This window comes from Anastrepha obliqua, chromosome 5, assembly GCF_027943255.1.
Source record: "Anastrepha obliqua isolate idAnaObli1 chromosome 5, idAnaObli1_1.0, whole genome shotgun sequence".
NCBI lineage: Eukaryota > Metazoa > Arthropoda > Insecta > Diptera > Tephritidae > Anastrepha > Anastrepha obliqua.
The window spans coordinates 55,518,610-55,579,557 of NC_072896.1; the positions used below are offsets into that span (position 1 = coordinate 55,518,610).

General features: G+C 35.0%; 12 protein-coding genes across 12 annotated transcripts; 8 read left to right on the top strand and 4 right to left on the bottom strand.

Moving 5' to 3' along the window:
• Positions 1-15,254: 15,254 nt before the first annotated feature.
• On the bottom strand, positions 15,255-21,464 carry LOC129248774 (histone H3-like). The gene is made up of 2 exons (XM_054888389.1): positions 21,066-21,464; positions 15,255-15,665 (listed from the first exon to the last, which is right to left on the bottom strand). Exons 1-2 carry the CDS (start codon positions 21,462-21,464, stop codon positions 15,255-15,257), a joined length of 810 nt encoding a protein of 269 aa, XP_054744364.1.
• On the top strand, positions 19,635-20,100 carry LOC129247034 (histone H2A). Its single transcript, XM_054885897.1, has one exon. It carries the CDS (start codon positions 19,698-19,700, stop codon positions 20,070-20,072), a length of 375 nt encoding a protein of 124 aa, XP_054741872.1. The 5' UTR covers positions 19,635-19,697; the 3' UTR covers positions 20,073-20,100.
• A 269-nt stretch (positions 21,465-21,733) lies between the features above and the next one.
• Positions 21,734-22,101, top strand: LOC129247035 (histone H4). Its single transcript, XM_054885898.1, has one exon. The coding sequence runs from the start codon at positions 21,790-21,792 to the stop codon at positions 22,099-22,101; it is 312 nt and encodes a 103-aa protein (XP_054741873.1). The 5' UTR covers positions 21,734-21,789.
• Positions 22,102-25,492: 3,391 nt separating this feature from the next.
• Positions 25,493-25,895, top strand: LOC129248403 (histone H2A-like). Its single transcript, XM_054887939.1, has one exon. The coding sequence runs from the start codon at positions 25,493-25,495 to the stop codon at positions 25,865-25,867; it is 375 nt and encodes a 124-aa protein (XP_054743914.1). The 3' UTR covers positions 25,868-25,895.
• A 932-nt stretch (positions 25,896-26,827) lies between these two features.
• LOC129248775 (histone H3-like) lies at positions 26,828-33,067 on the bottom strand. Its single transcript, XM_054888390.1, has 2 exons — positions 32,669-33,067; positions 26,828-27,259 (listed from the first exon to the last, which is right to left on the bottom strand). Exons 1-2 carry the CDS (start codon positions 33,065-33,067, stop codon positions 26,849-26,851), a joined length of 810 nt encoding a protein of 269 aa, XP_054744365.1. The 3' UTR covers positions 26,828-26,848.
• LOC129247032 (histone H4) lies at positions 27,501-27,894 on the top strand. Its single transcript, XM_054885895.1, has one exon. The coding sequence runs from the start codon at positions 27,577-27,579 to the stop codon at positions 27,886-27,888; it is 312 nt and encodes a 103-aa protein (XP_054741870.1). The 5' UTR covers positions 27,501-27,576; the 3' UTR covers positions 27,889-27,894.
• On the top strand, positions 31,301-31,675 carry LOC129247031 (histone H2A). Its single transcript, XM_054885894.1, has one exon. It carries the CDS (start codon positions 31,301-31,303, stop codon positions 31,673-31,675), a length of 375 nt encoding a protein of 124 aa, XP_054741869.1.
• A 250-nt stretch (positions 33,068-33,317) lies between the features above and the next one.
• On the top strand, positions 33,318-33,699 carry LOC129247033 (histone H4). The gene has a single exon (XM_054885896.1). It carries the CDS (start codon positions 33,385-33,387, stop codon positions 33,694-33,696), a length of 312 nt encoding a protein of 103 aa, XP_054741871.1. The 5' UTR covers positions 33,318-33,384; the 3' UTR covers positions 33,697-33,699.
• Positions 33,700-38,448: 4,749 nt separating this feature from the next.
• Positions 38,449-44,652, bottom strand: LOC129248776 (histone H3-like). Its single transcript, XM_054888391.1, has 2 exons — positions 44,254-44,652; positions 38,449-38,859 (listed from the first exon to the last, which is right to left on the bottom strand). Exons 1-2 carry the CDS (start codon positions 44,650-44,652, stop codon positions 38,449-38,451), a joined length of 810 nt encoding a protein of 269 aa, XP_054744366.1.
• Positions 44,653-50,026: 5,374 nt separating this feature from the next.
• On the bottom strand, positions 50,027-56,273 carry LOC129248777 (histone H3-like). Its single transcript, XM_054888393.1, has 2 exons — positions 55,836-56,273; positions 50,027-50,437 (listed from the first exon to the last, which is right to left on the bottom strand). Exons 1-2 carry the CDS (start codon positions 56,232-56,234, stop codon positions 50,027-50,029), a joined length of 810 nt encoding a protein of 269 aa, XP_054744368.1. The 5' UTR covers positions 56,235-56,273.
• On the top strand, positions 50,696-51,061 carry LOC129246992 (histone H4). Its single transcript, XM_054885808.1, has one exon. The coding sequence runs from the start codon at positions 50,748-50,750 to the stop codon at positions 51,057-51,059; it is 312 nt and encodes a 103-aa protein (XP_054741783.1). The 5' UTR covers positions 50,696-50,747; the 3' UTR covers positions 51,060-51,061.
• A 127-nt stretch (positions 56,274-56,400) lies between the features above and the next one.
• On the top strand, positions 56,401-56,867 carry LOC129248778 (histone H4-like). Its single transcript, XM_054888394.1, has 2 exons — positions 56,401-56,447; positions 56,555-56,867. Exons 1-2 carry the CDS (start codon positions 56,401-56,403, stop codon positions 56,859-56,861), a joined length of 354 nt encoding a protein of 117 aa, XP_054744369.1. The 3' UTR covers positions 56,862-56,867.
• The last annotated feature ends 4,081 nt before the right edge of the window (positions 56,868-60,948 follow it).

A 60,948-nucleotide genomic window follows, 5' to 3' on the forward strand; every position in this document is an offset into this window, starting at 1 on the left:
TTTTGGTATAAATAGATGTGCTCTCGCTTCTGTTATTTCATTGGTGGTGAAGTGTCACAGTGTTAAAGTGTTAAATTCTTACTTGTGCAAATAGTAAATACTAAAAAATGACTGGTCGCGGCAAAGGTGGTAAAGGATTGGGAAAAGGTGGCGCCAAACGTCATCGCAAAGTTTTACGTGATAACATCCAAGGTATCACTAAACCAGCTATTCGACGTTTAGCTCGTCGTGGTGGTGTAAAACGTATATCTGGTTTGATATATGAAGAAACCCGTGGTGTTTTAAAAGTATTTTTGGAGAATGTTATCCGTGATGCAGTTACCTATACTGAACATGCCAAAAGGAAAACAGTTACAGCTATGGATGTTGTGTACGCTTTAAAGAGACAAGGCCGTACTTTATACGGTTTCGGCGGTTAAATAATTTCTTGCGTTCATATTTAAAAAACATAAAAACGGTCCTTTTCAGGACCACAATATTATTTTAACAAAGACTCAAAATTTTGTACAATTAAGATTTTTAAACAAAATCACAATTCTGTGATTCTATATTTCATGTGCACAAGTACATAGGTACATACTCATTATACAACTAAATAGATTATGACTGTATTTTAACACCCAGGCCTCTAACCTGATATATAATATTTAATTTTTAAATAATTTTTTTTCGCTAAATAAATACAACTTTTTAAAAATATATATGTAGTTAAAATTATATTTTTATATTTATTTCTTTAACTTTGGAATACAATCATACTCTTACTACCTTTGCCTTTTGCCTTCGCCAAGCATACAAGTTGTATACGCGTATGTAAGCACGTATGTATGTACATATGGGAATTTTGTACCCTGCTTTGACACATATTGCAAATTTTTTAAAGAAAAAGTAAAATTTTTTATTAATTAAAATAATATTTAATTAATTAAGTAAAAAATTTTGTATGCACACATATATATATATATATTTAAAAACGCGATTGATTAGTGAATATTTGCATTAATATCAAAAAATTAAGTATTATATTAAAATAAAATTTACATAATTCACATTAGTGAGATTTATTTATTTCATTACCATCATTCATTTCAACCAAAATTAAAGTTTTCAATATTCATCAAAATATTGGATTATTTCATGCATCCAACTAACGCCACTGAGAATTGCTCTGGTGATACCATGGAGATATTTAATTTTATTTTTTCAAACATATTATTTTAAGTAATATATAAAATAAAATGTTTAGATGATTGATAATTTGATATATTTTATATTTTCAATAGTAATAATTGATTTATATTAAGGAGTTTTAAGAAAATCGACTAAAACTAGCGAAAATTTAATATTTTGAGTACAAAGTTTCGACTAAAACACTCGTTACAAGAAAAATATTGATTTTATTCCAATTTAAGTATGTTGATATGAAAGTGACACATGCATACTATCGTTTTACATATTCATTTGTTGAATTAGTAAATTCAGTGAATTTTAGTGAATTAAATAAATCTTAAAGTTTGTCATATAGCAGCACTAAATAGCACTGGAACGTGAAAATTTGATTATCATCTTTTCGCTCTGCTTCTCAAATTTTAAACAGAGTTAAACAACATATTGAATTCCAGAAATTATCTTTATTTACCAGTGCTCTATTGGTGTAGTGCGTACAGTGCATAAAGTGAGTGAAGTGTTTAAAGTGTATAATACATACATACGTGGAATTTGAATTGAGGTTTTATTCTACAATATATAAATAAAGATGTCTGATTCAGTTGCTGTTGTGAATGTAAGCTCCCCAGTAGCTACTGCTGCTACTATTGCTGAAAAGAAAGTTGTTGCCAAAAAGGTTAAGGCAGCTAAACCCAAAAAGCCGTCGGTTGCCCCTACCCATCCACCAACACAACAAATGGTCGACGCATCAATTAAGAATTTAAAGGAACGTGGCGGTTCATCACTTTTGGCGATTAAGAAATATATTAGTGCGACATACAAATGTGATGCCCAAAAATTGGCACCATTCATTAAACGCTATTTGAAATCGGCTGTTACAAGTGGCAAATTAATTCAAACCAAAGGAAAAGGTGCGTCCGGTTCATTCAAACTATCAGTTGCAGCCAGTAAATCAAGCGAGGGAAAATTGAAATCAAAAGCCGTAAAATCAGCAGAGAAGGTTAAGGCTAAAAAGAAGGCAGCAGATAGTGGTGCATCAAAGAAAAAATCATTGAGTAAAGTCAAAAAGGCGGCAAGTGGTGAGAAAAAGGTAAAAAAATCTGTTGCCAGTAAGAAAACAGCTGAAAAGAAGAAAACTGAAAAGGCTAAGGCGAAAGATGCAAAAAAGGGTGGTGCATTAAAAGTGAAACCAACTAAAGCCAAATCTGCAACTGCTAAGCCAAAAGCAGCTAAAGCAAAAGCAACTGCTGCTAAAACCAAGAAGTCTGCATCTAATAAAAAGCCAGCCGCAAAAAAACCTACAGCAGCAGGTAAAAAGTAAATAATTTACGGTGTTTGTAAGTGAGTTATAAACGGAACCTTCATGGTAAATTAATAATAAGCCCTTTTCAGGGCTACAAAATCTCTTAACAAAAAGATCAAAAGTGAATTTATTCCTTACAGTGTGTAGAAAACATTAAAAAAATAAAAACCAAGTAGTTCAACAAAATCATATTTAATAGACTAATGAAACCATATGAACATATTCTTCAATATTAAGGAATTTTAAAATTAATTTCAATGTGCATACATACATATCGCACCCTAAATACAAAAAGGGTCACAACTCAAAATGTTCCTTCTGCTCAAATATGAACGAAACGTTATCAATAAAACGGTCCGCGAATGACATATGGCAAAAATAAATTTTTTGTTTTTTGATAGGACTGTTATAAGCTTACATTGCAAATTTCAGCGTGATATGTCACATAGTTTGTTTTCTGTGCTACTGTAAACAAGTCAAGCTCGAGTTTGGAAAATTTTGAGTTGTGACCCTTTTGTATTTAGGGTGCGATATGTAGAGATATTAATTAAGACATTTTTTCATTCTCTTTGTTAATTTATATTTTATGGCCCTGAAAAGGGCCTTGTTTTGTTTATATATTTATATACCTTTAGTTCAGTTGGAAAAATTATTTGGAACTGGTATATTTGGTGACAGCTTTGGTACCTTCACTGACGGCATGCTTGGCCAATTCACCGGGCAAGAGTAAACGTACAGCAGTTTGAATTTCGCGACTGGTGATGGTTGAACGTTTGTTATAGTGAGCTAAACGCGACGCTTCCGCAGCAATGCGCTCAAAGATGTCATTCACAAAACTATTCATAATGCTCATGGCCTTGGATGAAATACCGGTATCAGGATGTACTTGTTTCAACACTTTATAGATGTAGATGGCATAACTTTCCTTCCTCTTACGCTTCTTTTTCTTATCATTTTTAGTAATATTCTTTTGAGCCTTACCGGCTTTCTTCGCTGCTTTTCCACTAGTTTTTGGCGGCATTTTAATTTCTTCACAACTTTGACGATTTTATGATTTTATTTTCACTCACACTATTTGTCACTTATTATACCTACCATGTGTCATGTGCATGCTTTAGTGTATATTTGCCGACCAACTCTTCGGCGAGACAATACGAAGTAGTAGTACACGCACGATGCTCAACAGCACAGCATAAGGGTTGGTGCTCAGCATAGAGAAAAAGTATATAAGCAGCGCACATTTTGTGTATCAGTGAATAGTGTGCTTATACTTTGAGTATAATACAGTACAGTGCTTTGTCGTGTAGTGAAGTGAACAATCTATAGCAGTGAAAATGTCAGGCCGTGGTAAAGGTGGTAAAGTTAAGGGAAAGGCAAAGTCCCGTTCAAATCGTGCTGGTCTTCAATTTCCAGTTGGTCGTATTCATCGTTTGTTGCGCAAAGGCAATTATGCTGAGCGTGTTGGTGCCGGTGCTCCAGTTTATCTAGCTGCAGTTATGGAATATTTAGCAGCTGAAGTTCTTGAATTGGCTGGTAATGCTGCTCGTGATAACAAAAAGACAAGAATCATCCCACGTCATTTACAATTGGCCATCCGCAACGATGAAGAATTGAATAAATTGTTGTCCGGTGTAACTATTGCTCAAGGTGGTGTTTTGCCTAATATTCAAGCTGTACTTTTGCCAAAGAAGACCGAAAAGAAAGCATAAAGTGAAAAATATAGGCGAATTATAATTATAAATACCGACGCAAACAAACCGTCCTTTTCAGGACGACAAAATACATTTACAAAGAGATTTAAATAATTTCTCACTAAATGTGTTATTTTTTCATACATATTATCGAATGTGAATAGACGCATGTATATTTGCGCCAAAACTGCGGCATATAAACTGGTTATTTATACATATTCACTCATACATGTGTATACATGCCTACTGACTGTACGCTCGTGTATAAATGATGTGGAGTAGATAAAGAAATGCATATGTATGTTTGTATGTATGTACTACGTACGTTAACGAAAACACAAAAATATCTACACATATATGTTTACGCATAAATATTCCAATAAAATGTTTGATCTTTTTCGTTAAACGAATTGTGGTCCCGAAAAGGACCGTTTTTTCATAATAGTTTTCTTATTCATTTAATATTCTTAATAAAGAACGTGGCATCCCATTAGGTGTATTATATTTTTATACATATTACCGAATTGCGCCAAAATTGCTGCTTATAAACTGGTTATGTGTGCATATACATACGTACATAAACGTGTATACATGCATGCCGACTATACTTAAAAACACACGAGTATAAATGATATGGAGTAGATAAAGAACTGTATAGGTATATACTACATACATTTACGAAAACACAAAAATATCTACACATAGAGCCTATTCGTAAATGCATCACTGCGCTGCATAATATGATTATTCTGCACTGCCACTGTTTATTCGCTCGGATGCGACGCAATGGGCGGTTTGAACTGTGGGCCTCCACGGTCGCTCCGATGAAATATTTTAAAAAAACAGAAAACACAGCGTGTCAGTATATATTCTTTTAGTTTATTTCAGTAATATATATATACATAGATATATGCATAGATGCGCATTAATATATTAAGTATTAATATATTAAGTATTAATTTATATTTTACAACGTATTACTTACTTTGTTGGCTGACACGTCTGGTGGCTCCTGATTGTACAATCCAAGTGGAAGTTTTAGTTAAAAATTAGAAAGAAAGTAACCTCGCCGAACAACGTTTAACACGGTAAACGTTTTAACTGTTCGGCGGGGAAATGCCAGGGTTAACGGCCTTCACGTTGCAGCGACTGGAAACGGTGGTTAGCAACAGTCGGAACGGTAGGCGCAGTTACCATTAGGGTGGCTAAAAATTTATATTTAATATTAGGGTGTGGCCTAAACATGCCGGCCCCCTTGCGATAAGCAATGATTATTTCAGGACAGAGGTGTCAGCCAACGTTCGGTATTGGTGAGACATCGGAGGCTGCTGGTGCCGTCTGAAATGCTGCAAAGATATGTAATTTTATGTACGTGGATTATTGCACACAAAAAGTAAAATTTATTATATTAAAATTTATTGATTCGTTATGTTCAAATCATTTAGGGCCGTGATACCTGGCGAGGCCTAGTCGCCAGTGTATTGTCGCCCGTCCTTTTATTTTGGCGCATTATCGATGGTTGCGCACGTGGTCGAAAAGGCCTGGTTTCCGATCCACGCGCACGCCACTGTGCATGCTACAGCTGGGGTTGAAGAGGCCTCGTCTCCAATCCCCTATCTTCATTGAGGCGAAAAGACCTTGTTTCCGCTCTGCTTGTTCAGGCGGAAAGGCCTAGTTTCCGCTCTGCTTGTCTAGGCGAAAAGGCCTAGTTTCCGCTCTAGACTTAGTCCTTTGTTTTGTTTTTTACAAACAAAAGGAAATTGAATTTAATTTGTTTTTTTTTTTTTTTTTTTAACTGAAAATGTGTAGTGTGTACACGGCTTTATACATAATTGCTTAATTAGCTTTAGTGTATTATATTTGTAGTGGTGCATTTGGCTGGTCAGTGCAGTGCTGATCACAGCGAAGGAGAGGACAAAAGAAAATAATATAATATATATTTTTGTTAACTAAATATGCACTAGGCATTTTAGTTTTTTTTTGTTATTTGGCCATGAGGAATTTTCATAGCCCTATGAGACACCCTGCCACCCAAAACAAAAAATGTACCTAATTGGGTACAATCACATATTAATGTCATTTTAATATGTATGTTCACCGCCAGGGGGTGGGTACATACTAATGGACATTGCAATATTCGCCGCATAGGAGGATCGTGTCTTGGCTATGTGTGGATCGTAACCAAGTACAAGGTGTCCTGCCGTGGTATATTTTTTCCTTTTTGTTCTTATTATATTTTGGCTACAATAAGAACAAAATGATAAGCAAAAGAAGAAAAAAAATTATAATATATGTATATTTAGATATAATTTTTCGTAGCATTTGCATACATAAGTGCATGATGTTAGAAAAAACTAATAGTTTGCGTTACTTTACGCAAACTATCCCTGGAATGTCGAACCCATTTATATCATTCCTGTAGGGTATTTTTGTTTTTGTTTCTTAATCCCTAATTTCCTTAATGGCTGACCTCGACCCATTTCCTTTTCACATGTGTCGACGGCGTGTGACAAGTGAGTGAAAAGTGAATCGACAAGGTGTTTGTTTTGTGGTCGTTTTACACATGCATTTATCGTATGAAAAGAATTTAGTGGTAGTGAAAGTGACAAAATAGAAACTTTGCATTTAATTTAATATAATAAAGTTAAATAAATATTGATCAAAATGAAAGGTTGTGAAACGAAAAAATAAAAATTAATATTATATACATATGTGAAAAAAAAATAAGTGATAAATGTGCCAGTGAGTAGTGCCCAGTGAGAAATCGTCGCGCAAAAAAAAAATTCAGGTCGGGCTTTAGATTAATTACACAAGTGTTAAGTGGTAATTTGTTGGCATTTCGGTGTTGCATGTAAAAAAAGTCCACATGTACGCGTTACCAGTGACGGCAATTTAGTGGATGGGCCACCCACAAGTAATCCTTGGACCACGGCAAAGAAGGAGCGCCATCAGAATTTACGTATGGAGCTCGCATTTGGAACATCATGGAACAACATATTATATTTTAATTAAATTTTTATTTATATTAAAGGTGAGTTTATTATAAAGTGTGAATTTTTTACTTTGAATAATATGAATATTGAACATTTGTCATTGGAAAGTCTAACAGGAATTAAATCTTTAAAAAATATATATATACGTATATGTTCAGTTTAGTAAAAATTATCAATAGTACAATTTGGAAACAATCATCTGCCGTAAAATCATGGAATTGCACCATCAGAAGCATCATCAACATATGTGCACAACTTGAATGCTGCCAAGGCGCAGTTTGCTGAAGCACAGAAAAGCTGATGTGACTGCGACCATCCCATGTTGAAGCTATCTGGGATGCCGCCAGCTGGAAGGATATCTTTAATCACCTCGTTGCCGCTGCTAAGAGGTAAATATGTTAATACGTGAATATGACTGTAAAAGTAAAAATGTGCCTTTTTAGATGTTTGTGTCACCCAAGCTTTAATTGACCTAGAGAAAAAATGGGGAAAATTGTAACGCACGAATTGCATCCCGGTAGGAAAGCTCGCGCGGTTACCGACCACAACAAACTGGTGTATCCACTACATGGCTTACTTCCATATGAACACACAAATCCGCGAACAGACGCAGGCCTTTAATTGTAGTTTTCGCGTAGTTTTTGCGTTACATATTCAAAAGTGTTTGTTACTATAATTCGGATTATGTTATCGTTTTTCAAACATTCTCCTTTATGTACAAAATAATGTGGTTTACCTTCGCAGTTTTCTCATTAGGGTTGTGAAATTTATTATGTTTTGAAAACTGGCATAAAAAATTATAAATTGTTGTAGTTGAATGCCAAGATATAATTACAAAAATGGTTAATATAGGCTAATTTAATAATTTCACTTTTCCCTAATATGGTTTTTGTACCAGTGAAATAAAATTTATGTGAATAGCATTGTAATGTAATATTTGTGTATTTTACACAATATTAATGCTAATGGAACATCTGGGACCTATATGTGCATAAGCATAAAGCGAAATTCATAAACTGAATATAATCAATGAAATTAAGAAGAAAAAAAAATATTTTTGTTCATTTCTTAGCAACTTTCTACAACAAACTTCAGGTAGGGAATTACTAAAATAATGGGAAATCAAAACAGTGAATTCAAATATTCCTACAGATAATAAAATAAATTTAAAAGTTTTTGAGAATGTCGATGCAATTGCATCCTTCGTAGGTTGTAGGTGTTGTTGTAGCTTCTTAGGTTTGCTAGGGTATAACAGTGTGGTGATATCAATCACCTCCTAATAAAGGGTGAATCGCAAAATGAAATTTGTTTCTACTAGGTAGGCGTTGGAAGATATTACGTTGAGGTTGTAGGTGTGGATTTTTCCGTTTCATCTGGGTAAGGTGGAAGTAGGACCAATTTGACTAATGGTCTAGTCACCTGTCCCCTTTGTGTCGTGATGTCCACGACGCGTACCTGATTGTCGGGTCCAGGATGTAATTTTACTACTCGTCCCATTCTCCACTCGTTTGGTGGTAGGTTGTCCTCTTTAATTACGACAAGGTCGCCTACCTTGATATTAGGTTTTTGGTGTTTCCACTTCGTGCGTTTTTGCAGTTCGATGAGGAATTCCCTTTTCCATCGCTTGCAGAAGGTTTGATGAAGTGCTTTCAATTTCTGCCACCGATTGACTATTGAGGCAGGATTCTCGCTGGTTTCTATTTCTGGCGGAGCTAAGAGGTGTCCGCCAACCAGAAAGTGACCAGGTGTGAGAGGCTCTAGATCGGATGGCTCATTTGAAGAGGGACTTAAGGGTCTCGAATTGAGACAGGACTCAATTCGGCATAAGAGGGTATTAAACTCCTCGAAAGTGTATTTAAGGCCAGAGGCTGTCTTCTTGAAATGGGCTTTGAAGCTTTTCACACCTGCTTCCCACAGTCCGCCCATATGAGGGGCTGCTGCAGGTATGAAGTGCCATGTTAATGCCTGGTGGGCATATTTTGAAAGCGTGTTATTGCGTGTATCCGCAATAAACGCTTTGAATTCTGATCGTAAAGATCGAGAAGCTCCTACAAAGTTGGTACCATTGTCGGAGTAAACATTTTTTTGGACATCCTCGTCTAGCAACGAATCTCGAGAAGGCTGCTAGAAAGGATGGGGTACTTAGGTCATTGGTGGCCTCTAAATGGATAGCTTTGGTGGCGAAACAGATAAATAGACAGACGTAGCCTTTAGAAATGCGACATCCTCTGCCGCGGAAGCTTTTGATGTCAAATGGACCTGCGAAATCTATACCTGTATTAGTGAAGGCACGCGAAAAGGTGGTGCGTACCTGAGGAAGGATTCCCATGAGTTGGGTTTGCGATCGTTTTTTATAGATTGTGCAGATCTTGCAATTATGAATGATGGATCGGATCATATTTTTGACTCGCGGAATCCAGTACTGCGTTCGAATTAAACGCAACATCAGCTGATTTTCCCCATGCAGTGATATTTCGTGGATGAATTTTGTTATAAGGCGAGATAACCTGCTATTGTATGGGAGGATAATAGGATGCCGTTCGTTATATGATAAGTTAAGGGAAGCGGCCAGACGACCGCCTGCCCTCATGATGTCATCTTTGTCGAGGAATGGATTAAGGGGCAATAGCTCACTTTTTGTGTCAACTGTTTTCTTCTGCTTCAATTTCGCGTATTCTCCACCGTAATATTGCTTTTGACTGTTTATTATTAAGCGTTTTGTCGTTGCTTTAATTTCCTCAGGTGAAATTAAGCAAGACTTTGCTTGAAATGAAATCTTTGTATTAGGGTGGGTTCTTTGAGAGAATCTCATAATATATGATAAAACTCTCAAAGCCCTTGGTAAATTTGAAAAACGGTCAAGAATATCGCTGAAATTGATTGTTGCTGCTGAACATACCTTTACCTTTTTCTCTTCCATCGTTGTTTGATAATCACATTCTGATGTCGGCCATCGTGATTTGTCTTCTTGTAGGTAAGAAGGACCCTGCCACCACAAAGAATTATGAACCAGTTCCTTGGCCGGAAGTCCTCTGCTTGCTAAATCTGCTGGATTTGATGCCGAGTCCACATGACGCCAGTTATTGTTGCCTACCTTTTCCACTATTTTGGTTACCCGATGTGCCACAAAGGTTGACCACGAGCAGGGCGGTTTTCGAATCCATGCGAGGACGATTGTCGAATCTGTCCACAGATGAACATCCAGGTGTGCTAGGTTGAGATTTTCCGTAACCGTTTCTATGATATCCGCTAATAGGACGGCACCACATAATTCCAAACGTGGAAGGGATATCGTCTTAACAGGTGCCACTCTGGTTTTCGCGAGGAGTAGGTTGAGGTATACTTGATCCCGTTTCTTCACACGCAAGTAGACAGCAGCCGCATATGCCTTTTCCGAAGCGTCGCAGAACCCATGGATTTCGGCGTCGTCTGCTGGTGAATAGTGCACCCAACGAGGTATGCGGATATTGTCAATTTCCCCATAGTTCTGCATAAATGTCTGCCAGCGGTTTAATGTGACCGCAGATACGGTGTCGTCCCAATCAGTACCTTCTAACCAAATGTTTTGCATAATAATCTTGGCGGTAATTATTATTGGGGCTAGCCACCCTAGTGGATCAAAAAGTTTGGCGATTGCCGAGAGGATTTCTCTTTTCGTAAGAACATCGTGGTTTTTTATTGGCTTTGTCATAAAATAAAAATGGTCGCAATGAGCATTCCATCTTATGCCAAGTGCCTTTACCGAACTAGTGTCTTCGAAATCTAAAAAATCTTCATTGAGTAAATGGGCTTTTGGGATGCCCTTTAGAATATCGTTGCAGTTGGAAGTCCATTTTCGCAATGGAAATCCAGCGGACTGCAAAACTTGCGTAATTTCGTCTCTGGCTGTTATTGCAGAGTCGATGCTATGGCCACCGGCAAGAACGTCGTCAACATACATGCATTTCCGAAGTATGTTTGATGCTGTTGGAAAGGAATTTTCAACATCATCAGCTAATTGAAGTAATGTCCTTATCGCAAGATAAGGAGCACAATTTATGCCGAAAGTAACAGTCTTTAATTCGTATAGACTGATTGGGTCTTTCGGGCAAGTGCGAAAAACTATTCGCTGATATTTGGTATGTGTATTGCTTACCATTATCTGACGGTACATCTTCTCAATATCGCTGTTGAAGACATACTTGTATAATCGCCAGCGGAGGATCAGGACAGTCATATCTGCTTGCAATACCGGACCTGGATGAAGGACGTCGTTGAGGCTCAATCCATTGGCAGTCGGGCATGAGGCGTTAAATACCACGCGCACTTTGGTGGAGGTGCTCTCATCCTTCATGACGGCGTGATGAGGTAGGAAGTAGTGGTCAGTTGCATCTGCAGGTATGTTGGTTGTGATTTTCTCCATATGACCTAGCGTTTCATATTCTGCCACCACTCTATTATATTCTTTTTGCAGGGACGGATTTTTCGCGAGACGCGTCTCATTCCGGAAGAATTGAGAGCAGGCGCTCTTGAGTGATGGTCCCAGCTTGATGGTTGATGGAAAATCCCGTTTGAAGGGTAAGGTGACGACATACTTTCCATCTTGGTTGCGCTGCGTAGTGGTCCGATATAATTCCTCGCAATACAAGTCATCTTCAGTCTGTCTTTCCTTTTTTGGGATGTCTTCTAATTCCCAAAAGGCAGCTAGTTGCTTGTCCAATGTGACTTCGCTGAAAAGAGAAATTATTTTTGTTTTGGGTGGGTTGACCGTTTCGGCTCGACCAGTTAGTATCCACCCGAATACGGTCTCTTGGGCAAGAAGTGTACTTAGTACATTTTTCTTCAAGCCGCTTAAAATAATTTGGGGATAAATGTCTCCGCCAAGGACAAGGTCCACTGGTTCATTGACGAAGAACCTCTTATCCGCCAATGTGAGATCTGGAAATGCTTGCCTTGTCATTGCGCTTACTAGGCAAGTTGGCAGATTTCCAGTTAATTGCGGCAAAACTAGCGCAATTGTGTTTATTTTTACAAAAGGGTCGATAGGCGACCGCAGTTGTAATGAGCACGCTTGGCTTACCTGCGCAGATATCGAATTGTTGATGCCCGAGACTTGGGCATGCAAGCGTTTAGATGGCAGGTTGATTCTACGTTTGAGGCGTTCAGTGATGAACGAACACTCAGAACCAGAATCGATCAGAGCTCGTGCTGCAAAATTAACATTATTATGGAATATATTAACCATGGCTGTTCCTAGTAGAACCCCCTTGTCCGTATTGGAATAGCACGATTTAAAATTTTGTGTTCTGCTATCCTTTGGCCTATTAGAGTCGAGGCGTTTTAGGGCCTCCTTGGATGTTGAGGGCAGGTCATCAGCGGGATCTCTGGTTTCCTTAAGAGCTGCTGCTTTTGTTTGAACGGCTGTAATGTGCAGGAGCGTGTTGTGTCTTGAGTGACATGTGCTGCAGTTATATGAGCTCGTACATCTCGACACCGTATGTCCTGACGACAGGCAGTTCAAGCAACAGTTGTTGCTCTTGACGCACGCGATGCGATCGGTGACCTTTAATTTCCGGAACTTCGGGCAACTTTGCAATTTGTGGTCGTCAGTGACACATAATTTGCACATATGTTTGGCGACACTTACCTGAAAGTTACCCATCCTTCTTGGTGTAGTTTCCGTATGGTGTTGTAAGATTTGCGCCTTGGGCGCTTTGTAGGCTTTAATTCCTTTTAAGCCTGACACTGTTTCAAGTGTCTGAAACCTGTTGGAAAGGAATTTGTCCATATCTGTCCACTTTGAAATTTCAGATTTGTTCTCTATCGTTTGTTCCCAAAGCGATAGAGTACTTTCTGGCAATTTCGTGGAGCATAAATAAGTAATAATTGCATCCCAATTGGAAATATCTATTTGGTGGTTCTGTAATGAGGAAATGCAATTATTAATGTCACGTTGGAGTTTTTTTATCGAACTGCCACATTCAGTTTCGATTGTCTGTAGGTTAAACAGGATCTTCAGCTGCGTGTTCACCAGAATCCGTTTGTTTTCGTACCTTTCGCAGAGATTTTTCCACGCTGTAGCAAACCCGTCATTAGTGAGCGGGCACTTCCTGACGATGTCTCTGGCTTCACCCTGCGTTTTTTGGTTGAGGTGGAACAGCTTTTCGACCGGGGTGAGGCGTTTATTTAAAATGTATATGGCCGTGAACATATCGCGGAATGTTGGCCAAGATACGTAGTCGCCTTTGAAAATGTCGGTATCGCACGGTGGAAGGTGAATATTAAGTTCGCGTACTGCAAGCTCTTCGCCTTCCCGGTCTGCCTTTTCCAGCCTCGCAGAGAGGTCAGCCATCGTCGACATGCCGCGCAAATATGTGTGGTAACATATTTTATTTCTCTTCTTTATCGCGGCAAGATCCTTAGGAGAAGGAGTTTCTGTTGAAAGCAAGTGGTCGTACGCTGCTTTGGCTTTTTCCCACATTGCTTTCAACTCCTCCTGTTGGATCCGGAGTGAAAACTTCGAATGGTCACTTGACGGAGTGCCATTAAAATCGGATTCGAATTCCGTCACGGCGTCGACTAAACGAATATACGTATCCATATTGTAGGTATGGGATACAAAAACTTACGCGGTATTAAACAAAAAAAGGATGCTCCTTCGCGAAATGGAGACGAATTCACAGCGATACCCAAGCCCAAAAATGCACCACCGAGATTAAAATAACAGTATATTATGTATATTATGTATGTCTGTATATATTTATTGACCAAAAAGGATAATATATTTAAATTTGTATACGAGAATTTCGCCACCCACACAATAATCAGCGGTATGTATACACCTGTGCAAAAAGTGCGCTGGGATCGATTTCAATTTACTGCGGCGTTGTTTGTGTAGTTGTGTACTCAACTTCACAGCGGGAATGTACAAGTAAAAGGAATAAGAAAAAAAATGAAAATTCCCAACAACGCGCTGTTAGAGGGTTGATCTACTTGAAAATACCGCGCGCACTTGTATTGTCTGTTTGCGGACAGACGGAGTCGTTGACCCTTTTTGATTTTTTTTGTAGTTTTCTTATTTACACCAAAAAAAAGGAGTGTGCAATAAATCCACGTACCTGTTTTTTCTGGAACGGATTGTTGGTGATTTGCTTGCTTATGATTTGCTTGCTTGCTTGATCTGTTGGCTTGCTGCTGATCTGTTGGCTTGCTGCTGATCTGTTGGCTTGCTGCTGATCTGTTGGCTTGCTGCTGATCTGTTGGCTTGCTGGTGATCTTTTGGCTTGCTGGTGATTTTGGCTTGCTGGTGATTTTTTTGGCTTGCTGGTGATTTTGCTTGCTTGCTGGTGATCTGTTGGTTGGATCTTTTATTTTATCCGGCTCGAAGGACCATGTTTATTCGCTCGGATGCGACGCAATGGGCGGTTTGAACTGTGGGCCTCCACGGTCGCTCCGATGAAATATTTTAAAAAAACAGAAAACACAGCGTGTCAGTATATATTCTTTTAGTTTATTTCAGTAATATATATATACATAGATATATGCATAGATGCGCATTAATATATTAAGTATTAATATATTAAGTATTAATTTATATTTTACAACGTATTACTTACTTTGTTGGCTGACACGTCTGGTGGCTCCTGATTGTACAATCCAAGTGGAAGTTTTAGTTAAAAATTAGAAAGAAAGTAACCTCGCCGAACAACGTTTAACACGGTAAACGTTTTAACTGTTCGGCGGGGAAATGCCAGGGTTAACGGCCTTCACGTTGCAGCGACTGGAAACGGTGGTTAGCAACAGTCGGAACGGTAGGCGCAGTTACCATTAGGGTGGCTAAAAATTTATATTTAATATTAGGGTGTGGCCTAAACAGCCACTGCTAATCAGCACACATCTGTTGCATCAGCCATTTTTATGATTTGTGTTTTGCTGCTATTTGCGCACAATATACTGCATTATTGCATTTTCGACCACTTATGAGTTGCAGCGTTGCCAATTTTTGCATTTACGAACAGGTCCATATATAGGCATAAATATTTCAATAAAATTTTTGATCTTTTTCGTTTAACAAATTGTGGTCCTGAAAAGGACCGATTTTTTGTAAGTTTTCTTATTGATTTAAGCACGTTCACCACGAATACGTCTGGCCAATTGAATATCTTTTGGCATAATTGTAACACGCTTAGCATGGATGGCACACAAATTGGTATCTTCAAAAAGACCAACCAAGTATGCTTCACTTGCTTCTTGTAGAGCCATAACAGCAGAACTTTGGAAACGTAGATCTGTTTTGAAATCTTGCGCTATTTCACGAACCAAGCGCTGGAATGGCAATTTGCGTATCAATAATTCGGTACTCTTTTGATAGCGACGAATTTCACGCAACGCCACTGTACCTGGACGATAACGATGTGGCTTTTTAACTCCACCAGTTGCTGGTGCACTTTTGCGTGCAGCTTTTGTCGCCAATTGTTTACGTGGTGCCTTTCCACCAGTCGATTTTCGGGCTGTTTGCTTTGTACGAGCCATTTTTCACTACTCACTACTCACTTTATTATTTTCCCACACTTGAACACTACAGAACACTATACACTGTACTAATAACAAATTGTATGACGTTCACATCTTAAGTCGCAATTTCCTCTAATACGTTTCATAAGTCCATGTATTATGTAGGTATGTGTTAAAGCGAGATAGATGTATGGTGTACCTTTTGTCTTGGGTATTGCAGTTGTGAGATTTTGGTATAAATAGATGTGCTCTCGCTTCTGTTATTTCATTGGTGGTGAAGTGTCACAGTGTTAAAGTGTTAAATTCTTACTTGTGCAAATAGTAAATACTAAAAAATGACTGGTCGCGGCAAAGGTGGTAAAGGATTGGGAAAAGGTGGCGCCAAACGTCATCGCAAAGTTTTACGTGATAACATCCAAGGTATCACTAAACCAGCTATTCGACGTTTAGCTCGTCGTGGTGGTGTAAAACGTATATCTGGTTTGATATATGAAGAAACCCGTGGTGTTTTAAAAGTATTTTTGGAGAATGTTATCCGTGATGCAGTTACCTATACTGAACATGCCAAAAGGAAAACAGTTACAGCTATGGATGTTGTGTACGCTTTAAAGAGACAAGGTCGTACTTTATACGGTTTCGGCGGTTAAATAATTTCTTGCGTACATATTTAAAAAACATAAAAACGGTCCTTTTCAGGACCACAATATTATTTTAACAAAGACTCAAAATTTTGTACAATTAAGATTTTAAACAAACTCACAATTCTGTGATTCTATATTCGATGTGCACGAGTACATATGTACATTCTCATTATACAACTAAATAGATTATGACTGTATTTTAACACCCAGGCCTCTAACCTGATATATAATATTTAATTTTTAAATAATTTTTTTTCGCTAAATAAATACAACTTTTTAAAAATATATATGTAGTTAAAATTATATTTTTATATTTATTTCTTTAACTTTGGAATACAATCATACTCTTACTACCTTTGCCTTTTGCCTTCGCCAAGCATACAAGTTGTATACGCGTATGTAAGCACGTATGTATGTACATATGGGAATTTTGTACCCTGCTTTGACACATATTGCAAATTTTTTAAAGAAAAAGTAAAATTTTTTATTAATTAAAATAATATTTAATTAATTAAGTAAAAAATTTTGTATGCACACATATATATATATATATTTAAAAACGCGATTGATTAGTGAATATTTGCATTAATATCAAAAAATTAAGTATTATATTAAAATAAAATTTACATAATTCACATTAGTGAGATTTATTTATTTCATTACCATCATTCATTTCAACCAAAATTAAAGTTTTCAATATTCATCAAAATATTGGATTATTTCATGCATCCAACTAACGCCACTGAGAATTGCTCTGGTGATACCATGGAGATATTTAATTTTATTTTTTCAAACATATTATTTTAAGTAATATATAAAATAAAATGTTTAGATGATTGATAATTTGATATATTTTATATTTTCAATAGTAATAATTGATTTATATTAAGGAGTTTTAAGAAAATCGACTAAAACTAGCGAAAATTTAATATTTTGAGTACAAAGTTTCGACTAAAACACTCGTTACAAGAAAAATATTGATTTTATTCCAATTTAAGTATGTTGATATGAAAGTGACACATGCATACTATCGTTTTACATATTCATTTGTTGAATTAGTAAATTCAGTGAATTTTAGTGAATTAAATAAATCTTAAAGTTTGTCATATAGCAGCACTAAATAGCACTGGAACGTGAAAATTTGATTATCATCTTTTCGCTCTGCTTCTCAAATTTTAAACAGAGTTAAACAACATATTGAATTCCAGAAATTATCTTTATTTACCAGTGCTCTATTGGTGTAGTGCGTACAGTGCATAAAGTGAGTGAAGTGTTTAAAGTGTATAATACATACATACGTGGAATTTGAATTGAGGTTTTATTCTACAATATATAAATAAAGATGTCTGATTCAGTTGCTGTTGTGAATGTAAGCTCCCCAGTAGCTACTGCTGCTACTATTGCTGAAAAGAAAGTTGTTGCCAAAAAGGTTAAGGCAGCTAAACCCAAAAAGCCGTCGGTTGCCCCTACCCATCCACCAACACAACAAATGGTCGACGCATCAATTAAGAATTTAAAGGAACGTGGCGGTTCATCACTTTTGGCGATTAAGAAATATATTAGTGCGACATACAAATGTGATGCCCAAAAATTGGCACCATTCATTAAACGCTATTTGAAATCGGCTGTTACAAGTGGCAAATTAATTCAAACCAAAGGAAAAGGTGCGTCCGGTTCATTCAAACTATCAGTTGCAGCCAGTAAATCAAGCGAGGGAAAATTGAAATCAAAAGCCGTAAAATCAGCAGAGAAGGTTAAGGCTAAAAAGAAGGCAGCAGATAGTGGTGCATCAAAGAAAAAATCATTGAGTAAAGTCAAAAAGGCGGCAAGTGGTGAGAAAAAGGTAAACAAATCTGTTGCCAGTAAGAAAACAGCTGAAAAGAAGAAAACTGAAAAGGCTAAGGCGAAAGATGCAAAAAAGGGTGGTGCATTAAAAGTGAAACCAACTAAAGCCAAATCTGCAACTGCTAAGCCAAAAGCAGCTAAAGCAAAAGCAACTGCTGCTAAAACCAAGAAGTCTGCATCTAATAAAAAGCCAGCCGCAAAAAAACCTACAGCAGCAGGTAAAAAGTAAATAATTTACGGTGTTTGTAAGTGAGTTATAAACGGAACCTTCATGGTAAATTAATAATAAGCCCTTTTCAGGGCTACAAAATCTCTTAACAAAAAGATCAAAAGTGAATTTATTCCTTACAGTGTGTAGAAAACATTAAAAAAATAAAAACCAAGTAGTTCAACAAACTCAACAACAAAATCATATTTAATAGACTAATGAAACCATATGAACATATTCTTCAATATTAAGGAATTTTAAAATTAATTTCAATGTGCATACATACATATCGCACCCTAAATACAAAAAGGGTCACAACTCAAAATGTTCCTTCTGCTCAAATATGAACGAAACGTTATCAATAAAACGGTCCGCGAATGACATATGGCAAAAATAAATTTTTTGTTTTTTGATAGGACTGTTATAAGCTTACATTGCAAATTTCAGCGTGATATGTCACATAGTTTGTTTTCTGTGCTACTGTAAACAAGTCAAGCTCGAGTTTGGAAAATTTTGAGTTGTGACCCTTTTGTATTTAGGGTGCGATATGTAGAGATATTAATTAAGACATTTTTTCATTCTCTTTGTTAATTTATATTTTATGGCCCTGAAAAGGGCCTTGTTTTGTTTATATATTTATATACCTTTAGTTCAGTTGGAAAAATTATTTGGAACTGGTATATTTGGTGACAGCTTTGGTACCTTCACTGACGGCATGCTTGGCCAATTCACCGGGCAAGAGTAAACGTACAGCAGTTTGAATTTCGCGACTGGTGATGGTTGAACGTTTGTTATAGTGAGCTAAACGCGACGCTTCCGCAGCAATGCGCTCAAAGATGTCATTCACAAAACTATTCATAATGCTCATGGCCTTGGATGAAATACCGGTATCAGGATGTACTTGTTTCAACACTTTATAGATGTAGATGGCATAACTTTCCTTCCTCTTACGCTTCTTTTTCTTATCATTTTTAGTAATATTCTTTTGAGCCTTACCGGCTTTCTTCGCTGCTTTTCCACTAGTTTTTGGCGGCATTTTAATTTCTTCACAACTTTGACGATTTTATGATTTTATTTTCACTCACACTATTTGTCACTTATTATACCTACCATGCGTCATGTGCATGCTTTAGTGTATATTTGCCGACCAACTCTCTGATAAACGGCGAGACAATACGAAGTAGTAGTACACACACGATGCTCAACAGCACAGCATAAGGGTTGGTGCTCAGCATAGCGAAAAAGTATATAAGCAGCGCACATTTTGTGTATCAGTGAATAGTGTGCTTATACTTTGAGTATAATACAGTACAGTGCTTTGTCGTGTAGTGAAGTGAACAATCTATAGCAGTGAAAATGTCAGGCCGTGGTAAAGGTGGTAAAGTTAAGGGAAAGGCAAAGTCCCGTTCAAATCGTGCTGGTCTTCAATTTCCAGTTGGTCGTATTCATCGTTTGTTGCGCAAAGGCAATTATGCCGAGCGTGTTGGTGCCGGTGCTCCAGTTTATCTAGCTGCAGTTATGGAATATTTAGCAGCTGAAGTTCTTGAATTGGCTGGTAATGCTGCTCGTGATAACAAAAAGACAAGAATCATCCCACGTCATTTACAATTGGCCATCCGCAACGATGAAGAATTGAATAAATTGTTGTCCGGTGTAACTATTGCTCAAGGTGGTGTTTTGCCTAATATTCAAGCTGTACTTTTGCCAAAGAAGACCGAAAAGAAAGCATAAAGTGAAAAATATAGGCGAATTATAATTATAAATACCGACGCAAACAAACCGTCCTTTTCAGGACGACAAAATACATTTACAAAGAGATTTAATTAATTTCTCACTAAATGTGTTATTTTTTCATACATATTATCGAATGTGAATAGACGCATGTATATTTGCGCCAAAACTGCCGCATATAAACTGGTTATTTATACATATTCACTCATACATGTGTATACATGCCTACTGACTGTACGCTCGTGTATAAATGATGTGGAGTAGATAAAGAAATGCATATGTATGTTTGTATGCATGTACTACGTACGTTAACGAAAACACAAAAATATCTACACATATATGTTTACGCATAAATATTCCAATAAAATGTTTGATCTTTTTCGTTAAACGAATTGTGGTCCCGAAAAGGACCGTTTTTTCATAATAGTTTTCTTATTCATTTAATATTCTTAATAAAGAACGTGGCATCCCATTAGGTGTATTATATTTTTATACATATTACCGAATTGCGCCAAAATTGCTGCTTATAAACTGGTTATGTGTGCATATACATACGACATAAACGTGTATACATGCATGCCGACTATACTTAAAAGCACACGAGTATAAACGATATGGAGTAGATAAAGAACTGTATAGGTATGTATTACATAGATTTACGAAAACACAAAAATATCTACACATAGAGCCTATTCGTAAATGCATCACTGCGCTGCATAATGATTATTCTGCACTGCCACTGCTAATCAGCACACATCTGTTGCATCAGCCATTTTTATGATTTGTGTTTTGCTGCTATTTGCGCACAATATACTGCATTATTGCATTTTCGACCACTTATGAGTTGCAGCGTTGCCAATTTTTGCATTTACGAACAGGTCCATATATAGGCATAAATATTTCAATAAAATTTTTGATCTTTTTCGTTTAACAAATTGTGGTCCTGAAAAGGACCGTTTTTTCATAAGTTTTCCTATTGATTTAAGCACGTTCACCACGAATACGTCTAGCCAATTGAATATCTTTTGGCATAATTGTAACACGCTTAGCATGGATGGCACACAAATTGGTATCTTCAAAAAGACCAACCAAGTATGCTTCACTTGCTTCTTGTAGAGCCATAACAGCAGAACTTTGGAAACGTAGATCTGTTTTGAAATCTTGCGCTATTTCACGAACCAAGCGCTGGAATGGCAATTTGCGTATCAATAATTCGGTACTCTTTTGATAGCGACGAATTTCACGCAACGCCACTGTACCTGGACGATAACGATGTGGCTTTTTAACTCCACCAGTTGCTGGTGCACTTTTGCGTGCAGCTTTTGTCGCCAATTGTTTACGTGGTGCCTTTCCACCAGTCGATTTTCGGGCTGTTTGCTTTGTACGAGCCATTTTTCACTACTCACTACTCACTTTATTATTTTCCCACACTTGAACACTATAGAACACTAAACACTGTACTAATAACAAATTGTATGACGTTCACATCTTAAGTAGCAATTTCAACTAATACGTTTCCCAAGTCCATGTGTTATGTAGGTATGTGTTGAAGCGAGATAGATATATGGTGTACCTTTTGTCTTGTGTATAGCAGTTGTGAGATTTTGGTATAAATAGATGTGCTCTCGCTTCTGTTATTTCATTGGTGGTGAAGTGTCACAGTGTTAAAGTGTTAAAGTGTTAAATTCTTACTTGTGCAAATAGTAAATATCAAAAAATGACTGGTCGCGGCAAAGGTGGTAAAGGTTTGGGAAAAGGTGGTGCCAAACGTCATCGCAAAGTTTTACGTGATAACATCCAAGGTATCACTAAACCAGCTATTCGACGTTTAGCTCGTCGTGGTGGTGTAAAACGTATATCTGGTTTGATATATGAAGAAACTCGTGGTGTTTTAAAAGTATTTTTGGAGAATGTTATCCGTGATGCAGTTACCTATACTGAACATGCCAAAAGGAAAACAGTTACAGCTATGGATGTTGTGTACGCTTTAAAGAGACAAGGTCGTACTTTATACGGTTTCGGCGGTTAAATAATTTCTTGCGTACATATTTAAAAAACATAAAAACGGTCCTTTTCAGGACCACAATATTATTTTAACAAAGACTCAAAATTTTGTACAATTAAGATTTTAAACAAACTCACAATTCTGTGATTCTATATTCGATGTGCACGAGTACATATGTACATTCTCATTATACAACTAAATAGATTATGACTGTATTTTAACACCCAGGCCTCTAACCTGATATATAATATTTAATTTTTAAATAATTTTTTTTCGCTAAATAAATACAACTTTTTAAAAATATATATGTAGTTAAAATTATATTTTTATATTTATTTCTTTAACTTTGGAATACAATCATACTCTTACTACCTTTGCCTTTTGCCTTCGCCAAGCATACAAGTTGTATACGCGTATGTAAGCACGTATGTATGTACATATGGGAATTTTGTACCCTGCTTTGACACATATTGCAAATTTTTTAAAGAAAAAGTAAAATTTTTTATTAATTAAAATAATATTTAATTAATTAAGTAAAAAATTTTGTATGCACACATATATATATATATATTTAAAAACGCGATTGATTAGTGAATATTTGCATTAATATCAAAAAATTAAGTATTATATTAAAATAAAATTTACATAATTCACATTAGTGAGATTTATTTATTTCATTACCATCATTCATTTCAACCAAAATTAAAGTTTTCAATATTCATCAAAATATTGGATTATTTCATGCATCCAACTAACGCCACTGAGAATTGCTCTGGTGATACCATGGAGATATTTAATTTTATTTTTTCAAACATATTATTTTAAGTAATATATAAAATAAAATGTTTAGATGATTGATAATTTGATATATTTTATATTTTCAATAGTAATAATTGATTTATATTAAGGAGTTTTAAGAAAATCGACTAAAACTAGCGAAAATTTAATATTTTGAGTACAAAGTTTCGACTAAAACACTCGTTACAAGAAAAATATTGATTTTATTCCAATTTAAGTATGTTGATATGAAAGTGACACATGCATACTATCGTTTTACATATTCATTTGTTGAATTAGTAAATTCAGTGAATTTTAGTGAATTAAATAAATCTTAAAGTTTGTCATATAGCAGCACTAAATAGCACTGGAACGTGAAAATTTGATTATCATCTTTTCGCTCTGCTTCTCAAATTTTAAACAGAGTTAAACAACATATTGAATTCCAGAAATTATCTTTATTTACCAGTGCTCTATTGGTGTAGTGCGTACAGTGCATAAAGTGAGTGAAGTGTTTAAAGTGTATAATACATACATACGTGGAATTTGAATTGAGGTTTTATTCTACAATATATAAATAAAGATGTCTGATTCAGTTGCTGTTGTGAATGTAAGCTCCCCAGTAGCTACTGCTGCTACTATTGCTGAAAAGAAAGTTGTTGCCAAAAAGGTTAAGGCAGCTAAACCCAAAAAGCCGTCGGTTGCCCCTACCCATCCACCAACACAACAAATGGTCGACGCATCAATTAAGAATTTAAAGGAACGTGGCGGTTCATCACTTTTGGCGATTAAGAAATATATTAGTGCGACATACAAATGTGATGCCCAAAAATTGGCACCATTCATTAAACGCTATTTGAAATCGGCTGTTACAAGTGGCAAATTAATTCAAACCAAAGGAAAAGGTGCGTCCGGTTCATTCAAACTATCAGTTGCAGCCAGTAAATCAAGCGAGGGAAAATTGAAATCAAAAGCCGTAAAATCAGCAGAGAAGGTTAAGGCTAAAAAGAAGGCAGCAGATAGTGGTGCATCAAAGAAAAAATCATTGAGTAAAGTCAAAAAGGCGGCAAGTGGTGAGAAAAAGGTAAAAAAATCTGTTGCCAGTAAGAAAACAGCTGAAAAGAAGAAAACTGAAAAGGCTAAGGCGAAAGATGCAAAAAAGGGTGGTGCATTAAAAGTGAAACCAACTAAAGCCAAATCTGCAACTGCTAAGCCAAAAGCAGCTAAAGCAAAAGCAACTGCTGCTAAAACCAAGAAGTCTGCATCTAATAAAAAGCCAGCCGCAAAAAAACCTACAGCAGCAGGTAAAAAGTAAATAATTTACGGTGTTTGTAAGTGAGTTATAAACGGAACCTTCATGGTAAATTAATAATAAGCCCTTTTCAGGGCTACAAAATCTCTTAACAAAAAGATCAAAAGTGAATTTATTCCTTACAGTGTGTAGAAAACATTAAAAAAATAAAAACCAAGTAGTTCAACAAAATCATATTTAATAGACTAATGAAACCATATGAACATATTCTTCAATATTAAGGAATTTTAAAATTAATTTCAATGTGCATACATACATATCGCACCCTAAATACAAAAAGGGTCACAACTCAAAATGTTCCTTCTGCTCAAATATGAACGAAACGTTATCAATAAAACGGTCCGCGAATGACATATGGCAAAAATAAATTTTTTGTTTTTTGATAGGACTGTTATAAGCTTACATGGCAAATTTCAGCGTGATATGTCACATAGTTTGTTTTCTGTGCTACTGTAAACAAGTCAAGCTCGAGTTTGGAAAATTTTGAGTTGTGACCCTTTTGTATTTAGGGTGCGATATGTAGAGATATTAATTAAGACATTTTTTCATTCTCTTTGTTAATTTATATTTTATGGCCCTGAAAAGGGCCTTGTTTTGTTAATATATTTATATACCTTTAGTTCAGTTGGAAAAATTATTTGGAACTGGTATATTTGGTAACAGCTTTGGTACCTTCACTGACGGCATGTTTGGCCAATTCACCGGGCAAGAGTAAACGTACAGCAGTTTGAATTTCGCGACTGGTGATGGTTGAACGTTTGTTATAGTGAGCTAAACGCGACGCTTCCGCAGCAATGCGCTCAAAGATGTCATTCACAAAACTATTCATAATGCTCATGGCCTTGGATGAAATACCGGTATCAGGATGTACTTGTTTCAACACTTTATAGATGTAGATGGCATAACTTTCCTTCCTCTTACGCTTCTTTTTCTTATCATTTTTAGTAATATTCTTTTGAGCCTTACCGGCTTTCTTCGCTGCTTTTCCACTAGTTTTTGGCGGCATTTTAATTTCTTCACAACTTTGACGATTTTATGATTTTATTTTCACTCACACTATTTGTCACTTATTATACCTACCATGCGTCATGTGCATGCTTTAGTGTATATTTGCCGACCAACTCTCTGATAAACGGCGAGACAATACGAAGTAGTAGTACACACACGATGCTCAACAGCACAGCATAAGGGTTGGTGCTCAGCATAGCGAAAAAGTATATAAGCAGCGCACATTTTGTGTATCAGTGAATAGTGTGCTTATACTTTGAGTATAATACAGTACAGTGCTTTGTCGTGTAGTGAAGTGAACAATCTATAGCAGTGAAAATGTCAGGCCGTGGTAAAAGTGGTAAAGTTAAGGGAAAGGCAAAGTCCCGTTCAAATCGTGCTGGTCTTCAATTTCCAGTTGGTCGTATTCATCGTTTGTTGCGCAAAGGCAATTATGCCGAGCGTGTTGGTGCCGGTGCTCCAGTTTATCTAGCTGCAGTTATGGAATATTTAGCAGCTGAAGTTCTTGAATTGGCTGGTAATGCTGCTCGTGATAACAAAAAGACAAGAATCATCCCACGTCATTTACAATTGGCCATCCGCAACGATGAAGAATTGAATAAATTGTTGTCCGGTGTAACTATTGCTCAAGGTGGTGTTTTGCCTAATATTCAAGCTGTACTTTTGCCAAAGAAGACCGAAAAGAAAGCATAAAGTGAAAAATATAGGCGAATTATAATTATAAATACCGACGCAAACAAACCGTCCTTTTCAGGACGACAAAATACATTTACAAAGAGATTTAATTAATTTCTCACTAAATGTGTTATTTTTTCATACATATTATCGAATGTGAATAGACGCATGTATATTTGCGCCAAAACTGCGGCATATAAACTGGTTATTTATACATATTCACTCATACATGTGTATACATGCCTACTGACTGTACGCTCGTGTATAAATGATGTGGAGTAGATAAAGAAATGCATATGTATGTTTGTATGCATGTACTACGTACGTTAACGAAAACACAAAAATATCTACACATATATGTTTACGCATAAATATTCCAATAAAATGTTTGATCTTTTTCGTTAAACGAATTGTGGTCCCGAAAAGGACCGTTTTTTCATAATAGTTTTCTTATTCATTTAATATTCTTAATAAAGAACGTGGCATCCCATTAGGTGTATTATATTTTTATACATATTACCGAATTGCGCCAAAATTGCTGCTTATAAACTGGTTATGTGTGCATATACATACGACATAAACGTGTATACATGCATGCCGACTATACTTAAAAGCACACGAGTATAAACGATATGGAGTAGATAAAGAACTGTATAGGTATGTATTACATAGATTTACGAAAACACAAAAATATCTACACATAGAGCCTATTCGTAAATGCATCACTGCGCTGCATAATGATTATTCTGCACTGCCACTGCTAATCAGCACACATCTGTTGCATCAGCCATTTTTATGATTTGTGTTTTGCTGCTATTTGCGCACAATATACTGCATTGTTGCATTTTCGACCACTTATGAGTTGCAGCGTTGCCAATTTTTGCATTTACGAACAGGTCCATATATAGGCATAAATATTTCAATAAAATTTTTGATCTTTTTCGTTTAACAAATTGTGGTCCTGAAAAGGACCGTTTTTTCATAAGTTTTCCTATTGATTTAAGCACGTTCACCACGAATACGTCTAGCCAATTGAATATCTTTTGGCATAATTGTAACACGCTTAGCATGGATGGCACACAAATTGGTATCTTCAAAAAGACCAACCAAGTATGCTTCACTTGCTTCTTGTAGAGCCATAACAGCAGAACTTTGGAAACGTAGATCTGTTTTGAAATCTTGCGCTATTTCACGAACCAAGCGCTGGAATGGCAATTTGCGTATCAGTAATTCGGTACTCTTTTGATAGCGACGAATTTCACGCAACGCCACTGTACCTGGACGATAACGATGTGGCTTTTTAACTCCACCAGTTGCTGGTGCACTTTTGCGTGCAGCTTTTGTCGCCAATTGTTTACGTGGTGCCTTTCCACCAGTCGATTTTCGGGCTGTTTGCTTTGTACGAGCCATTTTTCACTACTCACTACTCACTTTATTATTTTCCCACACTTGAACACTATAGAACACTAAACACTGTACTAATAACAAATTGTATGACGTTCACATCTTAAGTAGCAATTTCAACTAATACGTTTCCCAAGTCCATGTGTTATGTAGGTATGTGTTGAAGCGAGATAGATATATGGTGTACCTTTTGTCTTGTGTATAGCAGTTGTGAGATTTTGGTATAAATAGATGTGCTCTCGCTTCTGTTATTTCATTGGTGGTGAAGTGTCACAGTGTTAAAGTGTTAAATTCTTACTTGTGCAAATAGTAAATATCAAAAAATGACTGGTCGCGGCAAAGGTGGTAAAGGTTTGGGAAAAGGTGGCGCCAAACGTCATCGCAAAGTTTTACGTGATAACATCCAAGGTATCACTAAACCAGCTATTCGACGTTTAGCTCGTCGTGGTGGTGTAAAACGTATATCTGGTTTGATATATGAAGAAACCCGTGGTGTTTTAAAAGTATTTTTGGAGAATGTTATCCGTGATGCAGTTACCTATACTGAACATGCCAAAAGGAAAACAGTTACAGCTATGGATGTTGTGTACGCTTTAAAGAGACAAGGCCGTACTTTATACGGTTTCGGCGGTTAAATAATTTCTTGCGTTCATATTTAAAAAACATAAAAACGGTCCTTTTCAGGACCACAATATTATTTTAACAAAGACTCAAAATTTTGTACAATTAAGATTTTAAACAAACTCACAATTCTGTGATTCTATATTCGATGTGCACGAGTACATATGTACATTCTCATTATACAACTAAATAGATTATGACTGTATTTTAACACCCAGGCCTCTAACCTGATATATAATATTTAATTTTTAAATAATTTTTTTTCGCTAAATAAATACAACTTTTTAAAAATATATATGTAGTTAAAATTATATTTTTATATTTATTTCTTTAACTTTGGAATACAATCATACTCTTACTACCTTTGCCTTTTGCCTTCGCCAAGCATACAAGTTGTATACGCGTATGTAAGCACGTATGTATGTACATATGGGAATTTTGTACCCTGCTTTGACACATATTGCAAATTTTTTAAAGAAAAAGTAAAATTTTTTTATTAATTAAAATAATATTTAATTAATTAAATAAAAAATTTTGTATGCACACATATATATATATATATATATATATTTAAAAACGCAATTGATTAGTGAATATTTGCATTAATATCAAAAAATTAAGTATTATATTAAAATAAAATTTACATAATTCACATTAGTGAGATTTATTTATTTCATTACCATCATTCATTTCAACCAAAATTAAAGTTTTCAATATTCATCAAAATATTGGATTATTTCATGCATCCAACTAACGCCACTGAGAATTGCTCTGGTGATACCATGGAGATATTTAATTTTATTTTTTCAAACATATTATTTTAAGTAATATATAAAATAAAATGTTTAGATGATTGATAATTTGATATATTTTATATTTTCAATAGTAATAATTGATTTATATTAAGGAGTTTTAAGAAAATCGACTAAAACTAGCGAAAATTTAATATTTTGAGTACAAAGTTTCGACTAAAACACTCGTTACAAGAAAAATATTGATTTTATTCCAATTTAAGTATGTTGATATGAAAGTGACACATGCATACTATCGTTTTACATATTCATTTGTTGAATTAGTAAATTCAGTGAATTTTAGTGAATTAAATAAATCTTAAAGTTTGTCATATAGCAGCACTAAATAGCACTGGAACGTGAAAATTTGATTATCATCTTTTCGCTCTGCTTCTCAAATTTTAAACAGAGTTAAACAACATATTGAATTCCAGAAATTATCTTTATTTACCAGTGCTCTATTGGTGTAGTGCGTACAGTGCATAAAGTGAGTGAAGTGTTTAAAGTGTATAATACATACATACGTGGAATTTGAATTGAGGTTTTATTCTACAATATATAAATAAAGATGTCTGATTCAGTTGCTGTTGTGAATGTAAGCTCCCCAGTAGCTACTGCTGCTACTATTGCTGAAAAGAAAGTTGTTGCCAAAAAGGTTAAGGCAGCTAAACCCAAAAAGCCGTCGGTTACCCCTACCCATCCACCAACACAACAAATGGTCGACGCATCAATTAAGAATTTAAAGGAACGTGGCGGTTCATCACTTTTGGCGATTAAGAAATATATTAGTGCGACATACAAATGTGATGCCCAAAAATTGGCACCATTCATTAAACGCTATTTGAAATCGGCTGTTACAAGTGGCAAATTAATTCAAACCAAAGGAAAAGGTGCGTCCGGTTCATTCAAACTATCAGTTGCAGCCAGTAAATCAAGCGAGGGAAAATTGAAATCAAAAGCCGTAAAATCAGCAGAGAAGGTTAAGGCTAAAAAGAAGGCAGCAGATAGTGGTGCATCAAAGAAAAAATCATTGAGTAAAGTCAAAAAGGCGGCAAGTGGTGAGAAAAAGGTAAAAAAATCTGTTGCCAGTAAGAAAACAGCTGAAAAGAAGAAAACTGAAAAGGCTAAGGCGAAAGATGCAAAAAAGGGTGGTGCATTAAAAGTGAAACCAACTAAAGCCAAATCTGCAACTGCTAAGCCAAAAGCAGCTAAAGCAAAAGCAACTGCTGCTAAAACCAAGAAGTCTGCATCTAATAAAAAGCCAGCCGCAAAAAAACCTACAGCAGCAGGTAAAAAGTAAATAATTTACGGTGTTTGTAAGTGAGTTATAAACGGAACCTTCATGGTAAATTAATAATAAGCCCTTTTCAGGGCTACAAAATCTCTTAACAAAAAGATCAAAAGTGAATTTATTCCTTACAGTGTGTAGAAAACATTAAAAAAATAAAAACCAAGTAGTTCAACAAACTCAACAACAAAATCATATTTAATAGACTAATGAAACCATATGAACATATTCTTCAATATTAAGGAATTTTAAAATTAATTTCAATGTGCATACATACATATCGCACCCTAAATACAAAAAGGGTCACAACTCAAAATGTTCCTTCTGCTCAAATATGAACGAAACGTTATCAATAAAACGGTCCGCGAATGACATATGGCAAAAATAAATTTTTTGTTTTTTGATAGGACTGTTATAAGCTTACATTGCAAATTTCAGCGTGATATGTCACATAGTTTGTTTTCTGTGCTACTGTAAACAAGTCAAGCTCGAGTTTGGAAAATTTTGAGTTGTGACCCTTTTGTATTTAGGGTGCGATATGTAGAGATATTAATTAAGACATTTTTTCATTCTCTTTGTTAATTTATATTTTATGGCCCTGAAAAGGGCCTTGTTTTGTTTATATATTTATATACCTTTAGTTCAGTTGGAAAAATTATTTGGAACTGGTATATTTGGTGACAGCTTTGGTACCTTCACTGACGGCATGTTTGGCCAATTCACCGGGCAAGAGTAAACGTACAGCAGTTTGAATTTCGCGACTGGTGATGGTTGAACGTTTGTTATAGTGAGCTAAACGCGACGCTTCCGCAGCAATGCGCTCAAAGATGTCATTCACAAAACTATTCATAATGCTCATGGCCTTGGATGAAATACCGGTATCAGGATGTACTTGTTTCAACACTTTATAGATGTAGATGGCATAACTTTCCTTCCTCTTACGCTTCTTTTTCTTATCATTTTTAGTAATATTCTTTTGAGCCTTACCGGCTTTCTTCGCTGCTTTTCCACTAGTTTTTGGCGGCATTTTAATTTCTTCACAACTTTGACAATTTTATGATTTTATTTTCACTCACACTATTTGTCACTTATTATACCTACCATGCGTCATGTGCATGCTTTAGTGTATATTTGCCGACCAACTCTCTGATAAACGGCGAGACAATACGAAGTAGTAGTACACACACGATGCTCAACAGCACAGCATAAGGGTTGGTGCTCAGCATAGAGAAAAAGTATATAAGCAGCGCACATTTTGTGTATCAGTGAATAGTGTGCTTATACTTTGAGTATAATACAGTACAGTGCTTTGTCGTGTAGTGAAGTGAACAATCTATAGCAGTGAAAATGTCAGGCCGTGGTAAAGGTGGTAAAGTTAAGGGAAAGGCAAAGTCCCGTTCAAATCGTGCTGGTCTTCAATTTCCAGTTGGTCGTATTCATCGTTTGTTGCGCAAAGGCAATTATGCTGAGCGTGTTGGTGCCGGTGCTCCAGTTTATCTAGCTGCAGTTATGGAATATTTAGCAGCTGAAGTTCTTGAATTGGCTGGTAATGCTGCTCGTGATAACAAAAAGACAAGAATCATCCCACGTCATTTACAATTGGCCATCCGCAACGATGAAGAATTGAATAAATTGTTGTCCGGTGTAACTATTGCTCAAGGTGGTGTTTTGCCTAATATTCAAGCTGTACTTTTGCCAAAGAAGACCGAAAAGAAAGCATAAAGTGAAAAATATAGGCGAATTATAATTATAAATACCGACGCAAACAAACCGTCCTTTTCAGGACGACAAAATACATTTACAAAGAGATTTAATTAATTTCTCACTAAATGTGTTATTTTTTCATACATATTATCGAATGTGAATAGACGCATGTATATTTGCGCCAAAACTGCGGCATATAAACTGGTTATTTATACATATTCACTCATACATGTGTATACATGCCTACTGACTGTACGCTCGTGTATAAATGATGTGGAGTAGATAAAGAAATGCATATGTATGTTTGTATGCATGTACTACGTACGTTAACGAAAACACAAAAATATCTACACATATATGTTTACGCATAAATATTCCAATAAAATGTTTGATCTTTTTCGTTAAACGAATTGTGGTCCCGAAAAGGACCGTTTTTTCATAATAGTTTTCTTATTCATTTAATATTCTTAATAAAGAACGTGGCATCCCATTAGGTGTATTATATTTTTATACATATTACCGAATTGCGCCAAAATTGCTGCTTATAAACTGGTTATGTGTGCATATACATACGACATAAACGTGTATACATGCATGCCGACTATACTTAAAAGCACACGAGTATAAACGATATGGAGTAGATAAAGAACTGTATAGGTATGTATTACATAGATTTACGAAAACACAAAAATATCTACACATAGAGCCTATTCGTAAATGCATCACTGCGCTGCATAATGATTATTCTGCACTGCCACTGCTAATCAGCACACATCTGTTGCATCAGCCATTTTTATGATTTGTGTTTTGCTGCTATTTGCGCACAATATACTGCATTATTGCATTTTCGACCACTTATGAGTTGCAGCGTTGCCAATTTTTGCATTTACGAACAGGTCCATATATAGGCATAAATATTTCAATAAAATTTTTGATCTTTTTCGTTTAACAAATTGTGGTCCTGAAAAGGACCGTTTTTTCATAAGTTTTCCTATTGATTTAAGCACGTTCACCACGAATACGTCTAGCCAATTGAATATCTTTTGGCATAATTGTAACACGCTTAGCATGGATGGCACACAAATTGGTATCTTCAAAAAGACCAACCAAGTATGCTTCACTTGCTTCTTGTAGAGCCATAACAGCAGAACTTTGGAAACGTAGATCTGTTTTGAAATCTTGCGCTATTTCACGAACCAAGCGCTGGAATGGCAATTTGCGTATCAGTAATTCGGTACTCTTTTGATAGCGACGAATTTCACGCAACGCCACTGTACCTGGACGATAACGATGTGGCTTTTTAACTCCACCAGTTGCTGGTGCACTTTTGCGTGCAGCTTTTGTCGCCAATTGTTTACGTGGTGCCTTTCCACCAGTCGATTTTCGGGCTGTTTGCTTTGTACGAGCCATTTTTCACTACTCACTACTCACTTTATTATTTTCCCACACTTGAACACTATAGAACACTAAACACTGTACTAATAACAAATTGTATGACGTTCACATCTTAAGTAGCAATTTCAACTAATACGTTTCCCAAGTCCATGTGTTATGTAGGTATGTGTTGAAGCGAGATAGATATATGGTGTACCTTTTGTCTTGGGTATTGCAGTTGTGAGATTTTGGTATAAATAGATGTGCTCTCGCTTCTGTTATTTCATTGGTGGTGAAGTGTCACAGTGTTAAAGTGTTAAATTCTTACTTGTGCAAATAGTAAATATCAAAAAATGACTGGTCGCGGCAAAGGTGGTAAAGGTTTGGGAAAAGGTGGCGCCAAACGTCATCGCAAAGTTTTACGTGATAACATCCAAGGTATCACTAAACCAGCTATTCGACGTTTAGCTCGTCGTGGTGGTGTAAAACGTATATCTGGTTTGATATATGAAGAAACCCGTGGTGTTTTAAAAGTATTTTTGGAGAATGTTATCCGTGATGCAGTTACCTATACTGAACATGCCAAAAGGAAAACAGTTACAGCTATGGATGTTGTGTACGCTTTAAAGAGACAAGGCCGTACTTTATACGGTTTCGGCGGTTAAATAATTTCTTGCGTTCATATTTAAAAAACATAAAAACGGTCCTTTTCAGGACCACAATATTATTTTAACAAAGACTCAAAATTTTGTACAATTAAGATTTTAAACAAACTCACAATTCTGTGATTCTATATTCGATGTGCACGAGTACATATGTACATTCTCATTATACAACTAAATAGATTATGACTGTATTTTAACACCCAGGCCTCTAACCTGATATATAATATTTAATTTTTAAATAATTTTTTTTCGCTAAATAAATACAACTTTTTAAAAATATATATGTAGTTAAAATTATATTTTTATATTTATTTCTTTAACTTTGGAATACAATCATACTCTTACTACCTTTGCCTTTTGCCTTCGCCAAGCATACAAGTTGTATACGCGTATGTAAGCACGTATGTATGTACATATGGGAATTTTGTACCCTGCTTTGACACATATTGCAAATTTTTTAAAGAAAAAGTAAAATTTTTTTATTAATTAAAATAATATTTAATTAATTAAATAAAAAATTTTGTATGCACACACATATATATATATATATATATATTTAAAAACGCAATTGATTAGTGAATATTTGCATTAATATCAAAAAATTAAGTATTATATTAAAATAAAATTTACATAATTCACATTAGTGAGATTTATTTATTTCATTACCATCATTCATTTCAACCAAAATTAAAGTTTTCAATATTCATCAAAATATTGGATTATTTCATGCATCCAACTAACGCCACTGAGAATTGCTCTGGTGATACCATGGAGATATTTAATTTTATTTTTTCAAACATATTATTTTAAGTAATATATAAAATAAAATGTTTAGATGATTGATAATTTGATATATTTTATATTTTCAATAGTAATAATTGATTTATATTAAGGAGTTTTAAGAAAATCGACTAAAACTAGCGAAAATTTAATATTTTGAGTACAAAGTTTCGACTAAAACACTCGTTACAAGAAAAATATTGATTTTATTCCAATTTAAGTATGTTGATATGAAAGTGACACATGCATACTATCGTTTTACATATTCATTTGTTGAATTAGTAAATTCAGTGAATTTTAGTGAATTAAATAAATCTTAAAGTTTGTCATATAGCAGCACTAAATAGCACTGGAACGTGAAAATTTGATTATCATCTTTTCGCTCTGCTTCTCAAATTTTAAACAGAGTTAAACAACATATTGAATTCCAGAAATTATCTTTATTTACCAGTGCTCTATTGGTGTAGTGCGTACAGTGCATAAAGTGAGTGAAGTGTTTAAAGTGTATAATACATACATACGTGGAATTTGAATTGAGGTTTTATTCTACAATATATAAATAAAGATGTCTGATTCAGTTGCTGTTGTGAATGTAAGCTCCCCAGTAGCTACTGCTGCTACTATTGCTGAAAAGAAAGTTGTTGCCAAAAAGGTTAAGGCAGCTAAACCCAAAAAGCCGTCGGTTGCCCCTACCCATCCACCAACACAACAAATGGTCGACGCATCAATTAAGAATTTAAAGGAACGTGGCGGTTCATCACTTTTGGCGATTAAGAAATATATTAGTGCGACATACAAATGTGATGCCCAAAAATTGGCACCATTCATTAAACGCTATTTGAAATCGGCTGTTACAAGTGGCAAATTAATTCAAACCAAAGGAAAAGGTGCGTCCGGTTCATTCAAACTATCAGTTGCAGCCAGTAAATCAAGCGAGGGAAAATTGAAATCAAAAGCCGTAAAATCAGCAGAGAAGGTTAAGGCTAAAAAGAAGGCAGCAGATAGTGGTGCATCAAAGAAAAAATCATTGAGTAAAGTCAAAAAGGCGGCAAGTGGTGAGAAAAAGGTAAAAAAATCTGTTGCCAGTAAGAAAACAGCTGAAAAGAAGAAAACTGAAAAGGCTAAGGCGAAAGATGCAAAAAAGGGTGGTGCATTAAAAGTGAAACCAACTAAAGCCAAATCTGCAACTGCTAAGCCAAAAGCAGCTAAAGCAAAAGCAACTGCTGCTAAAACCAAGAAGTCTGCATCTAATAAAAAGCCAGCCGCAAAAAAACCTACAGCAGCAGGTAAAAAGTAAATAATTTACGGTGTTTGTAAGTGAGTTATAAACGGAACCTTCATGGTAAATTAATAATAAGCCCTTTTCAGGGCTACAAAATCTCTTAACAAAAAGATCAAAAGTGAATTTATTCCTTACAGTGTGTAGAAAACATTAAAAAAATAAAAACCAAGTAGTTCAACAAAATCATATTTAATAGACTAATGAAACCATATGAACATATTCTTCAATATTAAGGAATTTTAAAATTAATTTCAATGTGCATACATACATATCGCACCCTAAATACAAAAAGGGTCACAACTCAAAATGTTCCTTCTGCTCAAATATGAACGAAACGTTATCAATAAAACGGTCCGCGAATGACATATGGCAAAAATAAATTTTTTGTTTTTTGATAGGACTGTTATAAGCTTACATGGCAAATTTCAGCGTGATATGTCACATAGTTTGTTTTCTGTGCTACTGTAAACAAGTCAAGCTCGAGTTTGGAAAATTTTGAGTTGTGACCCTTTTGTATTTAGGGTGCGATATGTAGAGATATTAATTAAGACATTTTTTCATTCTCTTTGTTAATTTATATTTTATGGCCCTGAAAAGGGCCTTGTTTTGTTAATATATTTATATACCTTTAGTTCAGTTGGAAAAATTATTTGGAACTGGTATATTTGGTAACAGCTTTGGTACCTTCACTGACGGCATGTTTGGCCAATTCACCGGGCAAGAGTAAACGTACAGCAGTTTGAATTTCGCGACTGGTGATGGTTGAACGTTTGTTATAGTGAGCTAAACGCGACGCTTCCGCAGCAATGCGCTCAAAGATGTCATTCACAAAACTATTCATAATGCTCATGGCCTTGGATGAAATACCGGTATCAGGATGTACTTGTTTCAACACTTTATAGATGTAGATGGCATAACTTTCCTTCCTCTTACGCTTCTTTTTCTTATCATTTTTAGTAATATTCTTTTGAGCCTTACCGGCTTTCTTCGCTGCTTTTCCACTAGTTTTTGGCGGCATTTTAATTTCTTCACAACTTTGACAATTTTATGATTTTATTTTCACTCACACTATTTGTCACTTATTATACCTACCATGTGCCATGTGCATGCTTTAGTGTATATTTGCCGACCAACTCTTCGGCGAGACAATACGAAGTAGTAGTACACGCACGATGCTCAACAGCACAGCATAAGGGTTGGTGCTCAGCATAGAGAAAAAGTATATAAGCAGCGCACATTTTGTGTATCAGTGAATAGTGTGCTTATACTTTGAGTATAATACAGTACAGTGCTTTGTCGTGTAGTGAAGTGAACAATCTATAGCAGTGAAAATGTCAGGCCGTGGTAAAGGTGGTAAAGTTAAGGGAAAGGCAAAGTCCCGTTCAAATCGTGCTGGTCTTCAATTTCCAGTTGGTCGTATTCATCGTTTGTTGCGCAAAGGCAATTATGCTGAGCGTGTTGGTGCCGGTGCTCCAGTTTATCTAGCTGCAGTTATGGAATATTTAGCAGCTGAAGTTCTTGAATTGGCTGGTAATGCTGCTCGTGATAACAAAAAGACAAGAATCATCCCACGTCATTTACAATTGGCCATCCGCAACGATGAAGAATTGAATAAATTGTTGTCCGGTGTAACTATTGCTCAAGGTGGTGTTTTGCCTAATATTCAAGCTGTACTTTTGCCAAAGAAGACCGAAAAGAAAGCATAAAGTGAAAAATATAGGCGAATTATAATTATAAATACCGACGCAAACAAACCGTCCTTTTCAGGACGACAAAATACATTTACAAAGAGATTTAAATAATTTCTCACTAAATGTGTTATTTTTTCATACATATTATCGAATGTGAATAGACGCATGTATATTTGCGCCAAAACTGCGGCATATAAACTGGTTATTTATACATATTCACTCATACATGTGTATACATGCCTACTGACTGTACGCTCGTGTATAAATGATGTGGAGTAGATAAAGAAATGCATATGTATGTTTGTATGTATGTACTACGTACGTTAACGAAAACACAAAAATATCTACACATATATGTTTACGCATAAATATTCCAATAAAATGTGTGATCTTTTTCGTTAAACGAATTGTGGTCTCGAAAAGGACCGTTTTTTCATAATAGTTTTCTTATTCATTTAATATTCTTAATAAAGAACGTGGCATCCCATTAGGTGTATTATATTTTTATACATATTACCGAATTGCGCCAAAATTGCTGCTTATAAACTGGTTATGTGTGCATATACATACGTACATAAACGTGTATACATGCATGCCGACTATACTTAAAAACACACGAGTATAAATGATATGGAGTAGATAAAGAACTGTATAGGTATATACTACATACATTTACGAAAACACAAAAATATCTACACATAGAGCCTATTCGTAAATGCATCACTGCGCTGCATAATATGATTATTCTGCACTGCCACTGCTAATCAGCACACATCTGTTGCATCAGCCATTTTTATGATTTGTGTTTTGCTGCTATTTGCGCACAATATACTGCATTGTTGCATTTTCGACCACTTATGAGTTGCAGCGTTGCCAATTTTTGCATTTACGAACAGGTCCATATATAGGCATAAATATTTCAATAAAATTTTTGATCTTTTTCGTTTAACAAATTGTGGTCCTGAAAAGGACCGATTTTTTGTAAGTTTTCTTATTGATTTAAGCACGTTCACCACGAATACGTCTGGCCAATTGAATATCTTTTGGCATAATTGTAACACGCTTAGCATGGATGGCACACAAATTGGTATCTTCAAAAAGACCAACCAAGTATGCTTCACTTGCTTCTTGTAGAGCCATAACAGCAGAACTTTGGAAACGTAGATCTGTTTTGAAATCTTGCGCTATTTCACGAACCAAGCGCTGGAATGGCAATTTGCGTATCAATAATTCGGTACTCTTTTGATAGCGACGAATTTCACGCAACGCCACTGTACCTGGACGATAACGATGTGGCTTTTTAACTCCACCAGTTGCTGGTGCACTTTTGCGTGCAGCTTTTGTCGCCAATTGTTTACGTGGTGCCTTTCCACCAGTCGATTTTCGGGCTGTTTGCTTTGTACGAGCCATTTTTCACTACTCACTTTATTATTTTCCCACACTTGAACACTACAGAACACTATACACTGTACTAATAACAAATTGTATGACGTTCACATCTTAAGTCGCAATTTCCTCTAATACGTTTCATAAGTCCATGTATTATGTAGGTATGTGTTAAAGCGAGATAGATGTATGGTGTACCTTTTGTCTTGGGTATTGCAGTTGTGAGATTTTGGTATAAATAGATGTGCTCTCGCTTCTGTTATTTCATTGGTGGTGAAGTGTCACAGTGTTAAAGTGTTAAATTCTTACTTGTGCAAATAGTAAATACTAAAAAATGACTGGTCGCGGCAAAGGTGGTAAAGGATTGGGAAAAGGTGGCGCCAAACGTCATCGCAAAGTTTTACGTGATAACATCCAAGGTATCACTAAACCAGCTATTCGACGTTTAGCTCGTCGTGGTGGTGTAAAACGTATATCTGGTTTGATATATGAAGAAACCCGTGGTGTTTTAAAAGTATTTTTGGAGAATGTTATCCGTGATGCAGTTACCTATACTGAACATGCCAAAAGGAAAACAGTTACAGCTATGGATGTTGTGTACGCTTTAAAGAGACAAGGCCGTACTTTATACGGTTTCGGCGGTTAAATAATTTCTTGCGTTCATATTTAAAAAACATAAAAACGGTCCTTTTCAGGACCACAATATTATTTTAACAAAGACTCAAAATTTTGTACAATTAAGATTTTAAACAAACTCACAATTCTGTGATTCTATATTCGATGTGCACGAGTACATATGTACATTCTCATTATACAACTAAATAGATTATGACTGTATTTTAACACCCAGGCCTCTAACCTGATATATAATATTTAATTTTTAAATAATTTTTTTTCGCTAAATAAATACAACTTTTTAAAAATATATATGTAGTTAAAATTATATTTTTATATTTATTTCTTTAACTTTGGAATACAATCATACTCTTACTACCTTTGCCTTTTGCCTTCGCCAAGCATACAAGTTGTATACGCGTATGTAAGCACGTATGTATGTACATATGGGAATTTTGTACCCTGCTTTGACACATATTGCAAATTTTTTAAAGAAAAAGTAAAATTTTTTTATTAATTAAAATAATATTTAATTAATTAAATAAAAAATTTTGTATGCACACACATATATATATATATATATATATATTTAAAAACGCAATTGATTAGTGAATATTTGCATTAATATCAAAAAATTAAGTATTATATTAAAATAAAATTTACATAATTCACATTAGTGAGATTTATTTATTTCATTACCATCATTCATTTCAACCAAAATTAAAGTTTTCAATATTCATCAAAATATTGGATTATTTCATGCATCCAACTAACGCCACTGAGAATTGCTCTGGTGATACCATGGAGATATTTAATTTTATTTATTCAAACATATTATTTTAAGTAATATATAAAATAAAATGTTTAGATGATTGATAATTTGATATATTTTATATTTTCAATAGTAATAATTGATTTATATTAAGGAGTTTTAAGAAAATCGACTAAAACTAGCGAAAATTTAATATTTTGAGTACAAAGTTTCGACTAAAACACTCGTTACAAGAAAAATATTGATTTTATTCCAATTTAAGTATGTTGATATGAAAGTGACACATGCATACTATCGTTTTACATATTCATTTGTTGAATTAGTAAATTCAGTGAATTTTAGTGAATTAAATAAATCTTAAAGTTTGTCATATAGCAGCACTAAATAGCACTGGAACGTGAAAATTTGATTATCATCTTTTCGCTCTGCTTCTCAAATTTTAAACAGAGTTAAACAACATATTGAATTCCAGAAATTATCTTTATTTACCAGTGCTCTATTGGTGTAGTGCGTACAGTGCATAAAGTGAGTGAAGTGTTTAAAGTGTATAATACATACATACGTGGAATTTGAATTGAGGTTTTATTCTACAATATATAAATAAAGATGTCTGATTCAGTTGCTGTTGTGAATGTAAGCTCCCCAGTAGCTACTGCTGCTACTATTGCTGAAAAGAAAGTTGTTGCCAAAAAGGTTAAGGCAGCTAAACCCAAAAAGCCGTCGGTTGCCCCTACCCATCCACCAACACAACAAATGGTCGACGCATCAATTAAGAATTTAAAGGAACGTGGCGGTTCATCACTTTTGGCGATTAAGAAATATATTAGTGCGACATACAAATGTGATACCCAAAAATTGGCACCATTCATTAAACGCTATTTGAAATCGGCTGTTACAAGTGGCAAATTAATTCAAACCAAAGGAAAAGGTGCGTCCGGTTCATTCAAACTATCAGTTGCAGCCAGTAAATCAAGCGAGGGAAAATTGAAATCAAAAGCCGTAAAATCAGCAGAGAAGGTTAAGGCTAAAAAGAAGGCAGCAGATAGTGGTGCATCAAAGAAAAAATCATTGAGTAAAGTCAAAAAGGCGGCAAGTGGTGAGAAAAAGGTAAAAAAATCTGTTGCCAGTAAGAAAACAGCTGAAAAGAAGAAAACTGAAAAGGCTAAGGCGAAAGATGCAAAAAAGGGTGGTGCATTAAAAGTGAAACCAACTAAAGCCAAATCTGCAACTGCTAAGCCAAAAGCAGCTAAAGCAAAAGCAACTGCTGCTAAAACCAAGAAGTCTGCATCTAATAAAAAGCCAGCCGCAAAAAAACCTACAGCAGCAGGTAAAAAGTAAATAATTTACGGTGTTTGTAAGTGAGTTATAAACGGAACCTTCATGGTAAATTAATAATAAGCCCTTTTCAGGGCTACAAAATCTCTTAACAAAAAGATCAAAAGTGAATTTATTCCTTACAGTGTGTAGAAAACATTAAAAAAATAAAAACCAAGTAGTTCAACAAAATCATATTTAATAGACTAATGAAACCATATGAACATATTCTTCAATATTAAGGAATTTTAAAATTAATTTCAATGTGCATACATACATATCGCACCCTAAATACAAAAGGGACACAACTCAAAATGTTCCTTCTGCTCAAATATGAACGAAACGTTATCAATAAAACGGTCCGCGAATGACATATGGCAAAAATAAATTTTTTGTTTTTTGATAGGACTGTTATAAGCTTACATGGCAAATTTCAGCGTGATATGTCACATAGTTTGTTTTCTGTGCTACTGTAAACAAGTCAAGCTCGAGTTTGGAAAATTTTGAGTTGTGACCCTTTTGTATTTAGGGTGCGATATGTAGAGATATTAATTAAGACATTTTTTCATTCTCTTTGTTAATTTATATTTTATGGCCCTGAAAAGGGCCTTGTTTTGTTAATATATTTATATACCTTTAGTTCAGTTGGAAAAATTATTTGGAACTGGTATATTTGGTAACAGCTTTGGTACCTTCACTGACGGCATGTTTGGCCAATTCACCGGGCAAGAGTAAACGTACAGCAGTTTGAATTTCGCGACTGGTGATGGTTGAACGTTTGTTATAGTGAGCTAAACGCGACGCTTCCGCAGCAATGCGCTCAAAGATGTCATTCACAAAACTATTCATAATGCTCATGGCCTTGGATGAAATACCGGTATCAGGATGTACTTGTTTCAACACTTTATAGATGTAGATGGCATAACTTTCCTTCCTCTTACGCTTCTTTTTCTTATCATTTTTAGTAATATTCTTTTGAGCCTTACCGGCTTTCTTCGCTGCTTTTCCACTAGTTTTTGGCGGCATTTTAATTTCTTCACAACTTTGACGATTTTATGATTTTATTTTCACTCACACTATTTGTCACTTATTATACCTACCATGCGTCATGTGCATGCTTTAGTGTATATTTGCCGACCAACTCTCTGATAAACGGCGAGACAATACGAAGTAGTAGTACACACACGATGCTCAACAGCACAGCATAAGGGTTGGTGCTCAGCATAGCGAAAAAGTATATAAGCAGCGCACATTTTGTGTATCAGTGAATAGTGTGCTTATACTTTGAGTATAATACAGTACAGTGCTTTGTCGTGTAGTGAAGTGAACAATCTATAGCAGTGAAAATGTCAGGCCGTGGTAAAGGTGGTAAAGTTAAGGGAAAGGCAAAGTCCCGTTCAAATCGTGCTGGTCTTCAATTTCCAGTTGGTCGTATTCATCGTTTGTTGCGCAAAGGCAATTATGCTGAGCGTGTTGGTGCCGGTGCTCCAGTTTATCTAGCTGCAGTTATGGAATATTTAGCAGCTGAAGTTCTTGAATTGGCTGGTAATGCTGCTCGTGATAACAAAAAGACAAGAATCATCCCACGTCATTTACAATTGGCCATCCGCAACGATGAAGAATTGAATAAATTGTTGTCCGGTGTAACTATTGCTCAAGGTGGTGTTTTGCCTAATATTCAAGCTGTACTTTTGCCAAAGAAGACCGAAAAGAAAGCATAAAGTGAAAAATATAGGCGAATTATAATTATAAATACCGACGCAAACAAACCGTCCTTTTCAGGACGACAAAATACATTTACAAAGAGATTTAAATAATTTCTCACTAAATGTGTTATTTTTTCATACATATTATCGAATGTGAATAGACGCATGTATATTTGCGCCAAAACTGCGGCATATAAACTGGTTATTTATACATATTCACTCATACATGTGTATACATGCCTACTGACTGTACGCTCGTGTATAAATGATGTGGAGTAGATAAAGAAATGCATATGTATGTTTGTATGTATGTACTACGTACGTTAACGAAAACACAAAAATATCTACACATATATGTTTACGCATAAATATTCCAATAAAATGTGTGATCTTTTTCGTTAAACGAATTGTGGTCTCGAAAAGGACCGTTTTTTCATAATAGTTTTCTTATTCATTTAATATTCTTAATAAAGAACGTGGCATCCCATTAGGTGTATTATATTTTTATACATATTACCGAATTGCGCCAAAATTGCTGCTTATAAACTGGTTATGTGTGCATATACATACGTACATAAACGTGTATACATGCATGCCGACTATACTTAAAAACACACGAGTATAAATGATATGGAGTAGATAAAGAACTGTATAGGTATATACTACATACATTTACGAAAACACAAAAATATCTACACATAGAGCCTATTCGTAAATGCATCACTGCGCTGCATAATATGATTATTCTGCACTGCCACTGCTAATCAGCACACATCTGTTGCATCAGCCATTTTTATGATTTGTGTTTTGCTGCTATTTGCGCACAATATACTGCATTGTTGCATTTTCGACCACTTATGAGTTGCAGCGTTGCCAATTTTTGCATTTACGAACAGGTCCATATATAGGCATAAATATTTCAATAAAATTTTTGATCTTTTTCGTTTAACAAATTGTGGTCCTGAAAAGGACCGATTTTTTGTAAGTTTTCTTATTGATTTAAGCACGTTCACCACGAATACGTCTGGCCAATTGAATATCTTTTGGCATAATTGTAACACGCTTAGCATGGATGGCACACAAATTGGTATCTTCAAAAAGACCAACCAAGTATGCTTCACTTGCTTCTTGTAGAGCCATAACAGCAGAACTTTGGAAACGTAGATCTGTTTTGAAATCTTGCGCTATTTCACGAACCAAGCGCTGGAATGGCAATTTGCGTATCAATAATTCGGTACTCTTTTGATAGCGACGAATTTCACGCAACGCCACTGTACCTGGACGATAACGATGTGGCTTTTTAACTCCACCAGTTGCTGGTGCACTTTTGCGTGCAGCTTTTGTCGCCAATTGTTTACGTGGTGCCTTTCCACCAGTCGATTTTCGGGCTGTTTGCTTTGTACGAGCCATTTTTCACTACTCACTACTCACTTTATTATTTTCCCACACTTGAACACTACAGAACACTATACACTGTACTAATAACAAATTGTATGACGTTCACATCTTAAGTCGCAATTTCCTCTAATACGTTTCATAAGTCCATGTATTATGTAGGTATGTGTTAAAGCGAGATAGATGTATGGTGTACCTTTTGTCTTGGGTATTGCAGTTGTGAGATTTTGGTATAAATAGATGTGCTCTCGCTTCTGTTATTTCATTGGTGGTGAAGTGTCACAGTGTTAAAGTGTTAAATTCTTACTTGTGCAAATAGTAAATACTAAAAAATGACTGGTCGCGGCAAAGGTGGTAAAGGATTGGGAAAAGGTGGCGCCAAACGTCATCGCAAAGTTTTACGTGATAACATCCAAGGTATCACTAAACCAGCTATTCGACGTTTAGCTCGTCGTGGTGGTGTAAAACGTATATCTGGTTTGATATATGAAGAAACCCGTGGTGTTTTAAAAGTATTTTTGGAGAATGTTATCCGTGATGCAGTTACCTATACTGAACATGCCAAAAGGAAAACAGTTACAGCTATGGATGTTGTGTACGCTTTAAAGAGACAAGGCCGTACTTTATACGGTTTCGGCGGTTAAATAATTTCTTGCGTTCATATTTAAAAAACATAAAAACGGTCCTTTTCAGGACCACAATATTATTTTAACAAAGACTCAAAATTTTGTACAATTAAGATTTTAAACAAACTCACAATTCTGTGATTCTATATTCGATGTGCACGAGTACATATGTACATTCTCATTATACAACTAAATAGATTATGACTGTATTTTAACACCCAGGCCTCTAACCTGATATATAATATTTAATTTTTAAATAATTTTTTTTCGCTAAATAAATACAACTTTTTAAAAATATATATGTAGTTAAAATTATATTTTTATATTTATTTCTTTAACTTTGGAATACAATCATACTCTTACTACCTTTGCCTTTTGCCTTCGCCAAGCATACAAGTTGTATACGCGTATGTAAGCACGTATGTATGTACATATGGGAATTTTGTACCCTGCTTTGACACATATTGCAAATTTTTTAAAGAAAAAGTAAAATTTTTTTATTAATTAAAATAATATTTAATTAATTAAATAAAAAATTTTGTATGCACACACATATATATATATATATATATATTTAAAAACGCAATTGATTAGTGAATATTTGCATTAATATCAAAAAATTAAGTATTATATTAAAATAAAATTTACATAATTCACATTAGTGAGATTTATTTATTTCATTACCATCATTCATTTCAACCAAAATTAAAGTTTTCAATATTCATCAAAATATTGGATTATTTCATGCATCCAACTAACGCCACTGAGAATTGCTCTGGTGATACCATGGAGATATTTAATTTTATTTATTCAAACATATTATTTTAAGTAATATATAAAATAAAATGTTTAGATGATTGATAATTTGATATATTTTATATTTTCAATAGTAATAATTGATTTATATTAAGGAGTTTTAAGAAAATCGACTAAAACTAGCGAAAATTTAATATTTTGAGTACAAAGTTTCGACTAAAACACTCGTTACAAGAAAAATATTGATTTTATTCCAATTTAAGTATGTTGATATGAAAGTGACACATGCATACTATCGTTTTACATATTCATTTGTTGAATTAGTAAATTCAGTGAATTTTAGTGAATTAAATAAATCTTAAAGTTTGTCATATAGCAGCACTAAATAGCACTGGAACGTGAAAATTTGATTATCATCTTTTCGCTCTGCTTCTCAAATTTTAAACAGAGTTAAACAACATATTGAATTCCAGAAATTATCTTTATTTACCAGTGCTCTATTGGTGTAGTGCGTACAGTGCATAAAGTGAGTGAAGTGTTTAAAGTGTATAATACATACATACGTGGAATTTGAATTGAGGTTTTATTCTACAATATATAAATAAAGATGTCTGATTCAGTTGCTGTTGTGAATGTAAGCTCCCCAGTAGCTACTGCTGCTACTATTGCTGAAAAGAAAGTTGTTGCCAAAAAGGTTAAGGCAGCTAAGCCCAAAAAGCCGTCGGTTGCCCCTACCCATCCACCAACACAACAAATGGTCGACGCATCAATTAAGAATTTAAAGGAACGTGGCGGTTCATCACTTTTGGCGATTAAGAAATATATTAGTGCGACATACAAATGTGATGCCCAAAAATTGGCACCATTCATTAAACGCTATTTGAAATCGGCTGTTACAAGTGGCAAATTAATTCAAACCAAAGGAAAAGGTGCGTCCGGTTCATTCAAACTATCAGTTGCAGCCAGTAAATCAAGCGAGGGAAAATTGAAATCAAAAGCCGTAAAATCAGCAGAGAAGGTTAAGGCTAAAAAGAAGGCAGCAGATAGTGGTGCATCAAAGAAAAAATCATTGAGTAAAGTCAAAAAGGCGGCAAGTGGTGAGAAAAAGGTAAAAAAATCTGTTGCCAGTAAGAAAACAGCTGAAAAGAAGAAAACTGAAAAGGCTAAGGCGAAAGATGCAAAAAAGGGTGGTGCATTAAAAGTGAAACCAACTAAAGCCAAATCTGCAACTGCTAAGCCAAAAGCAGCTAAAGCAAAAGCAACTGCTGCTAAAACCAAGAAGTCTGCATCTAATAAAAAGCCAGCCGCAAAAAAACCTACAGCAGCAGGTAAAAAGTAAATAATTTACGGTGTTTGTAAGTGAGTTATAAACGGAACCTTCATGGTAAATTAATAATAAGCCCTTTTCAGGGCTACAAAATCTCTTAACAAAAAGATCAAAAGTGAATTTATTCCTTACAGTGTGTAGAAAACATTAAAAAAATAAAAACCAAGTAGTTCAACAAAATCATATTTAATAGACTAATGAAACCATATGAACATATTCTTCAATATTAAGGAATTTTAAAATTAATTTCAATGTGCATACATACATATCGCACCCTAAATACAAAAGGGACACAACTCAAAATGTTCCTTCTGCTCAAATATGAACGAAACGTTATCAATAAAACGGTCCGCGAATGACATATGGCAAAAATAAATTTTTTGTTTTTTGATAGGACTGTTATAAGCTTACATGGCAAATTTCACATAGTTTGTTTTCTGTGCTACTGTAAACAAGTCAAGCTCGAGTTTGGAAAATTTTGAGTTGTGACCCTTTTGTATTTAGGGTGCGATATGTAGAGATATTAATTAAGACATTTTTTCATTCTCTTTGTTAATTTATATTTTATGGCCCTGAAAAGGGCCTTGTTTTGTTAATATATTTATATACCTTTAGTTCAGTTGGAAAAATTATTTGGAACTGGTATATTTGGTAACAGCTTTGGTACCTTCACTGACGGCATGTTTGGCCAATTCACCGGGCAAGAGTAAACGTACAGCAGTTTGAATTTCGCGACTGGTGATGGTTGAACGTTTGTTATAGTGAGCTAAACGCGACGCTTCCGCAGCAATGCGCTCAAAGATGTCATTCACAAAACTATTCATAATGCTCATGGCTTTGGATGAAATACCGGTATCAGGATGTACTTGTTTCAACACTTTATAGATGTAGATGGCATAACTTTCCTTCCTCTTACGCTTCTTTTTCTTATCATTTTTAGTAATATTCTTTTGAGCCTTACCGGCTTTCTTCGCTGCTTTTCCACTAGTTTTTGGCGGCATTTTAATTTCTTCACAACTTTGACGATTTTATGATTTTATTTTCACTCACACTATTTGTCACTTATTATACCTACCATGCGTCATGTGCATGCTTTAGTGTATATTTGCCGACCAACTCTCTGATAAACGGCGAGACAATACGAAGTAGTAGTACACACACGATGCTCAACAGCACAGCATAAGGGTTGGTGCTCAGCATAGCGAAAAAGTATATAAGCAGCGCACATTTTGTGTATCAGTGAATAGTGTGCTTATACTTTGAGTATAATACAGTACAGTGCTTTGTCGTGTAGTGAAGTGAACAATCTATAGCAGTGAAAATGTCAGGCCGTGGTAAAGGTGGTAAAGTTAAGGGAAAGGCAAAGTCCCGTTCAAATCGTGCTGGTCTTCAATTTCCAGTTGGTCGTATTCATCGTTTGTTGCGCAAAGGCAATTATGCTGAGCGTGTTGGTGCCGGTGCTCCAGTTTATCTAGCTGCAGTTATGGAATATTTAGCAGCTGAAGTTCTTGAATTGGCTGGTAATGCTGCTCGTGATAACAAAAAGACAAGAATCATCCCACGTCATTTACAATTGGCCATCCGCAACGATGAAGAATTGAATAAATTGTTGTCCGGTGTAACTATTGCTCAAGGTGGTGTTTTGCCTAATATTCAAGCTGTACTTTTGCCAAAGAAGACCGAAAAGAAAGCATAAAGTGAAAAATATAGGCGAATTATAATTATAAATACCGACGCAAACAAACCGTCCTTTTCAGGACGACAAAATACATTTACAAAGAGATTTAAATAATTTCTCACTAAATGTGTTATTTTTTCATACATATTATCGAATGTGAATAGACGCATGTATATTTGCGCCAAAACTGCGGCATATAAACTGGTTATTTATACATATTCACTCATACATGTGTATACATGCCTACTGACTGTACGCTCGTGTATAAATGATGTGGAGTAGATAAAGAAATGCATATGTATGTTTGTATGTATGTACTACGTACGTTAACGAAAACACAAAAATATCTACACATATATGTTTACGCATAAATATTCCAATAAAATGTGTGATCTTTTTCGTTAAACGAATTGTGGTCTCGAAAAGGACCGTTTTTTCATAATAGTTTTCTTATTCATTTAATATTCTTAATAAAGAACGTGGCATCCCATTAGGTGTATTATATTTTTATACATATTACCGAATTGCGCCAAAATTGCTGCTTATAAACTGGTTATGTGTGCATATACATACGTACATAAACGTGTATACATGCATGCCGACTATACTTAAAAACACACGAGTATAAATGATATGGAGTAGATAAAGAACTGTATAGGTATATACTACATACATTTACGAAAACACAAAAATATCTACACATAGAGCCTATTCGTAAATGCATCACTGCGCTGCATAATATGATTATTCTGCACTGCCACTGCTAATCAGCACACATCTGTTGCATCAGCCATTTTTATGATTTGTGTTTTGCTGCTATTTGCGCACAATATACTGCATTGTTGCATTTTCGACCACTTATGAGTTGCAGCGTTGCCAATTTTTGCATTTACGAACAGGTCCATATATAGGCATAAATATTTCAATAAAATTTTTGATCTTTTTCGTTTAACAAATTGTGGTCCTGAAAAGGACCGATTTTTTGTAAGTTTTCTTATTGATTTAAGCACGTTCACCACGAATACGTCTGGCCAATTGAATATCTTTTGGCATAATTGTAACACGCTTAGCATGGATGGCACACAAATTGGTATCTTCAAAAAGACCAACCAAGTATGCTTCACTTGCTTCTTGTAGAGCCATAACAGCAGAACTTTGGAAACGTAGATCTGTTTTGAAATCTTGCGCTATTTCACGAACCAAGCGCTGGAATGGCAATTTGCGTATCAATAATTCGGTACTCTTTTGATAGCGACGAATTTCACGCAACGCCACTGTACCTGGACGATAACGATGTGGCTTTTTAACTCCACCAGTTGCTGGTGCACTTTTGCGTGCAGCTTTTGTCGCCAATTGTTTACGTGGTGCCTTTCCACCAGTCGATTTTCGGGCTGTTTGCTTTGTACGAGCCATTTTTCACTACTCACTTTATTATTTTCCCACACTTGAACACTACAGAACACTATACACTGTACTAATAACAAATTGTATGACGTTCACATCTTAAGTCGCAATTTCCTCTAATACGTTTCATAAGTCCATGTATTATGTAGGTATGTGTTAAAGCGAGATAGATGTATGGTGTACCTTTTGTCTTGGGTATTGCAGTTGTGAGATTTTGGTATAAATAGATGTGCTCTCGCTTCTGTTATTTCATTGGTGGTGAAGTGTCACAGTGTTAAAGTGTTAAATTCTTACTTGTGCAAATAGTAAATACTAAAAAATGACTGGTCGCGGCAAAGGTGGTAAAGGATTGGGAAAAGGTGGCGCCAAACGTCATCGCAAAGTTTTACGTGATAACATCCAAGGTATCACTAAACCAGCTATTCGACGTTTAGCTCGTCGTGGTGGTGTAAAACGTATATCTGGTTTGATATATGAAGAAACCCGTGGTGTTTTAAAAGTATTTTTGGAGAATGTTATCCGTGATGCAGTTACCTATACTGAACATGCCAAAAGGAAAACAGTTACAGCTATGGATGTTGTGTACGCTTTAAAGAGACAAGGCCGTACTTTATACGGTTTCGGCGGTTAAATAATTTCTTGCGTTCATATTTAAAAAACATAAAAACGGTCCTTTTCAGGACCACAATATTATTTTAACAAAGACTCAAAATTTTGTACAATTAAGATTTTTAAACAAAATCACAATTCTGTGATTCTATATTTCATGTGCACAAGTACATAGGTACATACTCATTATACAACTAAATAGATTATGACTGTATTTTAACACCCAGGCCTCTAACCTGATATATAATATTTAATTTTTAAATAATTTTTTTTCGCTAAATAAATACAACTTTTTAAAAATATATATGTAGTTAAAATTATATTTTTATATTTATATTTATTTCTTTAACTTTGGAATACAATCATACTCTTACTACCTTTGCCTTTTGCCTTCGCCAAGCATACAAGTTGTATACGTGTATGTAAGCACGTATGTATGTATGTACATATGGGAATTTTGTACCTTGCTTTGACATATATTGCAAATTTTTTAAAGAAAAAGTTAAATTTTTTTATTAATTAAAATAATATTTAATTAATTAAATAAAAAATTTTGTATGCACACACACATATATATATATATATATATTTAAAAACGCAATTGATTAGTGAATATTTGCATTAATATCAAAAAATTAAGTATTATATTAAAATAAAATTTACATAATTCACATTAGTGAGATTTATTTATTTCATTACCATCTTTCATTTCAACCAAAACTAAAGTTTTCAATATTCATCAAAATATTGGATGATTTCATGCATCCAACTAACGCCACTGACAATTGCTCTGGTGATACCATGGAGATATTTAATTTTATTTTTTCAAACATATTATTTTAAGTAATATATAAAATAAAATGTTTAGATGATTGATAATTTGATATATTTTATATTTTCAATAGGAATAATTGATTTATATTACGGAGTTTTAAGAAAATCGACTAAAATTAGCGAAAATTTAATATTTTGAGTACAAAGTTTCGACTAAAACACTCGTTACAAGAAAAATATTGATTTTATTCCAATTTAAGTATGTTGATATGAAAGTGACACATGCATACTATCGTTTTACATATTCATTTGTTGAATTAGTAAATTCAGTGAATTTTAGTGAATTAAATAAATCTTAAAGTTTGTCATATAGCAGCACTAAATAGCACTGGAACGTGAAAATTTGATTATCATCTTTTCGCTCTGCTTCTCAAATTTTAAAGAGAGTTAAACAACATATCGAATTCCAGAAATTATCTTTATTTACCAGTGCTCTATTGGTGTAGTGCGTACAGTGCATAAAGTGAGTGAAGTGTTTAAAGTGTATAATACATACGTGGAATTTGAATTGAGGTTTTATTCTACAATATATAAATAAAGATGTCTGATTCAGTTGCTGTTGTCAATGTAAGCTCCCCAGTAGCTACTGCTGCTACTATTGCTGAAAAGAAAGTTGTTGCCAAAAAGGTTAAGGCAGCTAAGCCCAAAAAGCCGTCGGTTGCCCCTACCCATCCACCAACACAACAAATGGTCGACGCATCAATTAAGAATTTAAAGGAACGTGGCGGTTCATCACTTTTGGCGATTAAGAAATATATTAGTGCGACATACAAATGTGATGCCCAAAAATTGGCACCATTCATTAAACGCTATTTGAAATCGGCTGTTACAAGTGGCAAATTAATTCAAACCAAAGGAAAAGGTGCGTCCGGTTCATTCAAACTATCAGTTGCAGCCAGTAAATCAAGCGAGGGAAAATTGAAATCAAAAGCCGTAAAATCAGCAGAGAAGGTTAAGGCTAAAAAGAAGGCAGCAGATAGTGGTGCATCAAAGAAAAAATCATTGAGTAAAGTCAAAAAGGCGGCAAGTGGTGAGAAAAAGGTAAAAAAATCTGTTGCCAGTAAGAAAACAGCTGAAAAGAAGAAAACTGAAAAGGCTAAGGCGAAAGATGCAAAAAAGGGTGGTGCATTAAAAGTGAAACCAACTAAAGCCAAATCTGCAACTGCTAAGCCAAAAGCAGCTAAAGCAAAAGCAACTGCTGCTAAAACCAAGAAGTCTGCATCTAATAAAAAGCCAGCCGCAAAAAAACCTACAGCAGCAGGTAAAAAGTAAATAATTTACGGTGTTTGTAAGTGAGTTATAAACGGAACCTTCATGGTAAATTAATAATAAGCCCTTTTCAGGGCTACAAAATCTCTTAACAAAAAGATCAAAAGTGAATTTATTCCTTACAGTGTGTAGAAAACATTAAAAAAATAAAAACCAAGTAGTTCAACAAACTCAACAACAAAATCATATTTAATAGACTAATGAAACCATATGAACATATTCTTCAATATTAAGGAATTTTAAAATTAATTTCAATGTGCATACATACATATCGCACCCTAAATACAAAAAGGGTCACAACTCAAAATGTTCCTTCTGCTCAAATATGAACGAAACGTTATCAATAAAACGGTCCGCGAATGACATATGGCAAAAATAAATTTTTTGTTTTTTGATAGGACTGTTATAAGCTTACATTGCAAATTTCAGCGTGATATGTCACATAGTTTGTTTTCTGTGCTACTGTAAACAAGTCAAGCTCGAGTTTGGAAAATTTTGAGTTGTGACCCTTTTGTATTTAGGGTGCGATATGTAGAGATATTAATTAAGACATTTTTTCATTCTCTTTGTTAATTTATATTTTATGGCCCTGAAAAGGGCCTTGTTTTGTTAATATATTTATATACCATTAGTTCAGTTGGAAAAATTATTTGGAACTGGTATATTTGGTAACAGCTTTGGTACCTTCACTGACGGCATGTTTGGCCAATTCACCGGGCAAGAGTAAACGTACAGCAGTTTGAATTTCGCGACTGGTGATGGTTGAACGTTTGTTATAGTGAGCTAAACGCGACGCTTCCGCAGCAATGCGCTCAAAGATGTCATTCACAAAACTATTCATAATGCTCATGGCCTTGGATGAAATACCGGTATCAGGATGTACTTGTTTCAACACTTTATAGATGTAGATGGCATAACTTTCCTTCCTCTTACGCTTCTTTTTCTTATCATTTTTAGTAATATTCTTTTGAGCCTTACCGGCTTTCTTCGCTGCTTTTCCACTAGTTTTTGGCGGCATTTTAATTTCTTCACAACTTCGACGATATTTTTTTTCATTCACACTATTCGTCACTTACTATACCTACCATGTGTCATGTGCATGCTTTAGTGTATATTTGCCGACCAACTCTTCGGCGAGACAATACGAAGTAGTAGTACACGCACGATGCTCAACAGCACAGTATAAGGGTTGGTGCTCAGCATAGCGAAAAAGTATATAAGCAGCGCACATTTTGTGTATCAGTGAATAGTGTGCTTATACATTGAGTATAATACAGTACAGTGCTTTGTCGTGTAGTGAAGTGAACAATCTATAGCAGTGAAAATGTCAGGCCGTGGTAAAGGTGGTAAAGTTAAGGGAAAGGCAAAGTCCCGTTCAAATCGTGCTGGTCTTCAATTTCCAGTTGGTCGTATTCATCGTTTGTTGCGCAAAGGCAATTATGCTGAGCGTGTTGGTGCCGGTGCTCCAGTTTATCTAGCTGCAGTTATGGAATATTTAGCAGCTGAAGTTCTCGAATTGGCTGGTAATGCTGCTCGTGATAACAAAAAGACAAGAATCATCCCACGTCATTTGCAATTGGCCATCCGCAACGATGAAGAATTGAATAAATTGTTGTCCGGTGTAACTATTGCTCAAGGTGGTGTTTTGCCTAATATTCAAGCTGTACTTTTGCCAAAGAAGACCGAAAAGAAAGCATAAAGTGAAAAATATAGGCGAATTATAATTATAAATACCGACGCAAACAAACCGTCCTTTTCAGGACGACAAAATAAATTTACAAAGAGATTTAAATAATTTCTCACTAAATGAGTTATTTTTTCATACATATTATCGAATGTTAATAGACGCGTGTGTATTTGCGCCAAAACTGCGGCATATAAACTGGTTATTTATACATATTCACTCATACATGTGTATACATGCCTACTGACTGTACGCTCGTGTATAAATGATGTGGAGTAGATAAAGAAATGCATATGTATGTTTGTATGCATGTACTACGTACGTTAACGAAAACACAAAAATATCTACACATATATGTTTACGCATAAATATTCCAATAAAATTTTTGATCTTTTTCGTTAAACAAATTGTGGTCCCGAAAAGGACCGTTTTTTCATAATAGTTTTCTTATTCATTTAATATTCTTAATAAAGAACGTGGCATCCCATTACGTGTATTATATTTTTATACATATTACCGAATTGCGCCAAAATTGCTGCTTATAAACTGGTTATGTGTGCATATACATACGTACATAAACGTGTATACATGCATGCCGACTATACTTAAAAACACACGAGTATAAATGATATGGAGTAGATGAAGAACTGTATAGGTATATACTACATACATTTACGAAAACACAAAAATATCTACACATAGAGCCTATTCGTAAATGCATCACTGCGCTGCATAATATGATTATTCTGCACTGCCACTGCTAATCAGCACACATCTGTTGCATCAGCCATTTTTATGATTTGTGTTTTGCTGCTATTTGCGCACAATATACTGCATTGTTGCATTTTCGACCACTTATGAGTTGCAGCGTTGCCAATTTTTGCATTTACGAACAGGTCCATATATAGGCATAAATATTTCAATAAAATTTTTGATCTTTTTCGTTTAACAAATTGTGGTCCTGAAAAGGACCGATTTTTTGTAAGTTTTCTTATTGATTTAAGCACGTTCACCACGAATACGTCTGGCCAATTGAATATCTTTTGGCATAATTGTAACACGCTTAGCATGGATGGCACACAAATTGGTATCTTCAAACAGACCAACCAAGTATGCTTCACTTGCTTCTTGTAGAGCCATAACAGCAGAACTTTGGAAACGTAGATCTGTTTTGAAATCTTGCGCTATTTCACGAACCAAGCGCTGGAATGGCAATTTGCGTATCAATAATTCGGTACTCTTTTGATAGCGACGAATTTCACGCAACGCCACTGTACCTGGACGATAACGATGTGGCTTTTTAACTCCACCAGTTGCTGGTGCACTTTTGCGTGCAGCTTTCGTCGCCAATTGTTTACGTGGTGCCTTTCCACCAGTCGATTTTCGGGCTGTTTGCTTTGTACGAGCCATTTTTCACCACTCACTTTATTATTTTCCCACACTTGAACACTATAGAACACTATACACTGTACTAATAACAAATTGTATGACGTTCACAACCTAAATAGCAATTTCAACTAATATGCAACCATTTCACAAGTCCATGTATTAGGAGGTATGTGTTGAAGCGAGATAGATGTATGGTGTACCCTTTGTCTTGGGTATTGCAGTTGTGAGATTTTGGTATAAATAGATGTGCTCTCGCTTCTGTTATTTCATTGGTGGTGAAGTGTCACAGTGTTAAAGTGTTAAATTCTTACTTGTGCAAACAGTAAATATCAAAAAATGACTGGTCGCGGCAAAGGTGGTAAAGGTTTGGGAAAAGGTGGTGCCAAACGTCATCGCAAAGTTTTACGTGATAACATCCAAGGTATCACTAAACCAGCTATTCGACGTTTAGCTCGTCGTGGTGGTGTAAAACGTATATCTGGTTTGATATATGAAGAAACTCGTGGTGTTTTAAAAGTATTTTTGGAGAATGTTATCCGTGATGCAGTTACCTACACTGAACATGCCAAAAGGAAAACAGTTACAGCTATGGATGTTGTGTACGCTTTAAAGAGACAAGGCCGTACTTTATACGGTTTCGGCGGTTAAATAATTTCTTGCGTACATATTTAAAAAACATAAAAACGGTCCTTTTCAGGACCACAATATTCTTTTAACAAAGATTCAAAATTTTGTACAATTAAAATTTTTAACAAACGCACAATTCTGTTGTGATTCTATATTTGATGTGCAGAAGTACATATGTACATACTCATAATACAACTAAATAGATTATGACTGTATTTTAACACCCAGGCCTCTAACCTGATATATAATATTTAATTTTGAAATAATTTTGTTTCGCTAAATAAATACAACTTTTTAAAAATATATATGTAGTTAAAATTATATTTTTATATTTATATTTATTTCTTTAACTTTGGAATACAATCATATTCTTACTACCTTTGCCTTTTGCCTTCGCCAAGCATACAAGTTGTATACGTGTATGTAAGCACGTATGTATGTACATATGGGAATTTTGTACCTTGCTTTGACATATATTGCAAATTTTTAAAGAAAAAGTTAATTTTTTTTATTAATTAAAATAATATTTAATTAATTAAATAAAAAATTTTGTATGCATACATATATATATATATATATATACATATTTAAAAACGCGATTGATTAGTAAATATTTGCATTATATCAAAAAATTAGGTATTATATTAAAATAAAATTTACATAATTCACATTAGTGAGATTTATTTATTTCATTACCATCATTCATTTCAACCAAAATTAAAGTTTTCAATATTCATCAAAATATTGGATTATTTCATGCATCCAATTAACGCCACTGAGAATTGCTCTGGTGATACCATGGAGATATATAATTTTATTTTTTCAAACATATTATTTTAAGTAATATATAAAATAAAATGTTTAGATGATTGATAATTTGATATATTTTATATTTTCAATAGTAATAATTGATTTATATTAAGGAGTTTTAAGAAAATCGACTAAAACTAGTGAAAATTTAATATTTTGAGTACAAAGTTTCGACTAAAACACTCGTTACAAGAAAAATATTGATTTTATTCCAATTTAAGTATGTTGATATGAAAGTGACACATGCATACTATCGTTTTACATATTCATTTGTTGAATTAGTAAATTCAGTGATTTTTAGTGAATTAAATAAATCTTAAAGTTTGTCATATAGAAGCACTAAATAGCACTGGAACGTGAAAATTTGATTATCATCTTTTCGCTCTGCTTCTCAAATTTTAAACAGAGTTAAACAACATATTGAATTCCGGAAATTGTCTTTATTTACCAGTGCTCTATTGGTGTAGTGCGTACAGTGCATAAAGTGAGTGAAGTTTTTAAAGTGTATAATACATACGTGGAATTTGAATTGAGGTTTTAATCTACAATATATAAGTAAAGATGTCTGATTCAGTTGCTGTTGTGAATGTAAGCTCCCCAGTAGCTACTGCTGCTACTATTGCTGAAAAGAAAGTTGTTGCCAAAAAGGTTAAGGCAGCTAAGCCCAAAAAGCCGTCGGTTGCCCCTACCCATCCACCAACACAACAAATGGTCGACGCATCAATTAAGAATTTAAAGGAACGTGGCGGTTCATCACTTTTGGCGATTAAGAAATATATTAGTGCGACATACAAATGTGATGCCCAAAAATTGGCACCATTCATTAAACGCTATTTGAAATCGGCTGTTACAAGTGGCAAATTAATTCAAACCAAAGGAAAAGGTGCATCCGGTTCATTCAAACTATCAGTTGCAGCCAGTAAATCAAGCGAGGGAAAATTGAAATCAAAAGCCGTAAAATCAGCAGAGAAGGTTAAGGCTAAAAAGAAGGCAGCAGATAGTGGTGCATCAAAGAAAAAATCATTGAGTAAAGTCAAAAAGGCGGCAAGTGGTGAGAAAAAGGTAAAAAAATCTGTTGCCAGTAAGAAAACAGCTGAAAAGAAGAAAACTGAAAAGGCTAAGGCGAAAGATGCAAAAAAGGGTGGTGCATTAAAAGTGAAACCAACTAAAGCCAAATCTGCAACTGCTAAGCCAAAAGCAGCTAAAGCAAAAGCAACTGCTGCTAAAACCAAGAAGTCTGCATCTAATAAAAAGCCAGCCGCAAAAAAACCTACAGCAGCAGGTAAAAAGTAAATAATTTACGGTGTTTGTAAGTGAGTTATAAACGGAACCTTCATGGTAAATTAATAATAAGCCCTTTTCAGGGCTACAAAATCTCTTAACAAAAAGATCAAAAGTGAATTTATTCCTTACAGTGTGTAGAAAACATTAAAAAAATAAAAACCAAGTAGTTCAACAAACTCAACAACAAAATCATATTTAATAGACTAATGAAACCATATGAACATATTCTTCAATATTAAGGAATTTTAAAATTAATTTCAATGTGCATACATATGTACATATGTAGAGATATTAATGAAGACATTTTTTCATTCTCTTTGTTAATTTATATTTTATGGCCCTGAAAAGGGCCTTGTTTTGTTATATATATATACCATTAGTTCAGTTGGAAAAATTATTTGGAACTGGTATATTCGGTAGCAGTTTTGGTACCTTCACTGACGGCATGTTTGGCCAATTCACCGGGCAAGAGTAAACGTACAGCAGTTTGAATTTCGCGAATTACGTGGCTGGTCTTCAAATTCCAAATTCGTCGTGAAGCAGCTTGGGGAATATCTTATGTCAGTTCAATCCGTCAAGGAATGGGGTTCAACCACGAAAGTTCTCGGTATGTTTTGGGACTCTTTAAGCAATAATTTTAAATATGTTTGTAGATTGGCGAGACTTCGTCGAGATGTTATTAACGAATCGATCATACCGACGAAAAGAGAAGCACTCCAAATTTCCTTCGGATTGGTTTGTTGCTACACCGTAGGGTTAAAGATCTTGCTGCAAGATGTGTGGCGATCTGGTATCGCGTGGGACGACCAGCCTCAGAACAATCTTCTCGACAAGTGGAACCAGTCCATTATGCCATTAATAACAGCCGGCGAAATACCTCGATGTTATTCACTATTGCTGAAAGATGCTGAAGATGTTCAACTTCACGGAAAGTGCGTATGCAGCCGTTTCCTACTTGCATGTATCACAGGGAAACGACGTTAGTCTAGTGGCTGGCCAATCCAAAGTCGCACCACTAAAGCCATTATCGATAGCCGGACTAGAGTTACAGGCGGCGGTAATTGGTGTGAGGCTGGCGAACATTGTAAGCAATACACAACGTATTAACATAATATCGAAATATTGGTGGACAGACTCAAAGACGGCGCTAAGATGGATGCGAATGGACCCTAAGAACTTCCACCAATTCGTGATGCATAGAAATTCTAGAGACATCAAACGTAATCCAGTGGCGATGGGTTCTTTTGAGAAATAGTCTCGCTGATTCAGCTACGAAAACATCTGCACGTTACTGTGGTTTACCGGCCCAAATTGTTTAAGGTCGAGCGCAGAAGTTTGGCCGCAGTGCGAAGAGTTAAACTTAAAGGAGTGCGAACAATCTGAAGGTGAACATGGAACACTTTTCCAGCTGGAAACGTTTGTATCGAGCTGTGTCTATATTTTTATTATACGTCGACCGATTACCCTCAGTTGTGCTAGCAAGGCAACGGAAAACATCCATCGACTTTGACATGATTCAGAAAGCTCAATGCCTTTTTATCAGGTTTGCTCAATCCATTCCTTATTGTGAAGAGATCAGGTGAGTCAAACGTGGTAAGATGATTGAAAAATCTAGCAAACTCTTTACTTTAATCGTTTACTTAGACACAGATGGCATAATAAGATGCAAAAGTCAAGCCGAACACTTAAACAACTATGAAGATGTTATATACAGTTTGTCAAGAATATCTTTGCATAGTGAAGAAAAATTTAAAATTTTAGCTTTGATCGAGAATTCCAACAACAAATAAAAAAGCGAACAAAAAATTTGTACACACATTCCATTACTGTACTTCTCTACGACTATTAGGCGCCAACAGTTATTAAATAAACACACACACATTACAAAAATAACAACAAAAAAGGATGTTTACTCTATTTAAAAAGTGTCAAAAAAATCTTTGTATAACTGATGAAAACAACAAAAACTGCAGTCTTTTGGGGTTAATATTATGTATGTTCTCCTTGGGCATCA

What these genes read in the sequence shown, in the direction of transcription:
- LOC129246992 (XM_054885808.1), top strand. Translation starts at nt 50,748, where the DNA reads ATGACTGGTCGCGGCAAAGGTGGTAAAGGATTGGGAAAAGGTGGCGCC.
- LOC129247033 (XM_054885896.1), top strand. Translation starts at nt 33,385, where the DNA reads ATGACTGGTCGCGGCAAAGGTGGTAAAGGTTTGGGAAAAGGTGGCGCC.
- LOC129248774 (XM_054888389.1), bottom strand. Translation starts at nt 21,464, where the DNA reads ATGGCTCGTACAAAGCAAACAGCCCGAAAATCGACTGGTGGAAAGGCA. An exon ending in TGGCTAGACGTATTCGTGGT is followed by an intron (nt 15,666 to 21,065) that starts GAACGTGCTTAA and finishes GAGTAGTGAAAA; the next exon opens with ATGGCTCGTACAAAGCAAAC.
- LOC129248775 (XM_054888390.1), bottom strand. Translation starts at nt 33,067, where the DNA reads ATGGCTCGTACAAAGCAAACAGCCCGAAAATCGACTGGTGGAAAGGCA. An exon ending in TGGCTAGACGTATTCGTGGT is followed by an intron (nt 27,260 to 32,668) that starts GAACGTGCTTAA and finishes GAGTAGTGAAAA; the next exon opens with ATGGCTCGTACAAAGCAAAC.
- LOC129247035 (XM_054885898.1), top strand. Translation starts at nt 21,790, where the DNA reads ATGACTGGTCGCGGCAAAGGTGGTAAAGGTTTGGGAAAAGGTGGTGCC.
- LOC129248777 (XM_054888393.1), bottom strand. Translation starts at nt 56,234, where the DNA reads ATGGCTCGTACAAAGCAAACAGCCCGAAAATCGACTGGTGGAAAGGCA. An exon ending in TGGCCAGACGTATTCGTGGT is followed by an intron (nt 50,438 to 55,835) that starts GAACGTGCTTAA and finishes GAGTAGTGAAAA; the next exon opens with ATGGCTCGTACAAAGCAAAC.
- LOC129247032 (XM_054885895.1), top strand. Translation starts at nt 27,577, where the DNA reads ATGACTGGTCGCGGCAAAGGTGGTAAAGGTTTGGGAAAAGGTGGCGCC.
- LOC129248778 (XM_054888394.1), top strand. Translation starts at nt 56,401, where the DNA reads ATGTATGGTGTACCCTTTGTCTTGGGTATTGCAGTTGTGAGATTTTG. An exon ending in ATTGCAGTTGTGAGATTTTG is followed by an intron (nt 56,448 to 56,554) that starts GTATAAATAGAT and finishes TCAAAAAATGAC; the next exon opens with TGGTCGCGGCAAAGGTGGTA.
- LOC129248403 (XM_054887939.1), top strand. Translation starts at nt 25,493, where the DNA reads ATGTCAGGCCGTGGTAAAAGTGGTAAAGTTAAGGGAAAGGCAAAGTCC.
- LOC129247034 (XM_054885897.1), top strand. Translation starts at nt 19,698, where the DNA reads ATGTCAGGCCGTGGTAAAGGTGGTAAAGTTAAGGGAAAGGCAAAGTCC.
- LOC129247031 (XM_054885894.1), top strand. Translation starts at nt 31,301, where the DNA reads ATGTCAGGCCGTGGTAAAGGTGGTAAAGTTAAGGGAAAGGCAAAGTCC.
- LOC129248776 (XM_054888391.1), bottom strand. Translation starts at nt 44,652, where the DNA reads ATGGCTCGTACAAAGCAAACAGCCCGAAAATCGACTGGTGGAAAGGCA. An exon ending in TGGCCAGACGTATTCGTGGT is followed by an intron (nt 38,860 to 44,253) that starts GAACGTGCTTAA and finishes GAGTAGTGAAAA; the next exon opens with ATGGCTCGTACAAAGCAAAC.